General features: G+C 49.9%; 2 protein-coding genes across 11 annotated transcripts in view; both read left to right on the top strand.

Annotated features, from left to right (window-relative positions):
- The first annotated feature begins 7,386 nt into the window (after positions 1-7,386).
- On the top strand, positions 7,387-47,940 carry Nipal3 (NIPA like domain containing 3). Of its 9 annotated transcripts, none has more exons than XM_075946832.1 (13): positions 7,565-7,724; positions 11,587-11,937; positions 21,086-21,154; positions 23,098-23,269; positions 26,409-26,468; positions 29,242-29,387; positions 33,516-33,612; positions 35,793-35,928; positions 37,555-37,643; positions 38,588-38,651; positions 40,566-40,660; positions 42,362-42,393; positions 44,139-47,940. In XM_075946832.1, exons 2-12 carry the CDS (start codon positions 11,839-11,841, stop codon positions 42,376-42,378), a joined length of 1,044 nt encoding a protein of 347 aa, XP_075802947.1. In that variant the 5' UTR covers positions 7,565-7,724; positions 11,587-11,838; the 3' UTR covers positions 42,379-42,393; positions 44,139-47,940. The 9 variants fall into 9 exon arrangements, 8 of the variants coding, with proteins under 8 accessions (XP_075802939.1, XP_075802940.1, XP_075802947.1 ...); XR_012907576.1 differs by having other exon boundaries at positions 7,600-7,724; positions 42,263-42,393; XM_075946831.1 differs by lacking the exon at positions 7,565-7,724 and adding an exon at positions 7,749-7,984.
- A 10,253-nt stretch (positions 47,941-58,193) lies between these two features.
- Positions 58,194-60,145, top strand: part of Rcan3 (RCAN family member 3) — a 23,589-nt gene continuing 21,637 nt past the window's right edge. For both annotated transcript variants that reach the window (XM_075946877.1, XM_075946878.1), the window contains exon 1: positions 58,194-58,376. The gene's annotated coding sequence lies outside the window, so the exon portion shown is untranslated. The remainder of the gene's footprint in view (positions 58,377-60,145) is intronic.

Genomic DNA, 60,145 nt, shown 5'->3' with positions numbered 1-60,145 from the left:
CTAGAGGCAGAGGTAGGTGGATTTCTGTGAGTTCAAGGCCAACCTGGTCTACAAAGCTAGTTCCAGGGTCGCTAGAAATCCTGTCTCAAAAAATCAACCAACCAACCAACAAAAAGAAACAAGAACAAAATCACCTTTTGTTTCTTGGTGCTGGGGATTGAGGCCAGAGTCCTGCATGATGCCACTAAGCTGCATCCCCAAACCCCCAAAGTCCATTGCTGGTGATTTTTATATATTGATCTTGTGTCCTCCAACTTAGCCTTATTTTTCAGTTATAAAGTTTCTCTGCAGACTGGAAGTTTTAATACATACAGCCATCTCTACGTAAAGAAAGGGTTTTGTTTTCTCCCTTTCCATCGGTCTGGTTGTTACCTTTTCCCCTTATAACATTGCAATGTGTAGGGCACCCAAGGCCACCCTAAATGGGACTGATGATAACAGACATTTACCTTAATACCAGCGTGAGTAGGTATTCACACAGTCTTTCTACATTAATTAGGATGGTAGGTAGACATTTTTTGTTTGTTTGTTTTTGTTTTATCACTTGTTTGGTTGATATTTGAGACAAGGTCTGCATGTATTAATAGTCCACGCTGGTCTAGAACTTGTGGTTCTCCTGCCTCAGCATCTTGAGTGCTGGGAATGAAGATGTGTACCAACACATTTGGCTCTGGGAAGTTTTTGTTATTTGGTTGGTTTTTCGAGACAGGGCTTCTCTGTGTAGCGCTGGCTGTCCTGGAACTCCCTTTGTAGACCAGGCTGGCCTTGAACTCAGAAATCCGCCTGCCTCTGCCACCCGAGTGCTGGGATCAGAGGTGTGTATCACCAGGCCAGGTTAGGATTTCTCCCATTTGTGCTCCTAGGTTGTGATGTAGACTTCCTCACCTAAGTGCATGACTGCTAGATGCGGTTTTCTTCTATTTTTTTAAATGGCTTTGACTTTTGCGTCACAAAATGAATTTGAAAGTGTTTCTTTTTTAAGATTCATTTATTAATTATGTATAAAGTGTTTTGCCTACATGTATGCTGCAGGCCAGAAGAGGGCGCCAGATCTCATTACAGATGTTTGTAAGCTACCATGTAGTTGCTGGGAATTGAATTCAGGACCTCTGGAAGAGCAGTCAGTGCTCTTAACCTCTGAGCCATCTCTCCAGCCCCTCTTCTTGTTTTTTGAACATTACATTTATTGTGTGTCCATGCGAGCACATGTGGAGGTCAAAGGACAATTGGAGGGAGTCCGTTCTCTCCTTTCCCCCATACGGTTCCCTGGGGTTGAACTCAGGTCATCCCCAGGCTTGGCAGCAGGCACCTTCACCTGCCACCTCTCTCCTCTTCTGCTTCTCCTCTTCCCCTTCTCTTCCCCCCTTTTATGTTCCCTTTCCCTTAATAAAAAAAACCTTTACATGAGTTCTGTCGCATGGCGTCTTTCTCTCTCATGCCGCTTTTTAAATTACAACATCCTTGACATGATTTTCTTCAGGGTTTTTAATGTTTGGGATTCGCTTCATTTCCTGAATCAACAGGTTTATGTTTCCAACAGATTCTGAAAACACTTTGCATTCATTCTTCAAATAGTTCCTTCTGCTCTCTCCTTTTCTAAGGTGACAGTTATAGGTGCATTAAACCACTTTGGTGTTTTCCTATGGTGGTTGAGAGTGTATTTGTCTTTGAAGTTCAGCCTTGTTTAATCTCTGTACTCTGTTCAGACAACCTGAATTGCTCTGCCTTCAGACTCTCTGATCTAGTCTTTTTTTATATATATATTTTATTTATTTATTATGTATACAATATTCTGTCTGTGTATATGCCTGCAGGCCAGAAGAGGGCACCAGACCCCATTACAGATGGTTGTGAGCCACCATGTGGTTGCTGGGAATTGAACTCAGGACCTTTGGAAAAGCAGGTAATGCTCTTAACCTCTGAGCCATCTCTCCAGACCTCTCTGATCTAGTCTTATCTGTGACTCTTACCAACTGTTTTCATTCTAATTGTATCTTTTTCACTTCTAGATGCTACCTTACGGCCTGTGTGTGCTCATGTGTAGGAATGAATGAATGTGAAGATCCACATCGAGCGTCTTCCTCAATTGCTCACTTTATCTTTTGAGACAAAGTCTCATGCTGAACCTGGAGCTGACTGATTTGCCTTGTTGGCCTGGGATCCTGTGGGAGCTGTATAGGAGGAATCTACCTCCTGGTGGACACAGGTCTCCTCCCTTGAGGGTTAATCAGCTGGGACAGGTCTGGGGGCGGTCTGGGGGACACCCATGGGAAGGGAGGTTTACCTTAAGGAAGTGTACTCCCCCCCCACCCATGCAGTCCTAACCAGCTGCCGTGGCGTTCTGCTGGCTCTGTCTGCCCAGGTATAACGATTTCTTCTATTCCTTTCAGATGCTGGCCAGAGCTCAAGTATGCTTTTAAACTCCCTAATGCTTTGAGCTTCCTTAATCATTTTCTAAAGATCCTTTCCCTGCCATGTTTTTGACCTCCATTCCAGCTTCTCTTCTTCATCCTGCTCCTCCCTTCCAGGCAACTGTGAGGCTTAGCTCACCGCCGTTCCCCTTCCAACCTCTAATACACTGTTCTGAGTTCAGTTTGAGTCAGTTCTTTGTCCTCGCGCTTCTGTTTGTGTTCATTCTTAAATCCTTTTATTAATGAAACCGAGACCCCGAAGAAAGGACTCCGACTTCTCCAGTGTCATATGAGGCCCTGCTGGGACTCCCCAAGATTCTGGGTAACGTCTCTCTACTGCCTTTTAATTCTTAATCAGCGGAGAAAACTAACCTGCTCCTGACCCCCTGGGCAGCATCTTTTCCTTTCTTTCTGTTTTTAGAAAGACCTCCCTGTCCAGCCTCCTTCAGCTCCTGCCGGATTCTGCCAGTTTGTGACGGCTGCCCTGAGGACCTTTTCTGCTGCTTCTGTCATCGCTGGCATGGGGTCACATTTTCCTTGATCTTTGTACTGGGTTCTGATAGTTTGAAAGTTTCATTCTTGCACATTTACATATTTTCCTGGCTCATTTTTAAAATTTTATTTATATTTTATGTATGAGTGGTCTGCACGTACACCTGCATACCAGCAGAGGGCATCAGATCCTATTATAGATGGTGATGAGCCATCCAAGTGGTTTCTGGGAATTGAATTCAGGGCCTCTGGAAGAGCAGCCAGTGCTCTTAACTGCTGAGCCATCTCTCCAGCCCCCTGACTCATTTTCAGTAATTTTCAGAGTCATCCTCCAAGCTTTGAAATTTTGAAAGGTTCAGAACAGCTTACTTTCTGGAAGAAGTTTATCTTCACTAGTAAGACATGATACTTTTTTTTTCTTTTAACAGGGTCTCTTGTAGCTCGGGCTGGCAACCTCACTCTGCAGCTAAAATTGACCCTGAACTTCTGATTCTCCTGCCGCTCCCTCCTGACTGATGGGCTACAGGCATGCACCACCATCCATGCCCCCTGTATGTGGTGCTGGGACTCAAATTCAGGGCTTCACAGCTTCAAGGGTTTCCGTCTCTAGTCACTGTCCTGCTGCTCAGGGCCTATGGCAGCTCTGTACATGACATCAGGAGCACAGCGTAGTGGAAGGGGTCTTTTCCCTGCACAGCATCCAGGAAGCAAAGAGAAACAGGGAAGGGCCAGATCCCAGCATCTCCTTCAAGATCACACACCCGGTGACACAACTTCCTCCCACTAGACCCCACCTTCTAAAGGTTCCACAAGCCCCCAATACCATCAACACACACACACACCGTACCACCAAAGACCAGGGACCAAGCTCTCAACATACAGGCTTTGGGGGCCATCCAAGATGCGAACTATCATGAATGTACCTCAACTCAGAAAGCCACAGTCTGTTTCCACCCCCTCCTGCCCGTGGTGCAGTCTGGAAAGGACTCCCCCACTGAGCGAAGGGAACAGCCCTCAGGGACTGCATTGTTGTGCCACCTGCTGCCTGAGAGCCAAAGAGTTTTCTAGTCTACGCCGCTGGGGCTGTTTTGTTCTTTTTGTTTTTAGTTGTCAATAGCACGGGCTCAGTTTCATCGCCAAAGCCGTTCATTTTTCATGAGCAGACTCGGGATTCATTTCCCTTTTCCCCCTAAAGAGCTCACACCATCTCTAAACACTAACGAAGGGAGCACTGAGCAAGCAAAAGTGTGTGCAGGCCTTTCTTCCTCCGTGGGCTCCTTGCTGAATGCATCTTCACAGCTACAATTTGTAGCCTTTTTGAATAACCTAGGATTTTAACGTTTAATAAGAGCATGAGAAACAACAGCTTTAAAACGTTAAGGTATTTCAAAAACAATGATCAATACTGACCACAGAACAACGTCTTTGAGAGTCTCTGAAAGCCGTTGGTATTCGCTGGCCACACTGCAGTGTGACCTTGCAGTTTTAGGAAGAACTGGTTGCAGCCCTACCTTTAATGAAGTTTGAGAAAGCTGGGAATGTGGCTCCTTTGGTAGAGCATTGCCTAAGAAGCACAAAGCCCCGGGTTAATCAGCAGTAGTACGTATTGTAATCCAAGCACTCAATTAGTAGAGATAAGAGGATCGGAAGTTCAAGGCTAGCCTAGTCTACACTAAGTTCTAGGCCAGCTTGGGCTGTCAAGACCCTATCTCAAAAACCAAAATGGCAGTGCTGGAGAGATGGCCCAGGGGTCAAGGGGCACTGCTGGTTTTGTTGTTGTTTTACCCCCAGAGGACCTGGGCTCAGCTCTAAGCAATCATATGGAGAGCTCACTGTTGTGCTTTCCTGTCGCTTTAAGAGACAAGCCACGCCCACTCCCTCCCCCATCTGCTGAGGCAGGCTGATCTTCAGCTTCTTGTTTCAGCTCACTTCTCTTTTCCATCTTCCTCTCAGAGAGGCAGCTTCGCTTCTGCCTCTCTCCCCACTTCTCTGCTTCCCCCCTTCTCTGTCTCTTTCTCCTCTCTCTCTCTCTCTCTCTCTCTCTCCCTCCCTCCCTCCCTCCCTCCCTCCCTCCCTCTCTCTCTCTCTCTCTCTCTCTCTCTCTCTCTCTCTCTCTCTGTCCCCCCCCTTCACCCTTCCTCCTTTATAACTCCCTGAGTAAACATTCAACCTCACCCTGCATGTCGTGTCTATCCATGTTTCTGTCTTCTGCCCGCCCGCCATGTGTCTCCCTGCCTGGGACCAGCCATTGCTCAGGGACCAACAGCCGTCTCTGCCTGGGGCCCACTGCCTGCTGCCACATGGCCAGCCACCACCGCTCGGGGACCAGCAGCCGTCTCTGCCTGGGACTGGCTGCTCCCAGGGCCCGCTGTCTGCCGCCACATGGCCCGCCGCCACTGCTCAGGCCACCGCTCTGGGACCGGCAGCCATTTCTGCCTGGGACTGGCTGCTCCCAGAGCCAGCTGCCTGCCACCACATGGCCCACTACCACCATTTGGGACCTACAGCATTTCTGCTGCCTACTGCTGCGGGGATCTTGCAGCATTTTTTATAAAAGAACATCACTCACAACCATATATAACTCCAGTCCTAGGAGATCAGATGCCCCTTCTGGCACCACGCATGTCCATTGTGCGCAGACATATACGCAGACAAAAGATCCATAGACATTAGATAAATAAAAATGAGTTTAAAAACTGACAACAAAATGAATTGTGGAGGGCTGGAGAGATGGCTCAGAGGTTAAGAGCATTGCCTGCTTTTCCAAAGGTCCTGAGTTCAATTCCCAGCAACCACATGGTGGCTCACAACCATCTGTAATGGGATCTAGTGCCCTCCTCGGGCCTGCAGGCATATACACAGACAGAATATTGTATACATAATAAATAAGTAAATAAATAAATATTTTTAAAAAAAAGAATTGTGGAAGCCTAGTGTTGTGGTTTAGTCATTTACTGCCAGCACTCAGGAGGCAGAGGTGGCTGGAACTCTCCGAGTCTGAGGCCAGCCATCCATAGTGCGTTCCAGGCTAATCAGTGCAACACAGTTGGACCTGTCTTTAAAAAAAAAAAATTGCAAGATATTTTTTAAAAAAATTGTGTCTCGTGCAAATTACCGAATTTTGTAAATTTTAAGAAATTATAAATTGTCAAGCAAATACATTATCCTGTCACCAAAAGGTAACATTGTCAATCTTGTTTTCCATGGAATGCCGGGGCAGTTCGTGGAGAACAGGTAGAGCCTAATTCGGAACAGGATGCGGTCCAGGTGAGCATCCGGCACTTCCTGGGTGGTCCTGGCGGAGAATCTACACTGATCTCCAATTAAAACATTCTTCCCGTAGGAAGTGGGAGGCACAGGAGACCCAAGAGACTTTCTGAAGCCTGGGGAAGATGACCCATTAGGTATTTACTTGGTGAGTTAGGGGAGGGAGGGTAGATGAAACTGTAGCAGCTGGTTAGTGGTCCCAAGATTCCGGTCTCACCCTGGATAAATGAGGCCCAGAATAAGGGAGACTTGTGAGGAAGACCCAATGTACGGGGGGGGGGGGGGGGGGGGGGGCTCTGTTAGAGCTGGGCTCTTGGTGGTTCGCCAGTGCGCGACCCAGCACCAGTGCCCCTCAAAGACGGAAGTAGGGAGAGTCAGATGTCCAAACCACTCACAGGGTCCGAGGGGAAGGCGAACCATAGTTTACAGCACTTTCCAGATGGGGCATACACTGACCTCACCCCCACCCCAAATGGCACCTTCTGGCCCTGGAGGCACCACCCAGTTTGGGCACAGAGATTCGGCACACACCCGGAGTCCGGAGGTCTCAGTGGGTGTCCCATGGAGTGCGCAGAGTCCTCACGACCTCAAGGACCGGTCCCTCAACAAGAGCTGGCTCCCACCTAGTCAAGGGGTTGCCGCCCAGTCGCTATGGCAACCACTGGCCTAACATTCCAGAGGCCGGTGGCAGGTGACCGGCTAACTCTAACCAATGACGTCCTCTGTTTCTCTAACGTGAAAAACTGTTGGCCAATCGTGAGAGCTGTTTCAAAATCAGCAGAGAAGCTACCAAAATTTTAGGGTTTAGGTTGATTACGCCAGGATCCTTGGCAGGGAACTATTAGGGACTTCGTTTCTGAGTCTGGGGGTTTTGTTGCTGTTTTGGCGACTTCTTGAAATTCTTAGAACCAAAGGCCTAAGAAAATCCTACCCAAGGCATAAACCTGAATGTTTATATACATCCACGCCCTGAGCGCACGAGAAAAGGTTGATCAAACAACCCCGCAAGGGCAAGCGCGCAGTTTTCCAAGAGACCCGTACCCGTTTCACCGCAGTCACAGTGCCCCTTCGCAGCCCGCCTTGAACCCACCAGTGGCTCCTTTAAATTTGTGGGATACGCCTTTTATTATAAACTGTCTCCGGCGTTCTCTGCTCACAGCTCCTGCCACCCACGCCTCAAGAAAAAATCTCGCACCAGCCCAGCTGGTCCTTAAGCCTCTCCCATAATACAACATGGTGGCTTCATCCTCTCTTAAGTGCTCCCTCTTTGCTCTGCTGGCCCCTCACCTGAGCCCCCTGCCGTCGCCGAGGTCGCCCCAATGTCATTCCCTCGTAAAACCTGCCTGATCTCAACTCCTCCCTCCAGAGGTTGCTATGAGGCTCTGAACCGAATGGCGTGTGCAGGAAAATGCGCGCGCTAGAAGCTCCACGCGTAGGTTCATGGTCAAAGCTGAACACCCGGGAAACAGCAGCAGGGGACTAGAATGATTGACAGCCCTCCGGAACTGCTGAGCTGCAGGCGTGCTGGGAGATAGAGGATGCCACAGCCAACAGGTGGGACGCAGGCGAAGGGAAGAAGGGGTACGCATGGTCCCCGAAACACGTCACGGCTCTGCTGGGTGCCGCTGCTGAGGGCCTCACTACCTGGTGGGAGCAGCAGGGGCACCTCCCAGGATTGTGGTTGTTAGCGCAGGTTACAGGGGACGTCTGCACAAGCCCAGCCCACCTGTCGGGCAGGTGGAGGTGAGCTGCCTACCCAGGGAACCAAAGCAGCCCCGACTTCTTCCTTTGGCCGCTAGAGGGGACTCCTCCAGGTGAGTGTCAGGTCTGGCCCCTACGCTGCAAGCGAGCTTGGCAGCGCAGCCAATTATCTCAGGATATCCCGCCCATCGCCTCCTGACAGCCACTCGCCTACGCAGAAGCTCCGCCAGCCGGAGACTGGCAGACAGGGTGACAAATCAAGTCTCGACCTTTGAAAGCAAAACACTGACTGCAGCCCCCTGGCAACTCGGAGCTGGGAAGGGATCCAGGAGGCTGTACCTCGGGGTGGCACAGAGTGTCCCGGTTGCTTCTCCGGAACCTGGGATAGGTGGATCAAGAAGCAACGCCGCGGGTGAGTCCTGTCAAGACTGAGAAGGGGGACTTGAATTCAGGCTTGCTGTTTTAGGAAAAGCAACGCATTTTTTAGCTATCTCACCTGTCCCTAGTATAAATACGGTCTCCCTTGCTGTGGCCAGCCTTGTCTGTTTGGGTCCTTTTGCCTCCGATTTTTTTTTTCTTCCATATTTGCAAGGAGGGTGGGCACGGGTTTGCCTTAATGAAGGTGATTCTGGGCGTTACCAGATGAGGAAGTGGAAGGCATTGCCAGCTCCAGCATCCTGGAAATAGCCGGCGGAGCTCGCAGATGGCTAGACGGAGCCCTGTGCTTGGTACTGGAACAGAGGTGTGTCTCCGGTGTGCTGGAATGTCCAGCTCAATGGGAAAGGACCCAAAAATGCCACCCTTCGGTGCTCACAAGCCCCGGGAAGGGAAAGCTTGGCATGAAACCGATAGTCTCTAGTCAAACTAAATCGTCAGATGGTGGCAAGACCCACACACACACACACACACACACACACACACACACACACACACCCTTGTCTTCAGTTACAGCTGATTTCTAAGTTATCTATTTTTCATGGCCGTGAGGCTGGTTTTCTCTCTGGAAAACTTGCTCGGTGGGATTAATGGAGTACTTGGTTTAGATGAGGCGGGGGGACGGGAATGGAAGCAGGCACTTGGTGAATTCTCTTTCCCTTCTTGGGTCAGTGACCATGCGCTGTGACTGTCAACACCGAGTTGGCTGTGTGCCACTTGGACATATGTCGGTCCTGGAAAAGTGCGTTGAAACCAACACTAAACCGTCACCAGGCCAAAGTGTGAGCCTTAGAAGGGAGTGCAACCTCTGAGTGACTGTGTGCTAGCCCAGAGAGGGCTCCCTCTGCTCTGTCTTCCTGCTTTTAGAGCCCTGTGGGCTCCCCAGGTGGAGAGGGAAGCTGGAGCTGCTGTTTAAAAGCCAATGAGAGAGTGAGAGAGAGAGAGAGAGAGGAGAGAGAGCTGGCCTGGAGAAGGTTAGAAGGCCTGAATTCCTGCTGTCCTTTCTAGCTGGTCCCCAAGGCTTGTGTGCTTTCTCTGACATCCTGTGGGTGGGGCTGGGTATATCTGTTTGTGGTTATACATCCTGAATAAGGCTTCTTTCTATTTTCTTTCTTTCTTTCTTTCTGCCACAGTATACCAGGGGCTCTACATTTAGTCAGGAGTGGGTGTATATGCCAGCCACCTTGCCAGGCTCTGAGCTAGGTCTCCAGAGGAAGCAGGGGCCCCTTCAGCCCCAGACTGGATGCAGCTCTAGGTCTCTCCCAGGTAGAAGGAGCCCTAGCCCACCCTCGTTAACGATGCCAAGACAGAGATGCAGACGGTTAACCCAGCATTGCTTTCACACACATGCAATCTAATGCAGAGTAATTACGCCCTCCCAGCCATTGGGCAATCTTCGGGTCTTACAGGAAAGAAACGTGGGTCAGTCCTGATGAGGGTGTCTTTGGCAGGAACTCTGTCTCAGCAGGAAAACAGCAGCCGTGAGTTAACTTAGGCCCTTTGACAAGGTGCAGCAGGTCTTCTTGGCTGCCCTGTCCTAAGCCCGCATTTGGCATCTCCTAGGTGGGCATGAGGTTTGTCTTGTGACATCAGTGCATGTCATTGACATTCATAGGCATGGGACAGAAGGAAGCTGAAACTGAGGGATACACAGTGTTTTGAGGCCTGGACCTTGGCAGAGACTGTTTAGCACACACTGAGCCCTTAATTCTTTCTAGGGTGCACGCTTGGGTGATGGAGCATGCGTATATATGAATAAGACACAGGATTAAATTGGAGAATGGGCCTAACATGGCTTAGTGGCGCAGGGCACCTGCTCCTAACCTTGATGAGCTGAGTTCAGTCCCCACGACTAACGTGTAGGATGGAAGAACTGACTCTGCAAAGTTGTCTTGTGACTTCCAAATGTGTGCTGTATCACGCATGCATGTGTGCGTGCACGTACACACAATAAAGATGTTAGAAAATCAGAACTAAATAAAGTAATACTGGTGGCGTTTGGCATGTGGCAGCCATCTACCGTGTTCACCTTCACATGCCGTGTTCTGTCAAATTCTTACTGCAGCCGGTGGGGTGGAAACATGATCCATATTTAACAGCTACGGAAACTGACTCACAAGCTGAGTGACCGGGTCGCGGTACACAGGGAGCGCACAGGCAGATCAAGAGCAATTCAGAATGTCTGAAGGGGCCGGCAAGAAGGCCCAGCAGCTGAAAGCACTTGTCCAGCAAGCCTGACAGCCAGAGTTCGATCCTTGGAACCCACTGTGGGAGGAGAGAACCAACTCCCACCACCTCCATCGGCACACGAGCGCTCGTACTTACTTACGCATCATGACAATAGGAAATTAAATGTTATGACATAAAATACAATAAGCAGATTGTACGATGGAATCTAAATTTGTATGGTTTTTGTTGGTGCTTTGGGTGGGGTTATTTTGCTTTGTATGTTTGATTTTTTTTTTTCTAAGTGAAAGATCTTACAGAACCTTTTGCTATGGTGGTAGGGTTTTGACCATGAGCTGCTGGCACGAGTTTTCTCTTCTGTGTTTGGGAAAAGTTTGAGAAACACTGAAAACACCCGTTCAGTGACATTAACAGGGTGATTGTCATCCCTGCTCCTACTTGAAGCCATATGACAGTCCACACTTTACAGATAAGACGCTGAGTCACCCAGAGCCAAACTGATATGGGCATCTGGTCCCACCTCCTAGAAGAGCGCCACCCCCCCCCCCATGCCAGGATTTACTTCACATTCTTTCCTTCCTAAATTGAAAACCCCATGATTTGGTGGTTGGGTTGGGTTGTGTTTTTAGTATTGTTACTGCTGGATTGGTTTACTCTAAGACAAGATCTCCTTATATCGCCCAGGCTATCCTGTGGTCCTGCCTAGCCTTGGCCTCCCCTGAGTGCTGGGATTTCGAGCATGTGCCCCACACCTGATGATGGTTCCTATTTGATGTTCATGGGATCTATCTGTTGATTCTGGAGACCCGGAGAAATGGATGTGGTCAGACTTTTGTCCTCAAGCTTATAAAGGAAAGGAAGGTTTAAATTAGGATTGATAGGAAGGAGGAAAGGAAATGGGATGTCTGAGGGCCAGGAATGAAGCTTTTAAAGGACAGTCTCTTTATTCAGAGGTCAGAGGCCCAACAATCAGGCCTTCGTGGTCCACTTTTGCATGTCCAGATGTGCTTTGCATGAAGCTCTTTCTCAAGCGATGAAGCTGGGTGCTATGTCTCGTGTGCATGAGTTTTTCATGTCCTTCTCCACCATACAGAGCTTGGCCAGAGTCAGAAGACACGCCTTCGCCCTTCTGCTTGGGGAGACCATGAGCTGCCTCAGGGGAGCCTGAGGGGAAGGCTGTAAATCAACCCAGAGAGCCCAGAGAAGAACGCATTTTGCTGAGGAAGAGACCTAGGAGGCTGCCGGAAGGAGGGGAACACCAGGAGAGATGGCTCCCAGTTTGCACCCTGCCTAGTGGAAGCCCCAGCTCCCAGCCGGGCCAGGTGGGATGCGCCACTAGACAGCCATGGATGGGGCCCACAGCGCAGGCCTGCAGCTGCAGCCATTCCCGACTACCAGCAGCTCCGTGAGCCTGAGCAGCAGCGAGGGCTCCTTCTCCTACAAGGCAAGCACTTCACTGTCCTTTGGGAATGTTGTGGGTTTCTAAATGGCCTCACAGGTGTCCCCTGTGTCTGTATGCTGATCACTAGCTGAGACAGGTAGGTGCTCTACCATAGCGCGCAACGTGGAATCAAAAAGTAAGAAATACTCGCTCAAACACATAAAACTAGGGCTAGGGAGATGGCTCAGGCAGGAGAGTGCTCTACCGGACGAGGGTGGGGCTGGAGTTTGGATCCACAGCACCTATGTAAATGCTAGGCAATTTTGGCAGGCTGTCTATCATCCCAGCCCACAGGAGGCAGAGACAGGAGAGGCCCTGGAGCAAGCTGCCTCACTAGACTGGCCAGGTCAGCCAGCTCTGAGTTCAAGCCAAAAAACCTGGCTTCAGTACTAAGGTGGAGAGCAAACAATGAGATGGAGAACAAATCCTGAGAACTCTGGAGGTTGACCTCTGACCTCCAGATGGCCCTGCACCTGCGCACACATACAAATACACCACACACACTGAAATCACGTTGATAAATACAAATGTTGAAAAAATACATTAACTGCGGAGTTAAAACTGGATACACTTCCAGTTCGGAGATTTGAGATTTATTGATTTTTATTTTATTTTATATGTATGTGTGTATGTCTGTGCACCTTGCCCAGGGGGGTCAGAAACGGTGTTTCCTCTGGATCTGGGGTTACAGATGGGTGTGAGTCAGCATGTGGGAGCTGGGAACCGAACCCAGGTCCTCTCTAAGAGTAGTGCGTGCTCTCTCTTAACTGCCGAGCCATCTCTCCAGTCCAGAAGATTTGGGTTTTAGTTGAGAGTCTCTCTGTTCACATCTCAGTCTGCTTTGTCTTTTTCTAGTGTTTTAAGATCTGGAGCCACACTGTTCAGAAGGTTTGGGATCCCTTGTTTCAGTTCCCCATCCTGGTGGGATACTTCCCACAGCTCTGACGGTGGGATACTTCCCACAGCTCTGACGGTGGGATACTTCCCACAGCACTGACGGTGGGATACTTCCCACAGCTCTGACGGTGGGATACTTCCCACAGCTCTGACGGTGGGATACTTCCCACAGCACTGACGGTGGGATACTTCCCACAGCTCTGACGGTGGGATACTTCCCACAGCTCTGACGGTGGGATACTTCCCACAGCTCTGACGGTGGGATACTTCCCACAGCTCTGACGGTGGGATACTTCCCACAGCTCTGACGGTGGGATACTTCCCACAGCTCTGACGGTGGGATACTTCCCACAGCACTGACGGTGGGATACTTCCCACAGCTCTGATGGTGGGATACTTCCCACAGCACTGACGGTGGGATACTTCCCACAGCTCTGACGGTGGGATACTTCCCACAGCTCTGACGGTGGGATACTTCCCACAGCTCTGACGGTGGGATACTTCCCACAGCTCTGACGGTGGGATACTTCCCACAGCTCTGACGGTGGGATACTTCCCACAGCACTGACGGTGGGATACTTCCCACAGCTCTGATGGTGGGATACTTCCCACAGCACTGACGGTGGGATACTTCCCACAGCTCTGACGGTGGGATACTTCCCACAGCTCTGACGGTGGGATACTTCCCACAGCACTGACGGTGGGATACTTCCCACAGCACTGACGGTGGGATACTTCCCACAGCACTGACGGTGGGATACTTCCCACAGCTCTGACGGTGGGATACTTCCCACAGCACTGACGGTGGGATACTTCCCACAGCACTGACAGTGGGATACTTCCCACAGCTCTGACGGTGGGATACTTCCCACAGCACTGATCGTGGAATACCCCCCACAGCACTGACGTGGAGTATGTCCCCCGCCACAGGCTTCCAGGATGACTGCCCAGTCGCCTGTTAAGCTGCTCTGTGGGGATCCGCATGAGAGCTTCCCTGTGGTTGGGCACTCAGGTTGTTTAGACTATGGGATGATGTGACTGTACCCATGACTGAGGGCCGTCCCTGGTGCTCACCTTGGATGATTTCCTTGGGTGTGTTTTAGATCGTTTCCTATGAATAGATAAAGGTTTTCGTGTCAGACTGTGGTGTCCCTAATGAAGCATATAAAGACTGGAATCGGGTTTTTTGTTTGTTTGTTTTTTGTTTTTTTTTGAATCAGTTGGTTTCTTAGTTTTATTTCCTTTCACTGGGATAGAAGCAACTTCGGGGAGAAGCTCATAATTCCGGGTCACAGCCTGTCAAAGCAGTGAAGTCACAGTGGCTGGTGCTTGAGGGAGTTGGTCACATGACACCCATAATCGGCTCAGAAAGCAAAGAATGCACACCCATACGCAAGCTAGTGCTCAGCTCCCTTTCTCCCTTTCCTCCAGGGAATAGTGCCGCCTACAGTGGGCGGTTCCTCCCCCATCAGTTAACCTAAGACAGCCCCCACAGACATACCCACAGGCCAACCAGATCAAGGCAATCCTTCATTGAGCCTTTCTGCCCAGGTGACTCTCGGTTGTGATGAGTTGACAATTAAAGGACTCATCCCAGGGGCTGGAGAGATGGCTCAGTGGTTAGGAGCACTGGCTGCTCTTGCAGAGGCCTCAGGTTTAGTTCCTCGTACCCACATGGCAGATCCAGGGGATCCCACTCCTCCTCTGACCTTCCTCAGACCCTGCATACATGTGGTGCACATGCATACACTCAGGTGCACACACGTGTGCATAAAATGAAATAAGTTGTCTCACAGTCGAGACTGATAACACCCTGGGCTGAAGGAGATTTAGAGATCACCAAACGCTCTGGTTTGGTGGATTGGGGAACTGGAGGCCAACGGTGGGGAGTGACATACTTGAGATCGTGTAGCTCATTGATAGGAGAAGCTCCGGCTTATTTTTAGCTCTGAGTGACGATAGGAATCTCGACAAGTCACGAGCATTGGGCTTTCGTTCTGCCCCAGTGCTGGGCTGCGTTCTTCAAATGTATCTTCCCCGACAGTCTTCTCGTCGACACTGAAAGTACATACCTTCTTCCTCACTTTAAAGTGACAGTAACACCGGCTTTCTGGCTGTTAGCAGGAGCCAGTGAATCCGGCCACGTGAAGCTTGGAACAGTGACCCGCATACGATGGGCAACTTTCAGCAGGTGGCCGCTGGCAGCATTTTCATCTCCACTTTGAGGACAAGAAAACTGAAGCATGAGGTTTTATGGTAGCATGCTCTTAACCACCTCACTAGCATCTTGGCTCCTCAGCCAGTGCCCTCTCTGCTTCAGCAGACTCCTGAGTGCCCCTGTCACCCCGTAGGCCAGGGCAGGTGCTTGGGAGAGAGACAGAGGAGGAAAATGAAAGGGCTGTCTTCATTTTAATTCCATCTGATTAGGGAGGCTGGATACACGTGTATGGGAGTTCCGAGAGTCTGCCTGGAATTGGGCTCGCTGCAGAAAGCAAGAACTGGCCCTGACCTTCCTCGCTGGTTCCATCCCACCTAGGTAGCTCCCATGCAGAGTTGGGTCTATTTCAAAGTCAAGGTGGCATGGTTTTCTTGCTCTCTGCTCTTTCCGTGAAAGCCTGTCATTTCCACCTGCCTCGGGGCCACTGCTGTGTTCTTGGAGGAGGAGGAGTGAGTGATAGGCAGAACAGCAACAGTGAGCATCGGGAGACCTAGAATCCAGCTCAGCTTTTCGTTACGTTTGACCTCAGACAGTCAGGCCCTCTCTTTCAGCGCCTTGGTTTCTGTCTTTGTCAAATGAAGGGGTGGAGTCTGTGATGGTTCCCCAGTCCGATTACCAGCCATTCTTGGGGAGCTCTGGCTCAGCCTTGAACACATCTCTTTGTCTGCACCCTCTCCCCCTTCTTCTCTCTTTGCAAATCCCGGTCCAGCAAACCTGGGCAGCTGTGTGGATGAGTGAGATCATCTTTCCTAGAGTCCAGGAGAGGAACAGGCAGGATAGGTCTCCACGACGCCTGCCCTTAAGAAAAAATGTGGTGTTGGGCATAGTGGTGCATGCCTTTAATCCCAGGACTTGGGAGGCAGAGGCAGGTGGATTTCTTTGAGTTCCAGGCCAGCCTGGGCTACATAGTGAGACTCTATCCCTGCCCCTCTACCAAGAAGGAGAGAGGGAGGGAGGGAAGGAAGAACTAGAGCAGAGAGTGGCAGCGTAGAGTGCTGAGACCTCGGACTTTGTACTCAGACAGGCTGACGTCGAGTCCTGGCTTTGCTATGTCTTGAGTTAAAGCCTAGGAAAGTCATAGACCTGCAGGTGAGGCTAGAATCCGCCCTGTAGGGTAATTGGGAGGATGGCTGGAATGCCCAGAATGAGGAACCCCAAGTCACATGAGTCATCCATTTCTGCTTGGGAAACTCTACCAGTCCACCCAATTCCTTTATCACGTGTTCCAGCACTTCCCAGTGGGAAGTCTGGGTCCTTTGTCCGCAGTTAATTAACAGACTTTGCCATAAGCATCCGTGTGTGTTGAGCATTGACTGTAGCAGGGACTGTACTGATCCTCCCACGTCTCTTCCAACTTCATCTTACACGTAAGGAAACTGGCACAGAGAAGCTCATTAACTTGCCTGAGACCACACGGTCTATGTAAAAGCTGGAATTTGAATCATCTACTCATGGCCAAGGTCCAGGGTCCTGGCCACCATTTTATGCTGTTTATATTGTGCCGGGCACTCAGCTAGACTCCCTCTGTTTCTACCACGAGTCTAGGGATGGCTGGCACAAGGCAGGTAATGCCTCACCTGCTAAAGACAGCGTCAGGGAGGTGGCCTGAAGCCAAGCTGCAGGTGTGGCAGACCTGGTTCGCTGGAGTACATGCTTTGAAATGCCAGCCACCCAAAGCCAGTCCAGAGGCAACTTACCTGTTTACAGCTTCAAGCCCAAAGCATTGTGGGAGATCAGCTTAAGCTCCAAGAGATGGCTGTGGTGATGGTGGTGTTTAAATGGAGACTGATTGGGAGCAGACCTGAGGGGGACCTAGACACTGGCGTGTGAGCTGACTCACGTGGATGCCGAGATACCACATACAGGGATTGCCTCTCGCCTGCAGCTGCCTTCCTGGAAGCATTTCGTTTCCTTTCAGAGTCATAGGGGATAAAAAAAAAAATCAGTTTGGATTAGAAAACATCAGCTTCAGGACCCTGCATCTGTGGGAGAGCTGGTCCTGCCCCTCAACAACCCACAGCCCTGTGGTGCAGGGGGAGGTGTGAAGTGGGCACAGGAGATCCCAGCACTCGGGAGGCAGATGGAGCTCTGTGAGTTCGAGTCCAGCCTGGTCTATAGCATGAGTTCCACAACAGTGAAAGCTACACAGAGAAACCCTGTCTCAAGAAAACAAAACAATAACAATAACAACAAAAACAACGAAACAAACAAAAAGGAATGATAGTGAAGGTGAGCCATGGGAGACAGGCTTGTTGGCATACTTAGGAGTGCAGGCGATGCAGTAGGACCAGAAATTCAAGGTCATCCTCGGGTACATAATGAGTTCAAGGCCAGCCTAGGCTACAGGAAATGCTGTCTTTAACAAAATAAAAGAAAATAATATGAAGACAAACTATAGCAGTTGCTAGAATCATTTCAGGATTTACTGCACCGTGTGCTGCTTCAGCTCTCTCTTATAGCCCAGAGACTTGAGGTCATTCCCCAAAGTCACACAGCAAGGAAGTAGCAGAGGCAGGACCCCACTCAGGTCCGCTGTCCTGAATCCCTAGAGGAGCAGAGAGAGGCACCTCTGGCCTCTCCACTGTCTCCCTGATACCAAGGTCACGGGGAGCTTGCAGCCGTGGCAGGAAGTCGTCTGAAATGTCACCGCCTCTGTCCAATGGTCCCTTTCCAAGTTTCACTCTGAGGACACTGTGGCCCAGAGGTCTCACTGAAGAGATGACTGGGACCCCTGGCTTCTGCCGCTGAGTGGGGCGCCCTTTCATTCTGAGGTGTCTCCCTTTAGGTAATGTACGATTATCCTAAACATAAGGCCCATTGCTATTTCTCATCCCAAAATTATAGGGGGGCAGAGAGCCCTGGCTTGAGCCGGGCCCTGCTGGCCATGCATGGGCATGATCTGCTCCGCTGGCCTGGTCTCGCGCCTCCTCAGGTGATGTCTGTGAGAAGCAGTGCCTGACAGCATTTGCCAGCTCTCTAATGGAAAGCTGGAGCCTGGTGAGGAATGGAGGAGGCGGGGCCTCCAACTACTCGCCCCTCCCCTCCGAGGTGATAGGTTCTCAGAACACACAGTTAGCCTTAGCCTCCACCAGGCAGTGTGGATTGCTTGTTCCCTTTTGCACCTTAAGGGCCATGTCTGTGTTCCTAGTTCCTAAGAGTCAGTGTTGGTCATATAGTTGGTGCCTCTCGCTGTGACTAATCCCCCCCCCCAAGGATAACTCTTCAGCAACTGAGGGAGCTGCTGGAGGAAGCCGTTGGCCAAGCCTCCAGAGCTAGAGTCCCGTCTTCAAGCTCTGAGGCTGGAGGAGGAAACTCAGGCAGGATCCTTCTTGGCTCTGAACACCTCGTGCCAAGCCCTGAGGGCAGCTGGTGAATGTGTGTTCAAACTGTGTAACCCCTGGGCGGTGGCAGCTGTCCGTGACTTTAAATGTTCATAAAACACCACCACGCACCACTTCACAAGGGTTCGGGGGCATAATTACCGCTGATGAGGCCCTTGGAGACACTCAGATCGGAGGGCATGAGCGATGTCTGTTTGTTACTCACTGTGTCGGTCTGTAACTGGCTATTAAGCGTTAAGATTAATGTGCTGCACAAATGGCTTTGCTGAGCAAACTCGACTGCCTGCGTCAGCACCAAGTGGAGTACTTACACGGTGCCTCACCCCACCCCCAGTTCCTTCTCACCTCTGAATAAACTCAGAGAACACCCTGGAGACCGAGTGGGGCCAGCATTCTTATCAGGAGGCCATAAGTCACACTTCCGATCCCAGGCCCTCCTCTCTGCGCCCTGGTTGGGTTGTGGTACCTACCTCTCCAAGGTTTACTTTAGGCGTCTGTGAGCTTCCAGCTCCGGTGCTGATAAGAGATTAAAGTGGAACATTATCTCTTAGGGCTCTTTGGGGGCGTTTGCTGTTTTGGTTTGTTTTAGTTTGGGGATTTTGTTTTTGTTTTTATTTATTTTGGGGTGTGTGTCTGTCTGTCTGTCGGTCTGAGTGTATGTATGTGCTCCGTGTGTCCTCAGGAGTCCTCGGAGATCAGAAGAGGTGTCAGGAATCCCTGGAAATAACTACAAGTTTGTGAGCTACTGTGTGGGTGCTGGGAATTAAACCCGGGTCCCCTGCAAGAACACTAAGAGCTCGGAACCACTGAGCTCTCTCTCTTCCAGCCCCGTGGGTTTGGATTTTTACTTATTTATTTTGGGAGCAACGTCTTGATCTTGTACTCCCTATGTAACCAAGGATGGCCCACTTCCCCAGTGCTGAGATCATAGGTGTGTCCACCGCCATGGGCTCTTTTCACTCTAATTCCATCCGATCAGGGAGCCTGGATACACGTGTATGGGAGTCTTGAAAGTCTACCTGAAACTGGGCTCGCTGTAGAGAGAGCAAGGGCCCTGACATTTCTCGATGGTTCCACCCCACCTCAGTGGCTCTCAGGCAGAGTTGGGTCTATTTCAAAGCCAGTTCTCTTAGGCTTGTATGTATCCCCAAAGGGAAAGTATAGAGATGGCCTCCCCCATCAGGTGTGAGCACTGTGTTAATGCCAGCCTTGACCATGAAACCCTTCACTGTGAGACACCCTGGTACTAAGATTAGTTTGTCTTTGTGGGTTTCCTAGTTTTCACTTCCCCATTCCTTCTCACCAGCTCTCCCTGATGCGGTTTGGTTTGTGTGGGTGGCAGGACACTTTCCCCTTATTTAGCTCTTAACTTCCGCCTTCTCGTCAGCATTGTTCTTTTAAAGGACGGCATAGTCTCTATGTGAAAGTCATAGTGGCTCAGTTACAAGTTGAACCAGATGAAACCACTGTTTCCTCTGTCAAAAATAGATAAGGGGACGGCAGAGATGGCTCAGCAGTTAAGAACATGCGCTATTCTTGCAGAGGACCTGGGTTCGGATCCCAGCACCCAGATGACAACTTACAACTGTGTCTAACTCTAGTTCTGGGGAAACTGATGACATACACACCCCCCAGCCTGTGCAGACACTAGGCATGCAGGCAATGCACATACATGCATTCAGGCAAAACATTCAAGTACATAAACATGAACAAACATTTAAAATGGTCATCTGGTGCAGGAACCTGTAGCTTAGGTGATAGGGTACCTGCTGACCTTTTAAAAATGATGAACACAGTGTGCCTGACACAGAGGAATGTTCACAGTATGTTGTGTAGATCAGTGCTGTGCCAGGAGTTGGGGGGGATTAGGGTGGTAGTGGGGTGGGGTGGGAGGCTTCAGATCCCCTGGAACTAGAGCTACAGGCAATTGTGAGCTGCCTCATATAGATGCTGGAAAGATAACTCTTAGAACAATATGCAGTCTTTAAACCTGGAACCACCTCTCCAGTCTCAAGGTTTTATGGTTTTTGAGATGACATCTCAAGGATGGCCTTGAACTCTTGATCCTCCTGCCTCGACCACAGTAGTGCTGGGATGACAGGTGTGGCCACCACACCCTGCTCTAAACCGTCATTTTTGTCACCTGTGCTTCATAATTATTCTATCCTAAATGTATGTTGAGTAATTTTTTTATTTAAAAAAAAAGTATCATGCCCAGGAGCCTGATTCTCATCAGTAGGGTGATTATAAATGAGGTTTGCATTGATTAATAACTGAAAAGTCCACACTGACGCCGGCTACATGGGAGGTTCTTGCTAAGCTGTAAGACTTCCCTGGCCAGATGGTGGTGGTAGAAGCCCCAGCCTGTGTTTCTCTTCCTCCACACTGGTTTCTACACATTACCTTTCTGTTCAAGATGGCGTCAGGTCAGTGCCTCTCAGAGGCCAGTGGGGCAGGTTTGGGCCCGTTCAGGTTACCGAGATGAGGACAACCAAGTATAGTGTTTTCTGGACGTTTCCAGCTCAGGACAGTGCCCTGTGGATCTCTGAAGAACTGGGTGACACCTGGGTGGTCTGGAGGGAGGGGAGTGTGGGCCTTGTTCCAGTTTTGTTTGGGGACAGATGTCTGAATATCACATATGCCCTGGTACCTGTTGACTTAAGTGCCCCTCCCTTCTGTTCTGTGACCCCTCTAGGAAAACTTGATTGGCGCTCTCTTGGCAATTTTCGGGCACCTCGTGGTCAGCATCGCCCTTAACCTGCAGGTGAGTCTCAGGTGCCAGCGCTGTCCCAGGCAGAGGAGCAGTGCGGGTGAGCCAGGTCTGCTGTCTGCTCTCTGGGGGGACCCTGACTGCTGCCTGAATCTCTCTACTGTCTTTGTCCTCCTTCCTCTCCCCTCTCATGGGTCACATCCTCCAGTTTCTCCATGTGTGTGCGTGTGTGGTGTATGTGTGTGTGCTCATGTGTTTGCAGGTGGGCACGCCTGCTTTGGAAGCCAGAGAGCAGTGGTGAGTCTCTTCCTCGATTGCTCTCCACCCTGTTTATTTGTTAAGATTTCTTTCACTTTGAATTATGTGTCAGCAGGGGATGTGTGCACACGAGTGTGGATGCTTATGGAGTCCAGAGGCATCAGATCCCCCTGGAGCTGGAGTTATGGGCAGTACCCGAATTGGGTCCTCTAGCAGAGCAACACTGCCCTTAACTGCTGAGTGGGCTCTCCATCTTCAGCCCCACCGTATTTTTTTTTTTTTTGAGTCAAGGTCTTTCACTGAACCTGGAGCTCAGTGATAGCAAGACCAGCAGCCACCGCCATACCTGGCTTTTCATGCTGATGGCGAGCATCCAAACTCATGAGGATCCAAACTCACGCTTGTACAGCAGACGTTTCTCTGATAGTGCTGTCTCCCCAGCCGAGCCCCGGCCTTCTATCTACCAGTGACATCTTAACCACAGGCTCAGGTCTTGTCACACGCTGCCCTATGCCTCCAGCTGCTGGGACCATCATGAGCCATTACCCTCAGCTCTGATTCCAGTACTGTCAGTGCCTCGAGTCTCGGGGACAGGGACGGCAGCAGTTACCCCCACAGCGCCTGCCTGGCCCGGTGGTGGCCACAGCTGTGCTGTGCAGCGGCCGACATCTGGAGGAGCTTCCCCTGGGGTCCCAGGGCACTGGTACACATGTGTCCCAGGAGACAAGGATGTTCCCATGCCAGGTGGCCACTACAGGAGTCAGTGGGTAAATGTCCTCTCTTAGATTTCTCGGAGGTTCTCCGAGGCCCGCCCTGAGCCCCAGGCACAGTGCACATGCCTGTTACCCCTGCACTCAAGAGGTGGGGGGGGGGGCAGGAAGATTTTAATTTCTTTTCTTTTTCCCCCTATTTATTTATTTATTTATTTGTTTGTTTGTTTGTTTATTTTTATGCATGTGAGTGTTTGACTGTCTGTATGTCTGTGTGCCGTGTATATGTCTGGTGTCTGTGGATGTCAGAAGAGGGGATCAGATTAGATCCCCTGGAACTGGAGTTATGCACGGTTGTGAGCCACACGAGGGGCACTGGAAACTAAACCCAGGTTCTCTGTAAGAGCATATGTGCTCTTAACCCCTGAGCCATCGCTCCAGCCCCGAGGATTGAAATTTCAAGACCAGCCTGGGTGACATGAGCCAGTGTCCCAAGAGGAAGAGAGGGGCTGGAGCGATATCTTAATTGAGGGCCTGAGTTCCATTCCCAGAACCTGTGTCAAAACAGCCAGTTGTGGTCGCGTGTGTGTATAAACCAGTGCCAGGGTGGCAGCAGGTGAGACTGGGGCTCACTGGCAAGCCAGCCTAGCCTACGTGTCAAGCTTGGGTCACTGAGTCACTCTGTCTCAAAAACCATGGCTAAAGACTATTTCCTCTGGCCTACACGCACACATACTCACACACACATGCACACACACGCACACACAGCGTGCATATCTACATACATGTAAACACATGTTCCCTACACACATGTGCATGCCTATCTGCATACATGTGAGTATGTACACACACACACACACAAATGTCCATTTCCAGGTCCCACCCACGTCACCCCCAAACCCAACCCAGGCCTCCATGTGTGATTTTAAAAGTGCAGTGTTAGCTGGGATTCCTTCATCAGAGTCTTTCATGTGCTCTAAACATCTGGTTCAACATCTGGTCAAATCGCATTCCTTCTTGGACTTCTAGAAATACTGCCACATCCGCCTGGCAGGCTCCAAGGACCCCCGGGCCTACTTCAAGACCAAGACATGGTGGCTAGGACTGCTCTTGCTGCTGCTGGGAGAACTGGGCGTGTTCGCCTCCTATGCCTTCGCCCCGCTCTCGCTCATCGTGCCCCTCAGTGCCGTCTCCGTGATAGGTAAGCCCCAGCCTTCTCTCCACCCAGGATCCACGGTCTGTGTGACCCGAGCGCCATCACGAGGCTTGGAGCACTCATATTAAACACACACACACACATTGGGGCCAGGCATGCTGGTGCACACCTTCAATCCCAGAACTTGGGAGGCGGAGGCAGGCTGGTCTGCATAGTGAGTTCTTGGACAGCCAGGGCTATGTAAGGAGACCTTGCCTCAAAAAAACAAAATCAAAAAATAAACCCACTACTCTTGGCAGCTGGAGACATGGCTCAGTAGTTAAGAGCATTGACTGTTCCTGCAGAAGAAATGCTCGGGTTCGATTCCTAGCATCCACATGGGACTGTAACTCCAGTCTCAGGAGATCCAGTGCCCTCTGCTGTCCTCTTCAGACACAACATATATGTGAAACACCCATACACGCACACACACAAATAAAGATTAAAAACAAAAACAAGAACACTCTGAGAGGGAGTGAAGCAAGAGACATGGAAAGGCTTTGGGGGAAGAAACGGAAGAGGGGATGTGATGAGATTGTATTTTAATTTAAAATATATTTTAAAAAATAAATACTGGTTTAAAAAGAGGCGCCTTTGCTTTGGTAAGAACATCTACCATCTATGTCACCCACAGGCCCAGCTCTGAGCACTCTGTGGGGGGAGAATGTAGCACCCATTTTACAGATAGAGGGAGTGAGGTGTATGTCACCAGTGGCAGGCAGGGGTGTGAGCCAGGGTCTCCGCCTCCAGACCGTGTTTAAGATTCAGAACATTTTCTTTAGAATGGCTTTGATGGCCACTGCAGAAGGGAGTTCGGCCTTCATCGAAGTGTCTTCACACTGGCAAGGCCTACGACTTTCATCTCTTCACCGTCTTGCACCTCTGAGAAACGCTGTTGGTGCTCAGGTCTTTCCCTGTCATCCCGGCCAGTCATCATTACCTTTCCCACGTGTCATTTTCCCGTGATTTCCATATCAGAGCACCTGAACCAGCCAAAGATGAAAGAACTTTAATGCCGCAAGGTGACAGATAAAATCCAATTCCAATAGAGACAGCCCAGGAGCTGGAACCATGGGCTCATCTTGAATGTCTCCTTCCATTTTGCTAGCTCCACTCTCTCCTGCTCTCAGGAAAACAGCAAATCTTGGCGCCTTACCTCTGCTTGAACTCTAAGGTCCTCCTCACCGCAGGAAGGGCCTGTGCGTGACGCGTGTGTGGTCACTGTGCCCCTCCTGGGCTCAGGAAAGACGTCACTAATCAATCACCACTGCCTAGGTTGGACCTCAGGATTCTCAGCTGCTATCAATTATAAGAAACTAACAAAATGGAAAACTTGATTGGCTCTCCGCATTGCTGCTCTAAGAACCCCCTTGGTGAAGCAGGGCTGGTCACCTGACTGCAGAAGCTGCGCTGAGGTTTTCCACCCAGTATCTTTTAAGTGTTGGAGAGAAACCCGGTCCCTCGTGTGTGCTGGGCAAGTGCTTGCCGCTTAGCTACTAGGTCGGGCCAGTATTTTTTCTTTCCCCAGTGTTTTCTTCTAAGGTGGTTTGAATGTCTCTGGTTAAGGCACGTTTTTTGGCCATCTTTGTCTTCCCTGTTGTCTTCTGGATTGCTTCCTGCACTCAAGCCACCACCAAGCCCCCATCGATCATTAAATTTATGTCCTTTTCTCTGTTTTGTCCACTGCTGGGGTCTCTAATGACCTCTTGGAACCTTCACTCACAGTGAAGAATAAATGACCAAGGGCCCAACACTATAAATATTAGTCTTTGATTTTGAGTAAGTAAACCGGCTTTAAACATAGAGGCTGAGACCTGGGGGTATAGAATGATGGCCTGGTTGGGACCAGGCCCTGGTTTTGATGCCCAGTGCCATAATAAATAAATAAGTAGGGTGAACTGTGACAAGATTTGGGGGTTGAGCCAAAGAGATGGCTCAGAGGTTAAGAGCACTGGCTGCTCTTCCAGAGGTCCTGAGTTCAATTCCCAGCACCCACTTGGTGGCTCACAACCATCTGTAATGAGGTCTGGTGCCCTCTTCTGGTGTGCAGACCTACATGCAAGCAGGACACTATACGTAACCATCTGTAATGAGGTCCGGTGCCCTCTTCTGGTGTGCAGACCTACATGCAAGCAGGACACTATACGTAAACAAAAGATTTGGGAGTCAGCTACTGGAGGTTAAGAAGCTCTTAGAACCTCCAAGGTCACCCTATGAGAAATCTACTTAACATAATAACAGTTCATCCATTGTCTACTTAAGATTTTTCCATTGCTGTTCCAAATACCTCAATAACAAGAATCATTTTATTATGAGCATTTACTTTATGCAGAATGTTTTGCATATAGAATCTTACTTAATTGACCTACAACTCAAAGAAGTAATAGTTTTCAGTGGGGTATTGGGGTGGGGAGGCGAGGAGAGGAGATGGAGATGGGCGTGGTCACTGAGGCCCCTCACCCAGAGCGGAGCTGTCTGGTGTCAGTGTATCTGCTCTGCCTTGGTGAAATTCAAGCCACCTGTGGCCGCCCAAATATATGACAGCAAGTTGGTACAGCCAGATCCAGTATACCGTCTCACAGAGTAGAAGACTGTCGTCACTCAGGAAGTGACCTACCCGTGGTCACACAGCCAGCTGAGGCAGAGCTGGGCTAGTAATGGAGTCATAGTGGCTGCCAGCCTTGTCCAATAGGTCGGCCGCAGGAGCTTAAGTAAAGCTGTGACCCTGCAATAGTCAGGGAGGTACCATGGGGGAGGTAGGGTGCAGGAGGAGAAAAGCTCTGGCCCGCACCGTCCTGAGTTCAAATCTTGTTTTTTCCGATCAGCTTCACCTCTTTTAACCCCAGGATCCCCATTTATCAAATAAGACCAACTGTAGCACCCACCTCTAAGGTTGAGCATCCAAAAGTCACCCATGTAAGTTACCTCATGCACAGTGGACTCTCAGGGCCCAGAGAAATCCCACAGAAGGCTCTGGGAGGTCCCCTCTCCCAGACGAAGTGCCTGAGGCTGAAACAGACCAAACCCTAAAGATCCCTGGGGGACATGTGCACATGAGCCACCCAGAGGGCATGAGTGGGGGGGGGGCACCCCTCGACCTGGCAGCAACCTTATTCCTCTTCTCTCTCCCTGGCTTTTTTTCCAGCGAGCGCCATCATTGGAATCATATTCATCAAAGAAAAATGGAAACCTAAGGACTTTGTGAGTAAGTCATGGAGCACCCCCCCCACCATGGACAGCTCCTCCGCATCCCACTCCCCCTCGGGGTCCATGTTCCTGGAGTGTCAAGTGCCCCAAGCCTTCCTACTAAGGCTGCAGCCCTTTAATACAGTTCTCATGCTGCTGTGACCCCCCTCCAACCATAAAATTATTTCCTTGCTACTTCGTAACTGTAAGTTTGCTGCCGCTATGAATCATAATGCAAATGTCTGATATGCAGGATATCTGATATGCAACCCCTATGACCCCGGGGTCATGACCCACAGGTTGAGAACCACCCGTCTAAGAGGTGGGACTGAGGAGCTCACTACACAAGTCTTGCAGCTTTTCTTTGTGTCTAAAATCTTTTACGTAGACCTTTACAGGGAAGAAACTGCCAAAGTGTTGGGGATACACAGCCGGGCTTAGGGGTTGCTGGAGTAAACAGAGTGAGCCCTCCCTCAGCAGCTGCGTAGATCAGAGCTCTTAGCACACAGCGGCCGGCCGTGCCTAGGCTGGACCCTCCCCTCTGGAGTATGACAGGATGCCAGGGAAGAGGCACAGGGCTCTTGACCTCCACTCTGTCCTGAGTCCCGATGCTGGTCCCTGACCGGCCTCCGGGCAGAGCAACAACAGCACCGTGTCTGTTCCTTGCAAGTCGGCTAAGTAGCTGCCTGGAAAAGAACAGTCATTCTTAAAAGTTACCCATTGGACCATGGAGTCTTCTTCTTTTTTTTTTTTTTTTTTTTTTTTTTTTTTTTTTTGGTTTTTTGAGACAGGGTTTCTCTGTGGCTTTGGAGCCTGTCCTGGAACTAGCTCTGTAGACCAGGCTGGTCTCGAACTCACAAAGATTCGCCTGCCTCTACCATGGAGTCTTCTTGGGGAGTTTTTGTAGTTGGATTTTTCTTTGGGCTACCAGCTCCCAAATAATGACACAGAGACTTATTATTAATTAGAAAAGCTCAGCCTTAGCGTAGGCTTGACCAACTAGCTCTTATAACTTAAATGAACCCATATTTTTATTTAGCTACATTCTACCACTTGGTTTTTACCTCTCTCCCTTTCTGTGTGTTCGACTCATTCGCCTCTCCGTGGTGTCTTTCACACCTAAATTTCTTCTCCTCTTCCTCTCTCTTCTGGGAAATCCCACCTATCCCTCCTGCCTAGCTATTGGCCATTTAACTCTTTATTAAACCAATCAGAAGGCACCTAAGGCAGAGTCACATCTTTACACTATTCAAAATATTTAAACAAATATTCCACAGTGGGTTTCAGTTCCTCTTCAGCCTGCCCATAAAGGGATTCTAGGCTTGGGACTTCCCTGTAAAGCGCACGCTAGAACCACAGCGCAGGGGCTGGGGATGTGGTTCATTGGGAAAGCCCACCCAGTGAACAAGGTTCTGGGTTCCACTCCTGGTACTAAAAAAAAAAACAAAAAGTGAAACATAGCCCACTCCCAGAATAACTACAAAACATTACGTGTTAGCAAGCATACAAGCAGCCCCTCCACACTACTGATGGGAGTGTAAATTGTTACAGGCATTTTTGGAGAGCCATGTCATGGTAACCATCAAACCAAACATCACCTACCCGGTGGCCCAGGGTTCCACTGCATACTTTATACCCAGTAGAGATTCACACAGACAGGAGTGTCCACAGCAACATACTCTACAATCCCAGGCAGCAAACACATGTGCCCAGCAGCAGACAATGGATGCTTGGGTCGCTGTCACACAAGTTACTGCTCGACTGTAAGAATGAGTGAACCCAGTTGGTACAGACAGACCTCACGAACACCATGCTGAGTGACCAAAGGAACTACATAAGTTCATGTCTATAAAAACCAAAGCAGTCGATGCCCTCAATGGTGCTCAAAGTCAGTAACAAATCAAATAAAACATTTTAAAGTTTTGTGGAACATTAATCAAATCCAGTAAGTAAACAATAAATTAAAGACACACACACACACATATATTAAGGGGACCTGGAGAGATGGCTCAGTGGTTAAGAGCACTTGGTGGTCTTGCAGAGGACCTGGGTTCAATTCCCAAGACCCACGTGGTGAATCGCAACTGTCTATAACTCCAGTTCCAGGAGATCTGATGCCTTCTGACCCCCCAAAAGCACCAGGTACTCATTAGTGCACATACATGCAGGCAAATCACTCATATGCATAAAAATATACAAATAAACCTTACGAGAAACCATTTTTTATTTGATTTGTACTGACTACAAGCAGTGCCAGATGCCTATCACAGGCCGTCTGAGTTATGGTTTCTGTTGCTATGGTGAAACGCCACAACTGAAAGCAAGTTGGGGAGCAAAGGGTTTGTCTTATGCTTCCACACCCACAGTCTTTCACTGAAGGCAATCAGGACAGAAATTCAGGCAGGACACGAACCTGGAGGCGGGAGCTGATGGCAGAGACCATGGAGGAGCGCTGCTTACTGACTTTTTCCCCATGGCTTGCTCAGCCTGCTTTCTTATAGAACCCAGGACCACTACCAGCCAAGGCCGGCCCCTCCCACGATGGACTGGCCCCTCCCCCATCAGTCACTAATTAAGAAAACACCCTACAGGTTTTCCTGCAGCCTGATCTTATGGAGGCATTTTCTCAATTGAGGTTCCCTCATTTTCAGATGACTCTGGCTTGTGTCGGGTTGAGATAAACTAGCCAGGACAAAGGCAGAGGCTGCCCTGACTTGCCAAGTACACCCCCCCCCCGCCATGCACCTGGCTCATGCCCTGAACCCCTGACCATCTTCCCTCCTTCCCCACAGGGCGCTATGTCTTGTCCTTTGTTGGCTGTGGTTTGGCGATCGTGGGCACCTACCTGCTAGTGACATTTGCACCCAATAGTCACGAGAAAATGACAGGCGAGAACATTGCCAGGCACCTGGTGAGCTGGCCTTTTCTCCTGTACATGGTAAGTGAAGGTCCCATCCTTCTGCTTGAATAGACTAAAAGAGGGTCACGTCCCAGTCGCTGAACCCCAAGGCTAGCAGTTGGAATCTCTGAGGCACAGTTGAACATGCCAGATACACATGACTTGCTGGGGCCATGTCTCTCCTGGGCACCATCCAAATTCATCTGTGGTCACCGCCAATCTTGGGTCTTCAGAGGGCTGTGAAGGCGTATGCACAGTCTGTGTCTATGAAGGACAGGTGGAACAAATTCTGGGTAGTTGTCGCTGGGAGATGAAATTATGTAGATTTTATTTCCACTTCATCTCTCTGTGTCCAAAATTTTAATATCGTGCATCTAATTTTATTTTTATTTTTTGTGGCACTAGAGATGAAACCTAGGGCTCCACATATGCTAGGCAAGTTTCCCCACTGAACTACACTCCTGGCTCTCTTTTTACTTCTTAAATTTTGAACCAGGAGCTCGCTAAGTTGCCCAGGCTACCCTTGAACTCTCTGTGTAGCCCAGGCTGGCCTTAAGGTCCTGATCCTCCTGCTTCATCTTCCCATGTAGCTGAAATGACAGGCCCGTGCCAGTGGGTCTAGCTTTTAAAGATTTTATGACAATGCTGTGAGCATGGGAGACTGTCCCCATTACTCATCTGTCACGTGGTGGCATGGTGGGGAGGTGATGTCCCCGCATTGCCCATCAATGCCCTTCAGTGCCTGAGGCAGATGGAAGAGCTGGCCATGAGGTCATAAGAACTGTCCCTGCCCCTCATCAGCTGCAGCACTTGGGAGAGTGGCCCCATGTTACACCCGGCGACACAGTAGAGCTGGCCTTGAGGGTCTGTGTGGGACAGCCGACCCTGAGCCTAGGAAAGAACCGACTCCACACCCTGCTCACCGCTGCAAGGGGGGAACTAACCAGGGCAGTGCTGGAGAGCTCACCCTGGGGTGAGGACAAGGGAGAGTTGACCAACCCTGCAACCACCCAGGCCCAGACCCAGGGTTATGTGTTAACCCACCCCAACATCCATCGCATCTGTGATCTGCTGGAGCATGGTGTGTGTGGGGAGTGGCAGGGGGTGGTCCTGCGGACCAGGATTGCAGGACCTCCACCACACAGGTCAACAACAGGATGTCCTGGAGGAGTCCCAATGAGGTTTCAGCCTCAATAGTGTAGCAGAGACCAGGGCTTCGATCCAGACCAGTGATTCTTTGCAATGAACACTCGTATGTATATGTGACTCACTGTGTCATGCTGCAGCTTCAATGGCAAAATGTTCCCCTTCTTCTTTTTTTTCTTCTCTTAAATTTTAATTTTTTGGGGGGGAGGGGATGGGTGGGATTGGGAGGCATATAGTGAAAGACACAAAAAATAAATAAAAAGTAAGTTGAAAAAAAGTTTTTATAATAAAAGAGGGAGTTAAAAATATAGATAGATGCCAGGCCGGGCGGTGGTGGTGCACATGCCTTTAATCCCAGCACTCGGGAGGCAGAGACAGGCAGATCTCTGTGAGTTCAAGGCCAGCCTGGTCTACAATGCAAGTTCCAGGATAGCCAGGACTGTTATACTGTTAACCTGTCTTGAAAAATCAAAAATATATATATATATAAATATATAATAATATCTAAATATATTATAATTTAATAATTATATTATTATATATATATATGGCTCAGTTGGCAGAGTTCTTCCCTACCATACACGAAGCCCTGGGCTGGATCCGCAGCACCACACAGACTGGGTGTGGTGGCACATACCTGTAATTCCAGCACTTGGAAGATGGCAGTAGGAGGATCAGGAGTTCAAAGCCCTCCTCAGCTACATAGCCAATTTAAGGCCAGCTTGGATTGGAGACCCTGTCTCAAAAAATAAAAATAAAAAAATAGTTAATTAAAATTAAACAGCTTTTTTTAAGTTCAGAATTAAACAATTTAAGAATGCTGTTTTTCCCTGTATCACACAGCTGATGGGAAGCCAGGGGACAGAGCCCCCAGGGGCAGAACCCAGCAGTGCTAGCTCCCCTTCAGATACACAAACACACTAAGCAGAGAACAGCCCTGGTGCTCACACAGCGTTTGCTTGCTGTGAGCTGGCCTCGTGCCAACACAGTGCAAAATGGGTTTATATGTCTCACATTCTCACACCGCTTTAAGCTGTTTTCCTCCCAGTCTCACGGATGGAGACATTGAAACTCTGAGCGGTCAGATAGCCCAGGAAACAGAGGATGGAATCCCTGGAGTCCAGAACTATATCAGTCTTAACTCCGGCAACCCCCAACAGAAACTTGTAACAGAGCCTGACCCCCAAACCGGCCTCTCACTCTGAGAGAGCTGGCCTCAAATCCTGTGTGTGCTGTGTGGCAAGTCTCATTTCTTCTCTGAAATAGCAAAAGTGACTAGACTTAGGTTTGTTGGGGTGCAACATGAGGCTGCAAAGCAGTCACCCAGAGTATGGAAGATGCTCTGGTGGCTTCACCAGGCCTGACAGTGTGGCAGTGCCACCCGCTGAAGGGATTAAATCAAACTCAAAGAATGCGTCTCTAGGGGGTTTCCTGCATGCTGGGCATTGTAGGTATGGAAGGTCACTGAGCTTGGCTCGCAGTCCTGGTCTTTCCTGAGACGCCCACACATGCAGGGCCATCTTAGGGTTTAACACCAGGTGCTGGCCTCACCTTCACTGGTGAGTCACAAAAAGTCAGGCGATAGCTGAAAACTGGGGTGCCCTCCCCACAGCCTCAGGAGTGTTACTGAGTCAGTCTGCACATATGTGATGGGGTGCCCACCAGTAACCTCGTGGAGGGTGCATGATTTCTTCCTAAAACACAAGACTCGCTTCCAGACTGGTAACAACTAGGTAAGACAATCACCAGATGGAACGCAGGTCACGGCGGATATGGGAGAGCTTGAGTTAATGGCCTCCAATTACAAGGACATCTTGAAGTCTCACTTTAAAATGTCTGTTGATGTTCCCACATTAGTTCTGGGTATGAACAGACTTTAGTATGGGTTTGGGGTTGGCAAGGGGAGCTAAGCCATTATCACAGTTTCCTTAGCAATGCCAGGTGCTGGGGCTGGCTTCCTTTTACGGGACATAGCGTCACTCACCGAGGCCTTTAAGGAGTAGAAAGGACTGGTGGCTGATGGTGGCCAGGAAACAGTCTTAAATGCAAGCTTAGAATTAGCTACTAGGGAGTTTCTGTTGCTGAAGTCACTTTCCATACAGGACTCTAGGCCTCCAGCCCCAGACAGCATGGTCTATTGGGAAAGGATATGGACCCTTAGGTTGCCCAGGTTCAAATCCTGCCTCTGCCATAAGCTACAAGGGTTGTAATGGTCCCCACTTCACAATACGGTGTTGGTGTAAGGAGCTGAACGCGACGGCCATGCTGGGAGTGGCGTCTGGCCTGTGGGCAGCGTTCAGCCAGCATAGTGCTGACTGTTGCCCTGTGAGTGGCGGGGGCAGCAGGGATTTGGAGATGTTTAGACTTGACTATGGTCACGCAAGCAATTTAGAGACAGACACAACTACAGCCTACGACTCCCAAACTTCACTCAGCTTCCTCTTTTATATTTTGAGACATAGTCTCACCGCATAGCCCAGGTTAACCGATAACTCAAAACCCTCCCACCTCTGCCTCCCAAGTGCCAGGATTTCAGGCCAGGGCCACCACACTCAGCAGCAGCTGCCTTCCTCTTTCTCTGGAAGTTGCGCCCAGCTGAGGCCTAGTGACACAGAGCGTGCTCCTGTTACTTGACCAAATGGTTCCTCAAGTATGCGTCTCACTTGGGAGTAGCATTTTGCTTTTTTTTTTGTTGTCATTTTTGTTTGGGTTGGGTTTTTATTACTGGATATTGAACCCTGGGCCTGGATGTCCCTGGAAAGTGCTCTGCAATTTGTCTGCGCCAACCACTTTTGTATTTTCGTATTTTGAGATAGCACCTGAGTTCCCCAGGCCGGTCTTGAACTCACTGTGCAGCCTGAGCCGTCCCTGACCTCTCAGCTCCTCCTAAGTGTGCCGCTGGACCCAACAGTTGCCTTCCTCTTTCTCTGATCCGCTACACACATACTTGGGCTTGGTCAGGACAGGGACACACATTGGGTTCCTGACTACATGCCTGGTGACCACTGATGTCCTCCGCAGCTGGTGGCGATCGTCCTGTTCTGTCTGCTGTTGTACTTCTACAAGGAGAAGAACGCCAACAGCATCATCGTGATTCTCCTCCTGGTGGCCTTGCTTGGTAAGCAGTTTCTGGGTGATGGGGCTTTGTCACCCCCAGTAACTCTGCTCAAGGCTGTCGGCTCTGCATACAGAAGCTACCTGAGGCCAGTTCAAGACGGTCACCCTACAGGTGGCCACAGGGAGCTGGGCCCGGCTGGCCGAGGTGGCTTCTAACATTTCTCGCACTCTGGCTCAAGTCTTCCAAGTGCCCAGAACTAAAGTCCCAGTGGAGATTCAGAGAGGACCGTCTTCAACAAGAGAAAAGTGAGCAAACGCATGGACCACAGCCACCTGAGTGTGGGCAGTGACCCGTCAGGAGAAGGAATGGAAGGAGGGTAAGCTAGGTGAGGTCGGAGGTCACCTCAGAGCTGTCCAGCAGTATCCTCAAAGCGCTGTGTGGTCAGAGGGCAGGTATGGAGCCAGAACAGACAGGTTTTCCTTCCTTTCAAGGGATGGGTGCTGAGGCCGGAGATGGCCTTCAGGCTGAGGCAAAGATGCTGCTAGTCACTCAGTGTCCAACAGAGCAGGAGAAAGGGCTGGCCGTCTGGTGTCTCCTCTACACAACATGACAAGGAAAATACCCCAGTGTTGGGAGGACGGTGAACTGATATGGGCAGAGGTACCCACATGTTATTCCCCCCATCCCACCTCAGTGACAGCCCCCCCAAACCATGCAGATGTCTGTCACTGAACACAGGCTGGCATTAATTCTGATCTACTTGTTTTTTTTTTTTTTTTGATTTTCGAGACAGGGTTTCTCTGTGGCTTTGGAGCCTGTCCTGGAACTAGCTCTGTAGACCAGGCTGGTCTCGAACTCACAGAGATCCGCCTGCCTCTGCCTCCTGAGTGCTGGGATTAAAGGCGTGCGCCACCACCGCCCGGCCTCTGATCTACTTTTTAAAACAGTTTTATTGAGATAGAATTCATATGCCACGTGGTTCTTCTGCTCAAGAGAAGCCTTGAGTGGGGTTTCCTATAGTCATAGACTCACACAACCACAATCTAATTGTAGAACACCCCAAAATAAACCCTGTACTCAGTACTGATGACTCCCATCACCCATCTCCCCAGCTCCAGGCGACCACTAACCTCCCTTTTGTGTATAAATGCATCTCTGTGAACATCTTATATAACTGGAATTATATCCTAACGTGGCTCTTCATTTGTTTGTATTGAGACTGGGTTCCCGGTAGCCCAGGCTGACCTTGAAATCCCTGTGTTGCCACTTTGAACATCTCATCTTCCTGCTGGCATCTCCTGAGTGCTGGGATTGCATCCCGCCCTGTTTAGGCCGTGCTGGGGACGGAGCCCAGGGCTTTGTGCGTGCTAGACAAACCCTCTATCAACTGAGCAACATCTTCAGCTTAGGGTAAAAAAAAAATCTCCTTTTGTAGACAGCTAGCCTTAAGCTCTTGATCCTCCTGCCTCAGCCTCCTGAGTGCTAGGATTCCAGGTGCACACTACACACCTGGCCCTATGAGGCCTTTCTGTAACTGGCTCGTTTGAACATAACATTCTTAGGTGTACCCAAGTTGCAGCATAAGTCTCCTGTCCCTTTGTAACGTTGTGGTGGTTAGTACCTAAGTCATCAACATCCCCTTGTTCATGGCCCATCTGCTGTTTGGTAGCTTGGACAGTATGGTGCCTCAAGCGTGACTTCAGGGGCTTCCCACGCCTGCAGACCAGTGCAGTGGCCGCGGGGCCCAGAAGGCACCGTGTGCTGGATTGCTGGCAGGAGAACGCTACTGAGGCAGTTGACAGGGGAAGCAATGCAGTTCAGTGGGGGCTGTGGCTTCCTTTATCCCTTACCCCAGTCGTTTTTTCTACCTCCAGTTTGGCAAATGCACGTGACTGAGCATTATGAAGCTCCCATTCCTGAGTTCTTTCCTCACCTGTTATCCTGGATTACCATGAAGTCGGTGCTAAGGGGAAGTTTGCGCGTCTGTTCAGAGAGCCATTTCCCGCCCACTGTCATGTCGTCTGGGGCAGAGATCTGAACTTGCTGCCCATTAGGGTATAGTGACGTGGTATTTGGAAAGAGCTGTGGGCACCTCACATCCCTCCGTTTGACTTGTCAGCCCAGCTAAGGGAGTCCTGGGCAAAGTAGACCTAGCCAATGGTGTCTTCTTACCACGGGAGCTCTGTGAACCTCCCACCTCTGCCCCCAAGTCCTTTCAGGACCTTGCTTGCTCTCCGCAGGTTCCATGACGGTGGTGACGGTCAAGGCTGTGTCGGGGATGCTGGTGCTGTCCATCCAAGGCAACTTGCAGCTGGACTACCCGATCTTCTATGTGATGTTCGTGTGCATGGTGGCCACTGCCGTCTATCAGGCCACGTGCGTTGCATTTCCTCCACTCTGGGGCCTGGTTCCGTTTGGCTCTGAAGTTGTAGGGCAGCCGGAGCATCAGGGTGGAGATAAACTCCTGGGGCAGGGAGTGGAATCCAAACACACACACACACACACACACACACACACACACACACACACACATCCCTCCCTGTCCCGAGTGCTCAAAGTTTAAGAAGCAGCCTGTCATCTGCCCTATGGGAACTTGAGAAGAAGCCTTGCCGTCACCGAGGAGGCGCTTGCTTGTCTCGTTGGAGAAACAGAGCTGTCATTTCCTGTCCTCGAGAACTTGGCCCCGGCCCTCACAGAGAAAAGAGTGCACGCTCATTTCTACCTCTGAGTATGGGTGATGTGAAGCTTTGCAATCCTGAGAGCAGGCTTCAGTCCTGCCCCCTCTGAGTCCTAGAGCCCTTCCCGCCAGAGGACTAGAAGGGAGTGGCACTCCATGAATATTAGAGGTGACAACCTGAGTCAGTCAGTCAGAAGGATTCAAGATGGTGGGCGAGGCTGAGCCAGCCTGAAGGTCAGGTTCCTAGGTCTAGCCTGAGCTCAGTACCCTGACCTTGAGGGCCATCGCAGCAGCTGCTGCTGGTGGGGGCTCCATCTTCAGATCACCTATGTTCACAGCACCCTGCGGGGTGGGCTGGAGATGGTATTGTCTGTCCCATGTTGGGAGGCAGAGGGAGATTAAAGCTAGGACGTGATAAATTGAGGGCTGAATTTAATCATCAGGTTCCCAGTCTGAGCCCCTCTGCATCTGCTCCTCCAAGTCCCACGAGGCTGCTCTGGGGTTCAGCTTCACCCTCTGCAGCTGAGACCCACAGGTCTGCCCGAAGCACCCCAGCTTGGCGTCCACACACGTCATGAGTTTTGTCACTGCTACCGTTTGACTATCAGGACTTTTAGCCCCTCAACACTATTATAGCTCTCCTAAGGAGAACCTTTGCCAGGTACACAGGTTCAGTGCTGAGAGATCGGGGTCACACAGGCAACCAAGAACTCCTGCCACCTCTTAGGAACGTATGGTCTCCCAGTCAGGACAGTCCCCCAGCACGCACAGCCACAATCCCCCTCATAGGTCTCAGGGATACAGCCTGTGCACAGACGGTTAGCTTAGCGGCTAGTGTTCCTGCGGGCAGCTGTGCAGTGCTGGCTGGGATGTCAACAGGGAATTGGACAGAGGCTCAGTTCCTACATGAAGGTGGTGTCTGCCACAGACAAAATAGGAGCTGACTTTTCCTTTCTCCCATTCATCGCAGTAACCACTAACATGTTTCTAGTATTTTAAAAAATTACAACATTGGGCTGGCTGTGACAAGTCCCATGAGACTGTCCTGGGATGTGTGTAGACCCAGGAGAAGCTCAGTTCAGTGAGGTGGGGACCAGGGGTGAGGAAAAGGGTGTGGCCATGGCCACAGTCACATAGTCTGAGGTATGCCGCAGAAGGGCTTCAGTCTGTGGGCCAAGCTCAGACCTCAAATCTTTAGGTCCCCAGCACTGTAACGGAGAGAGTCCATTCTTATAGACCTAGAAACCCTCCCCATGCCTTGCCTTGTACCCCAAGTTCCTCTCTTACCCCCTTAGCCCACTGACCCAAGTACCTGTGTGTTGCAGGTTTCTGAGTCAAGCCTCTCAGATCTATGACTCCTCCTTGATTGCCAGTGTAGGCTACATCCTGTCCACCACGGCAGCCATCACAGCAGGTGAGAGTTGCCCGTTACTGGGTTTCTGTGTCCTGCCTGAGCAGAGGGACATTGTTCCTGGGTGGGGGTGGGGGCCTACCTCTCAGCTGATTCTGCTTTCTGGATCTGCCTGTGGTTTTTGTGGAGGGCATGAGATTTGGAGATGAAGGCTTGCATTCCGACAGTCGTTATGCCAACCATGTGGCTCAGGGAATAACCACCCACCTTCCAAGCCTTGGTTTTACAGGTCTAATAACACTTCTCTCTAGAACTGCAATATTTATGATCCAAACATCCCCCGTTCCTCCTGCTGTGGGTCCTGGGCAGGGCTTCTCCAACAGTGTAGATCGTCTCGTCGGGGCTAGGATGTGGTTCTGTTGGTAGAGTGTTGACCTAGTGTGAACAGAACCCTGGTTCCATCCTTCATGCTGCAATAACCAGGTCTGGCTATGCACACCTTACCTGTCATCCCAGCACTTGGGAGGTAGAAGAAGCAGAATGAGAAGTTCAAAGTCATCCTTGACTGCCTAAGGAGCTTGAGGCCAGCCTGGGCTACATGAGAGTCTGTCAAAAAAAAAAAAAAAGAGAGAGAGAGGTGAGGGCAGGAGGAGATGAAGGAACAAACAAACAAACCAGGGATGGTGGCTAGAGCCTGTAAGTCTAGCACTTGGAAAGCTGAGGCAGGAAATTATCAATTATCAATTATTGTGACCTGTGGCTCATGATAGGGATGAGATTAGAGGAAATGTATACAGAGCTTTGCTATTTGGAGCAGTTGAATATTATCTCAAAAATTTGTTTGACTATGGAGATATAAAGAGCCTCCTAAGACAGTCACCTCCGAAGGAGTTAGTCCTTGTGTTTTTGGTCACCTTGGTACCCTGCAAGGAAGAGCAGATAGCGAGAGGCTGCACGGGGTGAGCACAGGAAATGATCCCCATCTCTTCTCTCCCTTGCTGCCGCAGGTGCAATCTTCTACCTGGACTTCCTTGGGGAGGAAGCGCTGCACGTCTGCATGTTTGCCCTGGGGTGAGTCCCACTCTGTCTAGCCAGGACTTGCCCCTGACCCATTGCTTCAGCCCTGGTCCTGGAGTGGAGAGAGTTGCTAGCCGGAGGGTGCTGGCTCCAAAAGTGAGCAGCTGGCTCCTCAAAGGCCTGCAGCCTTCTCTCCTCTTGTCATTTCTGATAAATGTAACTCGTGGGGAGAGAAGTCAGGTGGTAGAGACTCGGGGCATGGTGGGGCATGAAGAGAAAAGGCACCGAGGTCCTTCCGGGAAGCTGGGCTGGGGCTTATTTGGTTCAGTTCCTATCTAGCATGCTAAAACTCTAGGTTCCCATCCCCAGCAATGAATGAAACCAGACAGTGTGGCACTGACTTCTTATGCTACTGCTCAGAAGATAGAGGCTGGAGGATCAGTTCAGGGTTACCCACAGCTGCTTAGAATCGTCTAGAGCAGTGGTTCTCAACCTGTGGGTCACAACCCCTATGGGGGTTGAATGACCCTTTTACAAGGGTCACATATCAGATCTCCAGCATACCATATAGTTACATTATTAGTCATAATACTAGCAACATTACAGTATGAAGTAGCAATGAAAATAACTTTATGGTTGGAGGTCATCACAAAGGTTGAGAACCAGTGCTCTAGGGGGATAGAAGTCTTTCAATCTTGACCTGGTAGGTGAACACGTGAATAGAGACTGTCCATCTTTCTTCTTGGGCTCTCTGCATCACGGCCTGTAAACTGCACCTTGATTTTGAGGAACTGCTTCTTTCCATACACTGAGAGAAAAAAACCGAGTGGGATGGCGCATACCCTTAATCCCAGCTCTGGGGTGGCAGGTGGAGCAGAAACAGGTATATCGGTGAGTTTAGGTCACCCTGATCTGCATAACAAGTTCCAGGCCAGCCAGAGCAATGTACTGTGTGTGTGTGTGTGTGTGTGTGTGTGTGTGTGTACGTGTGTGTACATGTGTGTACGTGTGTACACATGTGTGCGCAAGAGAGAAAGAGAGGAGACATAGGGACTTTCTAGTATATCCATTGTCATGCTGCTAGACTTTTATACCAACTGTATTCAAATTTTTTAGAGCTGGGTGGTAGTGACACATGCCTTTAATCCCAGTAACCCCAACCCTAGGGAGACAGGCAAGTTTGAGGCCAACCTCATCTACAGAGCAAGTTCCAGGATAGCCAAGGCTGTCTTGAAAAAACCATAAAATAAAGCAAATTTTTTTAATTTAAAAAAATACAGCTTTTTAAAGGGCATACTTTTGAGAACACTGACTGTAGGAAAGTAGATGAGCCACATGCTACAAATTTCCCCGGAAGACTTGAGACAACTCTGAATCCTGTAGCACAAATAATAAAATCCCAGAGACAGATATTGGGGCTCAACCAAAAACCAGAGAAGCAAAGCAGCCAAGCCACTAGAGGAGGTTTACCTCTACCAAGGCTAGGCGACCTCAGACTAAGCGGACTAAGCCTCTGTCTCCTCCCATTTTATATTCCCTTTGGTGCTGGGATTCAAGATGTGAGGCACCACCACCTGGATTTGTTTCTGCATTGATCGTGTGTAGCCCAGGGTGGCTTTGAACTCACAGAGATCCCTCTGCCTCTGTCTCCCAAATCCTGGGAATAAAGGTATGTGCCACCACTGCTGATCTCTATCTAGTGGCTTAGCTTTGCCCTTCTGATCTTTAGGTAAACTTTATTTATTAAAGCATAAATAAAATATCACTATAGAGTCCAGTTTGTGGACTCTGGATATGTGGCCCCTGTTCCCTGTCCCGCCCCCAAGCTGTTATCATGCACAGTGTCTCTAGCTGGTTGCAGGCCCTGTGGTCTCCGCTCTCTTTAGCTGGCCCTTAGCCACTTGCCCTCAAGTCCCCTCCTCGTGGTTGCTCCTGGTCTCACTTCTCCTCTTCCTCTCCGGTCTTCAGGTGCCTCATCGCCTTCCTGGGTGTGTTCTTAATCACGCGAAACAGGAAGAAGGCCATTCCATTCGAGCCCTATATTTCCATGGACGCCATGCCAGGTAACGAAGCCCCGCCCCTTCCTCCTCCCCCCTCCTGCCTCCCCCGTGCCCTGCTGGCTGCTCTTGTAGGGTGATGTAGCGTGACTGCTACTTGGTGTAGGAAGCGCAGTGAAGGACAGGTGTGCTGTGGTGTGAGTTCTAGCCCTGTTTTTTGTTGGTTTGTATCGCTTTCAAGCTCTTCCTTCAAATGAGGAGCTGATGGCTGAGGCGCCTCAGTTGGCCTTGAGAACCCCTTGCCAGTTCCCAGGTCTGTCACAGGGTCTTGGAAAGAAAACCCCAACTTACATCAAGTGTCGCTCCAATCAGCAGCACCAGGCCCTGAGCCTGCAAACAGAGAGAGAGAGAGAGAGAGAGAGAGAGAGAGAGAGAGAGAGAGAGAGAGAGAAACAGACAGAGAGAGAAACAGACAGAGAGAGAAACAGACAGAGAGAGAGCAAGAGAGGGAGAGAGAGAGAGGTCAGTGAGAAAGAAAATTAACATGAACAAATCCAACACTATAACCTCGATCCTGCCCCACCGTACTTTCCAGGGAATTGAGGGCTCACACTGGGAACCCAAGCTCAAATGGTGTTTAGCCATGGCTAGAACCACTTAGCATTCAGCCACACACAGGTGATAGGGAGGTGTGGGGATTGTGGTGGGCTAGGAAAACTGAGTGGGACAGATAAGAATGGATTAGCCTGAGTTTAGTTAGCTGATATAAATTCTCCAGGCTACTAATGATCACTAACATGACCTCTGCTGCCATTACTGGGCATCCCCTGACAAGACAGCAGTGCCGTGGGTCTGTAAAGGGCACAGAGATAAACCACTCTGGAGACGGTTCAGGGAACAGCATCTGCTTTAGTGTGTGTGTACAACCTATACAGTGGAAGATTGCTAGGATTGCTTAGCACAGAACCGCGGACCGGACAGTGAGCACCCACACCACCAGGGTCTCTCCACGGAAAAAGCTCCTTAAAGTTATTCAGATTCATCCCCCGGCCAGCTACCGGCTACTCACGCTACTTCAGAATTCAGTCTTTTGACTTCAGGAGCATGGTGTGCCATGCTTCTTACATAGAGGTGCAATATACCAGGTAGACTGGGCACCAGACCATGCCTGCATTTTCTTCTACTTTTTCACAACATAATCACGCATCCTCCAGTCACAGAATCTATAAACAAAGTATGAACACATATGTCAGCCACATAAAATAGTCCCTCATCGAGAGCAGTTCTTAAACACTGGTAACAGCATGCACCTATAATCCCCAGCATTTGGGAGGCTGAGGCAGGAGGATCATGAGTTCAAGACCAACCTGGGCTACATAGCAGCATGACTCAGCTTTTAGGTTTTGATGCCTTGACCCAAGCGTGTTCTCAGGACTGATTGATGTGCTCCCGTGTCGAGTGGCCCCAGCCGCACCCGCTTACTGGTTTGTTTGTTTGTTTGTTTTATCTTGCTCTGCTAAGCTGCCCTCTGCCCTGCTTGCTGTGGCCAGCCTGCCTGAGTAGGAGTAGAGAACCCCATGTCAGCATTTTCATTTGGCCCGACTCAGCCACGTGTGGATGAACGCAGAGTGGCTGAGTGGGGCCCTGAGGTTTCTCCTGGCAGTTCAGGGCTCGAGCTATCAGTGCGTGGACTGTGTTAACGTCGAACCTGGCTGCTCAGATGCCTCTTCTGCTTACTTCCTTGTCTCTCGGCTGTGTTCCGGATAGATGAGGGCGCTGGATAGCTGAATCCCAGATAGGTGAGGTGTCAACTCTGTGTGCGAGTATGTGTATGTCCCCGTGTGTCTGTGCGTTTATAAACTGTGTGTCTGTCCATACACATGTCCCTGTGTGCATACGTACACTTCTCTGATGGGAAGTAGGGGGGGACGTCGGCTGGTCCTAGAAGCCAGGATTCTATGACCAGTTTGTGGGTGTGGCTCTTGTACCTCATGACCTCAGTAGGAAATGAGGCACTGAAGATCGAAGACCTTGTCCTTTCGCAGTTGAGACAATCCTACTGGACACATAGAGTTCACATGGCTCGATTCACATTCAAACTCTGCCCTCTGCCACCTTCCCCCCATAAGACGTGTCGAGGCCTCTCATCCTCACTCTTATCTCTGGGTTACGGGGTGCATGTGTCAAGGCTGTGGGCACAGTGTCTGGGATGTGGTAGATGCCTGACTAGTTTTGCCTTTGCTTCCCTTTTTCTTTAAAAACTTTGAAGTTTTGGGTTGAGTAGATGGCTCAGTGCATAAATACTTGCTCTGCAAATGTGCGGCCCCATGGATGGATCCCCAGCACTCACATCTGGACCTGGCCCAGCAGCGCGTGTCTGGAGTCCTAGTGCTGGTGGGGGCAGTGTAACTAATCAGTGTGCTCAAGGGTCAGTGAAAGACCCTGGCTTAAGACAATCTAAAGCAGAGAGTGATCAAGGAAGACACTCAGCATCAACCTCCAGCCTCCACATGCACGCACAGGCACATTTGTGTGCGTGCACACACACACCACACACACACACACACACACACACACATCCAGGATTTTAGCACATGTCTTGCATGGTCATCAACCCTACCACTGCCTCTCGGCAGCTGTGGCCCTCGGGTAAGTTGCTTGCGGCTCTCTGTTCCTTCTTCATGGCCTCACGGATCAGATGAGACAAAATTGGGTGAACATTTGAAACAGCATATGTTACCTTACAACAGGCATTACTGCTGGCGTTGGTCTCCAGCCGTGTAGTGTTAGCCCAGTGCGGAGGGTGTGCCAGGCAGTGAGAGACGAGCTGTTCCCATCCTTTCGCAGGAGACACTTGGCATTTAGTTAGGGAACGAGTTGGCCCCCACGTGATCTCCTGGAGGGATTGTAGGAAAAGGTCACAGGAATTGAAGATTACGTTCCTTAAGCCAGGCATTGGCGGTGCAGGCCTCTAACCCTAGCATCTGGGAGGCAGAGACAGTTAATTCAACGTGATGATGTGCTTAGAAAGTTCCAGGTCAGCCAGGGTTATAAAGAAAGACCCTGTCTCTCAAAACAGTAATAACACAACAGTAACAACAACAACAACACTGGGTCTTTGTTTCCCATAAATGTAATGGAAATCAGACCTCGCCCTACCTAGAGATATGGAATATCAGGTCAAAGGTCAAACACTCCCTCCAGTCATCACAATGCTACTCTCATTGCTGAGTCTCCAGGGTACAAAAGTCGCCCTATTTCCTCAATGCTAAGTAAGCTTCCTGGATCCCTGAGTTGATTCAACAGCAAAGTGGCATCTACCACGTCCTGGGCACGGTGTCCTGCCCTGCCCACCTGCCACTCAGGATGCCAACACCTTCCTTCCTGCTGTGTAAACAGGAGCATTTCCTCTTAACTCTAAAGCAGCTGGGGAATCAGGACTGCACTTGATTGGCTCCTGAGCTCTGGGAGGGTCTGTGGGGGGAGCGCGGAAAGTTCAGCCTCCCTTCCCACGTGACGACTGGGGCCGTGGATGTCATTACAGGTATGCCGGACATGCATGCAAAGGGAACGACGGTCCAGCCCGACCTCAAAGCTTCTTTCTCCTACGGGGCCTTGGAAAACAATGACAGCATTTCTGAGATCTACACCCCGGCCACACTGCCCGTCATGCAGGAGGAGCACAGCTCCAAAAGCACCCCTGGGGTTCCCTACCGTGTCCTGGAGCACACCAACAAGCAGTGATCTGCCTCCCTTGGGGGCATAATTGCCCACAGCCCCGCCCCCCATGGCTCCGCCCTTTTGTCCAACCTGCCTTTCAAGTATCCTGGTTTTAAACCGAGAACTCTGTAAGATGATCTTGGGAGGCCCTTGTCTCTGGCAGAGAAGCCATTCAATGTCCTTGGCCTTGGAAGACATTTCAAGTTGTTGGGGAGCATGCCAGGTGGGCTGTATGGCAGGTTAGCCTGGTGGGGGTTGAGTGAGCTTAGGTAGTGGCTGCAGCCTACCACACATTCCCTAGAGCGAAGGCAAAACAGAGTCAGCCCCCTCTTTATACATCCAGCGAAAGGCTGGAGACCGCCACCGTCGGTCTTCCTTTACCAACACGCACGCCTCAGCTCTACCTGGCACACTCATGAGTCTGTGACTATATTGGTATCCCTTTTGCTGAGCCCAGCAGGGCCAGCCCTGAGCGGAACAAGCTGTCATCTGCACCTTGGTGGTGTGCATGGGCCTTCCTTCTGTGAAGACCTGCTGGTGAGTTCCTGCTGGGCCTGCTCTGAAAACCGGCTTGGTTCAAGTCCTGTGAAGATTATTTCATTGTTTCCTCCCTCCAAAGAAGTCGAGTGAACAGAGGGTGAGGGGGACAGAAGTAAGGCAAGGGGAGGGGGCTTTCAACCCTCTCTGCTTCAAACTGATAGAGACGTTCCTGGTGATTTCTGGCCCGGTGACTTTCCTGCCAGCTTCGCGGGATGTGCCGAGGCCCGAGTAGGACAGACTACTCTTTCTCTGGCACATCTGGCTCCTGGGAAGAGTCTGGAGCCCTCACACAGATCCACTTCCATCTCCTCCCCTTCCGTTCCTTTTAGACCGCTAATTAGCTAAGCTTCACCTCCTGTTTCCCATCATTGGAGCACCGGGGTTTCCGCCCTGAGCTGGGTCCAGGCTGAGCAGGCGTTTCTCATACACAGGTCTGCAGCTTTCTCCTTGTCTATATCACGGTTAGCACCCCCACCCCCACTCCCGGACCGATGTGCACATTTGAGAGCGGCAGGCAGAGGCTTGCAGGCTTTTAAGGGCATCAGAATCCCATAGGGGTTTGTTTAAAATGCCGGTTTCTCACTCCAGCTCTGGTGACCTGACTCAGGGGACCTGGAGTGGGACCCAAGAGTCTGCATTGTTAGTGGGCATCACAGGAGATCTTGAATCCCAGAACCCAGAAAGCCTACTCCCTTAGAAACCTCCTCATGGGCCACTAAATCCAGAGAGTGTCTACATAGCCCTGCCAGAAGGTTCACACCTCCAGTTTTCTTACCCTCTCTGGGTTCTGCAGGCAAGCTGGATGGCCCCAGAGGACCTAGGGCAGTCTCTACCCAGTAAACCCCGCTCTAAGGTGACAGTGTTAATAGGTCAGTGTTGATAAGCCATCCTCGCCACAGCTCTTCACACCCAAACAGAATGACGCCATTTGGCACAGAGTCCATAACCACGTCTGTATTTCCTCTTGACCATGTCTGTATTGTGGCTTACATGCCTGAGGTAGAGACAGCGGCAGAGCAAAGGCTCCGTGGCTCAGCCACACTGGAGGGCTTTTTACCATGTGTTTAGCTCACAGAACTACATGCACGGAGCTCTGCCCTCCAGGGCAGGCTGTGCCGCAGAGAAGGATAGACAGAGGCCTTCATGAGGCTGGTCCCAGTACCAGAGGGTGCTCAGAAGTGGAGGTGATTTTCATGCATTCATGGGTGCTGGCAAGTGTAGCTAAGACCAGAGAGCTCTCAAGGGAACGGGCAGCTTTGCAAAGTCGGAGATTGGAGCCAGGGTTGTCAAAGAGCCTCAAAAGACAAGCAGTGAGGCCCGGCGTGGTACTGCACGCCTTTAATCCCAGCACTCGAGAGGCAGAGGCAGGCAGATCTCTAAGTTTGAGGCCAGCCTTGTCTACTGTTCCAGGACAGCCAGGGCTACAAAGAGAAGCCATGTCTCAAAAAACCCAAAAGAAGAAAGAAGACGAGCAATGGAAGTCGTGGATGGCTTCACACTGGTGGTCCCGGCACCTGGGAGGCTTTTTCTTTCCTCCAGGAGGATTTGCCACACGTTCTAGGCTAACCTGGGCTAGCCTGTGAGACCCTGTCTCAAAACAAGAGGAGCAGTGAAGGCAGACTCCTCGCGAGGCATAACTAGCTGTCAGAGGCATGTGTTCTAGAGAGTGCGGGAGCCACAGAAGATTTGTGAGGAAGAGGCTAGCAGGGCCAGCACCTGCTGGAAAGGAAACCCTGTTCTGGGGTGGGATTGGGGGGGGGAAGCAGGGGCAGGAGATGGAGTATTAAGTCACCCTCAGGGTCAGGCCCCAGGTCCCTAGGAACAGAATTAAAATCAGATCTTGTTTCTGTTCTGATAGTACCTGTTCTGGGGTGCGTAGCGGGAGGGAGGTCTGAAGCTGACAGGGATCAGGAAGCAGGTGAGCAGGGAGGTTAAGCATGGCAACCCAGGTGGGCACCCATCATTTGGGCATGGCATGTGTGCCCAGCCTCCCTCTGCCCCTCCCTTCCCTCTTCTGTGGTCTGTTTAGCCCTGGCCAACCTGAGATACAGGTACACTGGAACTGCAGGCAAATGCAGAAGAGGTGGGCAGTGCCACCCAGGAACGCGATGGCTTCTAGGCTGAGGACGGTGGCCACCATCTTACAAGTTGAACCGTGAGAGATGAGCAGAAAGGCCTTTGAGCTCCTGAGTGGAGATGGGGCAGGGCCTGGGAGACCTGTCTCCAGAGTTCCCACCCTGTCCTAGAAGCCTTGATTTGCCCCTAGGTGTCATCAGATAGTCAGCTGACTACAGGGCTGCCCACTTCCTACCCACAGCCCTGACTGATTTCACTCCTGGCTCTAACAGCACCTACCCACTCCCATTCTTTCCCATCCTCACCCTGAAGATGGGCGTTAAATACGTAGCCCAGGCTGGTCTTGAACTCTCAGTCCTCCTGCCTCAGCCTCAGGAGTGCTGGGATTATGGCTGAGTACTACCTTGTCCAGCTCCCACCTGAACTCTTCTGGGAACATTAAATGTCACACCGCTGCCTCTTCCCAGCCCCGAGGCACCTCCAACAGGTCACCAACTGTGGGTTCAACTTGGTTTGTTCTCTTGTCTTCCTCTCCCACCCCCACTCTGGCTCTCTGTTCTTCAGCCTGGGGTTCTGGGTCCCTGAATAGACATTAGAACAAATGTTCGTGTGGACTGCTGCTTGATAAGAGGGGAGCCCTGGCCCCACACTGCCGCCTGATGACACCCTCACTTTCAGCACCAGGGCTTGGGGCATCAGTGTGCAACTGAGTGCTGGGTGCGGGAAGAGCCTTTCTGGTGGACCCAGCCAACTTGAGGGTACTGTGCTAATGGCCATCAGAGAAGGACGGGGCCCTGCCCACCCCTGCAGTCTTGCAAATTTCAAATGTGACCCAGCCCTAACTGACAGTGAAGGCACCGTGTAAATGAAGTCACTCTAGAATATAGTCTATAGATGCTTATATTTTGTTAACATCAAAACTAATACAGCATGTGTTAGTTCACAAAGAATGTGTGTACTGTGTGCAGATAACATTATAAAGCGGTATTTAATTAAAATTCCAAACAGTACTTTGGAGCTTGAGTCTTGTGTTCAGCTAATACTTCAGCAGCTGCCTAGTAGAATGTTCCATATCAGTTCTGCCTAGTCATCCACACGTAGTTACTGAGCACTCTAAACATGGCTAGTGTGACTGAGGAACTAAGGTTTTATATTGTGTGAATGTGTGTGTGTGTGTGTGTGTGTGTGTGCGCGCGCACCCCACATGTCCAGAGGACTTTTGGGGGTCAGTTCTCTCCTTGCACCATGTATGTGGGTGCCTGGCATCAAGCTTGGGTTGACAGACTTAGCAGCAGGTGCCCTTACCTGCCATCTCACTAGCCCCGAATGTTCTACCGCAGAGCCACACCCCTTTCAGTTACAGTGCTAAAACACTGTGGCCAAAAGCAACGTATGGCTCCAGAGGGGTAAGAATCCATCATGGCTGGGAGGCATGGCAGCAGGAACAGGAAGCTGAGTCATCACATCAGGAAGCAAAGCAAACCGGAAGTGGACAAAGAGATAAAGTCCTTCCTCCAGGAAGCCTCCACCTCCTGAAGGTTCCAGAACCTCTCCAAACAGCACCCAACTGGGGACCAGGTGTTCAAACATCTGGGCCTATGGGGACATTTCTGTCAGATCACCACAATTCCCAAGTCCCATTCTCTTTCATCGTTATCATCATCAGCATCACCATCAACATCATCACCATCATCATCGTCACCATCATCATCATCACCATCGTCGTCACCACCATCATCATCACCATCATCATCACCATCATCATCATCACCATCAACATCGTCACCATCGTCATCATCACCATCATCATCACCATCATCATCGTCACCATCATCATCACCATCATCATCGTCACCATCATCATCACCATCAACATCATCACCATCATCATCGTCACCATCATCATTCGTTTTGCTACAGAATAAAATTCAGCTTTATTTAGACAAAGATTATGTCTGGCACATCAGCCCAAGTTCTGCTGTTGGTTTTGTGAGGTTTTTTGTTTGTTTGGGTGTTGTGTTTTTTTGTTTGTTTGTTTTTTGTTTGTTTGATTTGGTTTGTTTTTTCTGGGTTTTGGTTTTGGTTTGTGTTTTGTTTTTGTTTTTAGTTTTTCAAGACAGGCTTTCTCTGTGTAGCCTCCCTACCACTTCCTGTCTGCTAGTTGCTGACTCAGTCTCCTGACCCCAGGTTAATTTTATTTAAATCAAACAAATATAGCACATCTTTGCATCATTAACAGAAGCTCAGAAATGAATGTAACCCGCCTTTACACAAAGTAATGCTCCACAACAGAGTGGCCCTGAGAACAGTGCCCTGCCTTCTCCAGGAAGCCCAAGAAAGAAGTCTCAGCGTTGCTTTCTAGAAATGCCCTCCACTCTCAGGTTACTCTCTCGTAAGAAACAAAACCACAGAGTCCTTGTTTAGCTCCCCTAAGCTTGTTTGACCATAATACAAAGGCATGATAAATACGGCTGGGCTGTTATGCCCTGTGCTAACCTTCCAACCTTCCAGTACCAGCCCTGCCTGCTGCCCAGGACACTCAGGAAGCTGGGAAGTCTTGTCTTATTACACTGCCAAAAAAGTTACTAAACACATTCTATCAAAATGTTCCCGTTGTGGTGTGGTGGCTGGAGAGAAGGCTGAGCGGTTAAGAACACTTACTCCTCTTGCAGAGGACCTGGGATGGGTGCCTAGCACCCACACAGCAGTTCATAATCATGTGTAACTCTGATTTCAGAGGATCCATCACCCTCTTCTGGACTGTGAGGGCATTGCACACATGTGAGTTCAAGGCCAGCCTGGTGTATAGAGCTAGGTTCTGGACAGCCAAGTCTACTCAAAGAAACCCCATCTTGAAAATAAAAACAAAATAAAACAAAAAAATCTTAAAGGTCTTTAGGACTGGGGTGCAGCTCAGTGACTGAGCATGCACAATGCCCTGGATTCCATTTGCAGCACCAAAAACAAATAACACGATAAATAGGTAAATAAGTAAATATAAAAAATGGCTGGTATCATTACCTATTGGCTCAACCTGAGCAAATCTCATATTTTCAACACATATGTATGTGGTCTCCTTCACCCCACAGCACGTTTGGGGTCCGGACAACCTGCAAGAGTTAGTTCTCTCCTTCCACCACACGGGTTCCAGAGCTCAAACTCAGATTATCAGGCTCGGCAGCAGGCACTTTTATCTGATGTGCAGTCTCCCTGGCCCTAAATCTCATGCATTTTAAATCCTAGTGTCTCCTCATTTTAACAGAGATAATAATGGTACCTTCTGTATCAGATGGTTTTGAGACTCTATTAACTGTTTCTGGAAGTTTCTAGAAAAAAAAATAATGTCTTAATTAAAAGGTGGGTGGTCAGTAACTATTAAATTTTTATGTTTAAAAAAGAGTCCTGGAGCTGGGCGGTGGTGGCGCACACTTTTAATCCCAGCACTCGGGAGGCAGAGGCAGGTGGATCTCTGTGAGTTCGAAATCAGTCTGGTCTGCAGAGCTAGTTCTAGGACAGCCAGGGCTGTTACACAGAGAAACCCTGTCTCAGAAAAAAAAAGAGTCCTGGATAAATTTGAGGCTTGGGTGGAAATATATCTTTTTCAGGTGTTTGGGATCACAGAGAGCAGGTAAAATTCCATCCTGTCATGTGAAGCTAAATGACACAGGATCGGGTCCTCCCGTCTGAGCCTCAGAGTCAGCGCAATCTATTACAACAGTTCACTTGTCTTCTGTTTACTTGCTTTTAGACAGTGTCCCATGTATCTGAGGCTGGCTGTGAACACAGTGTGGAGCCAAGGATGACCTTGAACTTCTGATCCTCCTGCCTCCACACGTCAGGCGTGCACTGTCATGCCTTGCTGTAAAAACTTTCCTGAAAGTGTCTGGAAATATGAATACCCTGATATTCTCTCCTGAGACTAAAACTAGACATATCTAAACAGTTTCTATTAACAGATAACTAAATGTAAGCTTCAACCTGGCTAGGTGTGGTGGGAAAGGCAGGTGGACCTCCATAAGTTCGAGGCCAGCCAGAACTATATAGCAAGACCCTGTCTGAAAAAAAGAAAGAGAATAAACAACCTGGAAATATATGTATGCATACACACTCATATATAGTTGTGTTTATATGAAGCCCTGGGAGAAATAGGTTCTTTCCTAATTTGTGTGTGCATGCACACACATGGGCCTACCACGGCACACAGTGCACCTGTAGAGGTCACGAGTCAGCTCTTGACTGCCATCTTGCTGTGGCTGGGTCGTCTTTGCTCCAAGTGGGTTCTCTCTGCTGCCCATCTCACTGAGGGAGTTCTGGGCAACAGATGGGCATTACAGCATCCAGCTTTTTACATGGATTCTGGGGATCCAACTCACTCAAAGATGTGTAGCAAGGACCTTAGCCTGCACAGCCATCTTTCCAGCATGATTCTTTAAAGTCATTGGAAAAAATAATTTAAAGAGTGAGTTGTGACAATTCACACTTGTAATTCCAGCACTCTGGAGCCAGAGGCAGGAGGATTGCCTTGAGTTTGAGGCCAGTCTAAATGACACAGTGAGTTCCAATGAAACATAAAACAAAAATTGGGGTGTTAACATGTCAATAGGTTGCCTCAGTGGGTAAGGGTGCTTGCCACTAAGCCCAGTGACCTGAGTTCAATTCCTGGTACTCACTGGACAGAAGGAAAAAACTGACTCCTTCAAGTTGTCCTCTGTCCTACACAGATAGAGAGGACGCAAATGCTCACAGAAACAAATAAGTGCAATAAAAATTCAAAGTCAAATGGAAAGGGACAAGAGCAGTAGCATAAAAATTGCAAATCATCAAAAAAGAAAGTAAAGCTGGACATAATCATGCAAACTCATAATCTTGGCAGGAGGACTGCAAGTTCAAGGCCAGCCTGGGCTATATAGTGAGTCTGTAAAAAACAGAAAAAGATAGGGGAATTTTTTTTTAAATGGAGATTGCTGGACCTGGAGAGATGGCTCAGCAGTTAAAAGCACTTGTTGCTCTTGCAGAGGACCAAAGAGGGGTTCCTAGCACCACATGACAGCTCATAACTGTAACTCCAGCTCTGGGGTATTTGATGCCCTCTTCTGGCCTCCACAGGCACTGCATGCACGTGTTGTACATATATACTCAGATACGCACACATACTTTGTTGTGGGAGGTTTTGATCAAGCGCTGACACTCCCGAGACTGCCCAATAAAGTTACACCGACTGGAATTGCCCATAGAGAAGCCAGCAATCTGGATAAAGAAGATGCAGGAAGAAGGGGCAGGGACTGGAGTTTGAGCTTCCTCTTGGTTCTGGGACATGGGAAGAGACATGTCCTTTGCAGCATATCCAGCCAAAAAGCAAGGTCAGCTAGTTGCTAGTTATCCTCTCTGAATCTGTAAACAGCCCCAATTAAATATTTTCATTTATGAGATTTGTGTGATCATGATGTCTCTTGCCAGCAAATAGAACATTGACTAAGATGCATACACATACAATAAAATAAATCTTTTTAAAAATATGAGCATCACAGCCAGGTGATGGTGAGCACATACCTTTAATCCCAGCACTCCGGAGGCAGAGGTAGGCAGATCTCTGAGTTCAAGGTCAGCCTGAGCTACAAAGTGAGTTCCAAGACAGCCAGGGCTACACAGAGAAATTCTGTCTCAGGAAGGAAGGAAGGAAGGAAGGAAGGAAGGAAGGAAGGAAGGAAGGAAGGAAGGAAGGAAGGAAGGAAGGAAGGAAGGAAGGGGAAGGGAAGGGGAGAGGAGAGGAGAGGAGAGGGGATGGGAGAAGGGAAGGGAAGGTAAAAAATGATTTCAACAGGGAATCCACAGAGGGAAACTTTCCAGCAAATGCAGTGTGTTGTTATAGTCAATTGAGCCATGCTAATAGCTCAGTAAAAGAATACAATGAACTTGGGCAATTTCCCCTGAGGAGCAGATAGTCGGGGTCACCCAACCCTGTGATGCAGACGCCATGTTGCTGCTGATTTTTGCTTTCTGCCTGTAGAACACGCACAGGAAAGCCTCTTCAATACCTCAGTCAGTGCTATGAGGGATGTGGTGAGGCGCACATTGGAGGATGTGGGAGGGGTGGGCCCTGCAAGCCTCCCACAGTGGGGCTGTCATTTCCTAAGTCTCTGCATGTTCATGCTCTCTGGCCCACCGCCCTCTTCTGGAACTTGAAACCAACATGGAGGCAATAATGTGCAAAGCATTTGCTGAATGGTTAATTGTACAAGAGAAAGTTTGCAAGAAGCCTTGATTCACCAATTAGCTAAGTAATTGCATGGGGTAAAGTTTTAGATCATTATTTTAAACCATTTTAAAATCATTTTTGAAACTCAAGGAAATACTTACCGGCATTATGCTGGTAGATGGGAAGTCCAAATTGAATGATCCCAAGAGCAAACCTAATTATAAAAAGGAAATATACCAAAATATCGAAGAGTTGTAGCTGATTCTAGTTATCTTAGTATCATTTGCTTTCAAATTATCTATAAAGGCCAAGTTCAATTTTTGTTTGTTTGTTTTTTTCAAGACAGGGTTTCTCTCTGTTGCTCTGGCTGTCCCTGAACTCACTCTGTAGACCAGGCTGAATCTGCCTGCCTCTGCCTCCTGAGAGCTGGGATTAAAGGCGTGTGCCAACACGCCCATCTGCCAAATCCAATTTTTATAATGAAAACATTTAAAAATCATCCCAGTTCTACAGGAATCATCTCCCCACCAACATTGAAAGCGATGCCTTTATGAAACTACTGGATAACAGGGCAGGTGATGTAAATTCAAGGTGTTGCCAACAAGCCCGACAGCCTGAGTTCGATTCCAAGGTCCCACAGTATGGAATCAACTTGTTAAAGTTAACCCCTGCGCTTCACACCGCTGCACATATGGGATGTACACACACACACAGGAACACCAAAATAAATAAATGTTAAATCTCTGGATCACTTGTGGCTCCTGATGGGGAAATGGTTGATTCAACCAGAAGTAGATACAAAATACATTACCAGGGAAACGGGTTCGTTTCAGGAGCTTCATCTAGAGTGGATGGTAGATCCTGGATTGAATCAGCAGCACAGGTAGGTAGTTGGGGGTGAGGGGTGGGGGTTGGGAGGGTGGTATTGACCCATAGAGTTCAGCTCCCGGCCTCTCGGCTGGATACCTCCCCATCTCTTCCACAGCCGGGGAACCTTTAATCTCCACCAGCACCAGATGCCATGATAGGAGCTGGGGCCACATCATTGCGTAGACTAGTCCTGAGCCTGTAAAACTCATGCTAGGCCTCTAATCTGGAGTCAACATGCCACTCACAGCCGCCACCTTCAGAGTTACCTCCTCGTCCATAAGGGCTGCCGCAACTCCAGCCATTGTGTTTGCATTGCAGGTCAGAGAAAGAAAGGAGACTAGCAAAAGGCAAAGAGTAGGCCTTGTAATAAAGACAGGGGCTTTTTGTTCATTCCTTACTGGATAAAAAAATTAACCTGGGGGCTGGGCATGTAGCTCCCTTGGTAGTGTTTGCTTAGCATGTACGAAGCCCTGAGTTCCATCCCCAGAACGTCGTAAATCGGCTGTGGTAGTACACACATGTAATCCCAGTAGTGGAGAGATGGAAGCAGGAGGATCAAAAGTTCAAGGCCATCATCGGCCACTTGGAGGGTTCAAAGCCAGCCTGGGCTAGAGACCCTGTCTTAACGAAAAAGAGAAAGTGTGTGTGCAGGGCACGAAATAGGAGAAGAAAAGAAAGAAAAGCCTTTGTTCTGTTAGTTCAAAGAACTAAGATAGGTCAGCAGATGTTTAAAATGCTCTTATTAGCAACTCAACTGATGGGCATGTGAGACACTTCCAACTCAGAGATAAAATGAATGAGCAAACATGTCCAGAGAACTCTTGGACAAGTCTCTTAAAGAAAGAAAGAAAGAAAGAAAGAAAGAAAGAAAGAAAGAAAGAAAGAAAGAGTGGCCAGGTGGCACTCAGGAAGACAGAGAGATAGGCCTGATCTACAGAGTGAGTACCAGGACAGCCAGGGCTGTTACACAGAGAAATCCTGTCTCAAAAAACCCAAAAAATAAAATTAAGTAAAATATTTTAGAAAGTGTGTGTGTGTGAAAATGAAAAAAAAGTGTGTGTGTGTGTGTGTGTGTGTGTGTGTGTGCACTTGCTTGTTTGCTTGTATGTTATCTATGGGTGTACCTGCACATTTGTGCACGTGTCTGGAATGGCCCAGGGACGTCAAAGTCTTCCTCAATCGCTTTCCACTGTATTCACAAGGCAGGGGCTCCCAGTTGAACCCAGAGCTTGCCTAACCCAGCCTGCCAGTTTGCTCCAGCGATCTTCTGTCTCAGTCTTCTGCTGGAGTTACAGCAAAGGCCACACCCCCTCGAGTGGATCTGAGCAACAATCCTCATACCCGGGCAACAGACATTTTATTCACGGAACCATTTCCCTACCCTCTTTCTTTCTTTCTTTCTTTCTTTCTTTCTTTCTTTCTTTCTTTCTTTCTTTCTTTTTTTTTTTGGAGGGGGGTGAGATGGAGTTGGGCATTCCTTTTCAGTATATGCCCAGGAGTGAACTCTCTGGATCACAGATTAGGTGTCCATCTAGTTGATAGAGTGGCAGACCATCTCTGGGAACAGCCACAAGCCTTTTCATTCCTCCAGCAGACCCATCAAGGATGCTTTCAGTGTATCGACTGCTTGCACATCGGATGCGAAAATCGGAAATGAGATCGTGTGTCTGGAAACTTTGCTGCAGGAGCCGAACCACTTAGGACCCGAGGCATCAGCTAACAGGCTCTCCTGAGTTTTGTGGGACAGAAAACGCTTATCAACCTTAGCCCCGTTTCAAAGGATGGAGCGATCGTTTTCTCTCTGCCTGTAACTCAAACCACAGAGATGAGGCAAGCAAGGTAGGGTGCCTCGGAAATGGGAGTCTGTGCCAAGCTCATTCATAGCAAACATTCCTTACACACAGTGCCTGTCGCCTTGCCACACACAATGGGGAGGAGGGAGGATGTGGAAGATTCTGTTCCTGTTCTCTTAGTCTCTTGCTCTTGGCCTTGTTCACAATACAGCAGCAACTTTTCCTTTGCCGTGAAGGCAGGCACACAGATCTGGCTTCTGGCTTTTGACCTGTGTGTTTTATTCTGCCTACTCTCTCTGGGCCATCTCAGCTGAGCCCATGGATTCAGCTGACACCACACCACCCTCCAACTCACCTGCGGAGGTCCCAGAAGTGTGTTCCCCACTACTCCAAGTTCCCATGGCTCTCATGAGTGACTATTGCTGGCTTTGCCTTTGGAGCACATCCACAATCCTGCCATTTCTCCCCATTGCCACCTGCACGGCTCCTGTCTAAGCCAGATCCTCTGATCTGAATCCCTGTCCTACTGTTAGGAAGCAGTGGTCCACATTGCCAGCTCTGTTCACTCCCTTTCCTTTCAGTAATAGAAACAAGTCCTCCGACCTCCAGGGTTCCGGCAGATGGGAGCATTAGGAGTTCATACACGTGTGTCAGGGTGGGCTCCTAGTGAATTCCTTGAGCTGTCCCTTCCAGGCTCAACCCCCAGCACAGGGTCTTAATACCCAAGGAAAACAGGCTTTTAGAGGGGCTCACATCTCTTCCTATATTCCTCCTAGTTCTCATGCGTCGCTAAGCAGGACTAGAGAAGGCAGCAGTCCTAGACACATTGACCGAAAACTCCACTGTGTATATTATGATATGCACACGTCTCTTTGTTTGCACACACATGCACGTGTGTGTGGAGGCCAGAAACTGATGTTGGGTGTCTTCCTCAACTGTTCCCCATTTGCTTGTTCATTGTTTAAGACTGAACCCCAGTGCTTTACCGAGTGAGCCATCTCAGAAACTGCTGCGTTAAGAGAACTTCAGAAGAAAAATGACTGCGGTTCCTAGTGTGACTCTGACAATGGAAGTCGCTCTCCATAGCATTCTTTAGTGGAAAAGTGAAGAATCTAAACTGTCAAGTCAAGATTGCTCAGCAGCCACAGGGTGAGAAGCTGCAGAAACCAGGCAAGAGGGATACAACCGTATGACCCCGCAGCAGACACTGTAGGAGCTACAGCGCTTCCTTAGATCTAACCCTGATGAAGATGCTAAGAATTTTATTGCACTTTATGCCCATAACCCTTGCCGAGTGACAACACTGTGTCACTCCTTTGCTTTGACCCCTTTGCTCCACTTGTCCTCCGAAGGGTCTTGAGTGATAAAAGCTGACTTTCTTTTACTTTGTTGGTCCAGTCGGCCACCACCACCCCATCCCTACCCCAGACAGGGTTTCTCTGTGTCATAATCCTGGCTGTCCTGGGACCCTTTTACTTATTTTTTTTTTATTTGGAAGGGCAGCCGTGTGGAGATCAAGGAATAATTGTGGGAGTTGGTTCTCTCCTTCCACCATGCTGGTGCTGGGGAAGCAAGCACCTTCAGCCGCCGAACCATACTGCGGGCCAGCAGAGCGGATTCCTTCTAGCTGGAGCTGAGACAAGATCTCCAGCTCTGTACCCGTCATCCAGCCTGTGAGCTGAAGGAAAGCACAGCTCCCCGCCAGGCTGGCCTCAGTCAAATTAAACTAACGCTCTAATGCCAGTCAGCCTCGGTGCTACCACTGACAGAGACCTCGACCTAGACATAATTAATGCCCCATTGTCTCCGAGGGAGACAATCAAGACTGGGCATGGAAAGGCAACCGCAAATATCATTAATACTGTACATCTGTGCAGCGTGCAATGGCGGGAGGGGTGGAGCCGGTGCAGTCACACACCTGGTGACACCCATAGCTCTTCGCCTCTGCTGCGCGGTGGGGGCTGCAGGGTGCGGTCTGGCACATCCGGCTGGCGGGTTCCTGGGAGGTTTCCCGGCTGGAGCTCACAGGAACCCGCCCTGAGAAGGTTTCTAGTATCCTTGCTAGCTGTTCTTGTCACTGTCCTGTGGTGTCAGCAAGGAGAGAGCAGAGGTTCTGGGTCGCGGCGAACTCGTAGGGGTTGTCAAAGGTCCTTTTTTGGAGGTCACATAAAGCCTTAGCACAGGGTTCCCGCCCAAAGCCCTTACAGGCTGTGCCAGAAAGCCAGGAAGAGCGGGAGAGTGCGCGCGCGCAGAACATGCCACACCCCATACAGCCCCGTCCACCTCGCCGGACTCCCGCCCACCCAGCTGTTGGCCCCACCCACTCGTCCGTGCGCCTGCGCCTCGCGCCCGCTAGGTGCCAGGCCCCAGGGGAGGGCGCGAGGCGCGCGGGTCCGGGCGCGAGGCGCGCGGGTCCGGGAGCGCGCGCGACGCCAGCGACCTCGCTCGGGCCCAAGTCACAGCCCGCGTCCCCGGCTGAGGCGGCCGGCGTCGAGGGCGTGGCGGCTCCTCGCGGCCCCGGGCGGAGGGGTTCTGTTTGCCCCAGGCCGCGCTCGTCGCCCCCGGGCCTCTCCCCTCGAGCGCACAGGTGAGTCTCCCCTTCGCAGGGCGGGGCCGGCGTGCGGCCGCTCGGGGCAGGTTTGCAGCTGCGCTGGGGATCCCCGGGACCCCGAAAGTTACAGCAGCCTCAGCCGTAGCAGCAGCCGCCCAGAGCTGCCCTGAGCCCCCTAGACGCTGCGAAGGGCCAGCCGCCTGGTCCCCAGGGTCTTCCCAGGGCGCTTCGGGGTAACATCCTACAAAACACCCCTCGCCCCCCAAGTCCTTCCTCCTCCACCACCAATTTTTCCATCAACTGTACGACTTTTTGGAAGATGACAGGCCCAGCCTGCCCTCGAGGGCAGGGAAGGTGTGGCCAGGAAAACAGGCTGGCAGCAGGTGGAAGCCCCAGTCTCCTCCCCCTTTTCCCTCCCCCAGGATGCAGGAATATCATCAGCGCATCTCTGCCTCCCTGGCTTCTGGAAACTTGTGTCCGCCTCCTGAACCGACGCGCCTTCAATAGCGGTCTGTTTCCAGGTTGCCCGGTTCCAGCTTCCGTGCGAAATCTCATCATCTCTTGAGGAGATTAAGATTCTAGCCGCTCACGCCCGTGTTTCAGATTCAAACTAGGATTATTTAGAGTGGTGTAGTGTCGGATTTGAAACCAAAAAATACTCGCGTCCCCTTGTTGAAAGCTGTCTAGTACAACAGATTTTCTTGAACTTTTCGTAGAAGTCTTTCATCTACTGTTGGCTAGAGAAGTAATTTCATCAGTATCTGTAATTGCTGATTACTTAATCTTATTCTAAGGACTGGGTGCGGCGCACGGTCTTGTTTTTGTTTTTTTCTTTCTCAGTACTTGGGAACCTAGCCTGGACTACTTAACAAGGCCCTGTCCAAAAGCAAAAAACAAAACAAAAACCTCTCATTTTATCACTATGCCATTACCTCTGATCCAGTGTGTCAAACTGTAAAACAATGTTTGGTCCTGTGTGAGGGCTCAGCACGCTTGGCAGCTGGAGTTCATGGATCCAGGGAGCCCAAGGGGTAGAAGGAGAGAACCACCTCCTCCAAGTTGTCCTTTGACCTCCATGTGAGTGCTGCTGCGACCACAGGCAAGCACAATACATACATTAAATAAAGATAGTCTAACAAAATATTGGTGCTGGAGGGCTGGCTCGGCTATTTGGAGCACTTGCTGCTCTTGCAGAGGACTGGGCGTAAATTCCCAGCATCCATATGATAGTTCACAAGTCCAGTTCCATGTGATCCCGCGCCTTTTCTTACCTCTGAAGACTCATACGTGTACCTGATGCACAAACATACACCCACAGGGACACACATACATACTAATAAATAAGTAAAAATCCAGAATTAAAAAATACAGTACGTCTCAGAGTCTAGATTTTTTTTTCCTGGCATGCAGAGTTGTTCTTTTTGACCGGGATTTTATGTAGTGTTCTGATAAACTTTGGATGTAGGATGATCATGAAGTAATTAAAATTAGCGTCCTGTTAGTCTTTGCTACAGCTTTGCATCTTACCTCATCGGCAACCAGTCTCCAAAAGAGGAGGTTTTAGTGCTTGGGGGATTTTCTTCTTTACCATTCAATCGTGATATATTTTACAGTTTTAGAACCCCGTGTAGTCTTAGGCTAGCAAATGAGAAGCAACGCTACATGAGGGTACAGGAAATGTGGGTCCCAAAGCGGGAAAGGTGTGAAAAGTAGTGTGACTTAGAACTCCATTCCTCTGACCTGTGACCCTGTGCAGTGGCTTGCAGGTGTTGCTCAGAAGCAGCCTTTGACTTTAGCTCCAGAAC

The sequence above is a fragment of the Microtus pennsylvanicus genome, chromosome 13 (genome assembly GCF_037038515.1).
Source record: "Microtus pennsylvanicus isolate mMicPen1 chromosome 13, mMicPen1.hap1, whole genome shotgun sequence".
Taxonomy (NCBI): Eukaryota; Metazoa; Chordata; class Mammalia; order Rodentia; family Cricetidae; genus Microtus; species Microtus pennsylvanicus.
Note: the sequence above shows the minus strand (reverse complement) of the source record. Positions and strands in the feature narration are given on the sequence as shown.

Coding starts and splice junctions, on each gene's coding strand:
- Nipal3 (XM_075946824.1), top strand. CDS start 11,839: ATGGATGGGGCCCACAGCGCAGGCCTGCAGCTGCAGCCATTCCCGACT. Junction 26,469..29,241: donor GAAACCTAAGGACTTTGTGA/GTAAGTCATGGA, acceptor CCTTCCCCACAG/GGCGCTATGTCTTGTCCTTT. Junction 38,652..40,565: donor GTCTGCATGTTTGCCCTGGG/GTGAGTCCCACT, acceptor TCCGGTCTTCAG/GTGCCTCATCGCCTTCCTGG.